At 33.7% G+C, this 72089-nt stretch overlaps 5 protein-coding genes across 5 annotated transcripts; 3 read left to right on the top strand and 2 right to left on the bottom strand.

The window, feature by feature from the left end:
- The first annotated feature begins 7873 nt into the window (after positions 1-7873).
- On the top strand, positions 7874-15743 carry LOC122593774 (chlorophyllase-2-like). The gene is made up of 2 exons (XM_043766222.1): positions 7874-8160; positions 14794-15743. The coding sequence occupies exons 1-2, from the start codon at positions 7927-7929 to the stop codon at positions 15469-15471; spliced, it is 912 nt and encodes a 303-aa protein (XP_043622157.1). The 5' UTR covers positions 7874-7926; the 3' UTR covers positions 15472-15743.
- A 4859-nt stretch (positions 15744-20602) lies between these two features.
- Positions 20603-26781, bottom strand: LOC122592916 (protein ABA AND ROS SENSITIVE 1). Its single transcript, XM_043765248.1, has 8 exons — positions 26630-26781; positions 25442-25537; positions 25048-25147; positions 24735-24942; positions 24229-24442; positions 22818-22893; positions 21133-21179; positions 20603-21057 (listed from the first exon to the last, which is right to left on the bottom strand). The coding sequence occupies exons 2-8, from the start codon at positions 25531-25533 to the stop codon at positions 20883-20885; spliced, it is 912 nt and encodes a 303-aa protein (XP_043621183.1). The 5' UTR covers positions 25534-25537; positions 26630-26781; the 3' UTR covers positions 20603-20882.
- Positions 26782-28284: 1503 nt separating this feature from the next.
- On the top strand, positions 28285-30217 carry LOC122592936 (chlorophyllase-2-like). The gene is made up of 2 exons (XM_043765270.1): positions 28285-28588; positions 29459-30217. Exons 1-2 carry the CDS (start codon positions 28343-28345, stop codon positions 30134-30136), a joined length of 924 nt encoding a protein of 307 aa, XP_043621205.1. The 5' UTR covers positions 28285-28342; the 3' UTR covers positions 30137-30217.
- Positions 30218-31325: 1108 nt separating this feature from the next.
- Positions 31326-33588, bottom strand: LOC122592550 (kaempferol 3-O-beta-D-galactosyltransferase-like). Its single transcript, XM_043764809.1, has 2 exons — positions 33037-33588; positions 31326-32352 (listed from the first exon to the last, which is right to left on the bottom strand). The coding sequence occupies exons 1-2, from the start codon at positions 33536-33538 to the stop codon at positions 31460-31462; spliced, it is 1395 nt and encodes a 464-aa protein (XP_043620744.1). The 5' UTR covers positions 33539-33588; the 3' UTR covers positions 31326-31459.
- Positions 33589-51429: 17841 nt separating this feature from the next.
- On the top strand, positions 51430-52217 carry LOC122594062 (pathogenesis-related protein PR-1-like). Its single transcript, XM_043766540.1, has one exon. The coding sequence runs from the start codon at positions 51591-51593 to the stop codon at positions 52104-52106; it is 516 nt and encodes a 171-aa protein (XP_043622475.1). The 5' UTR covers positions 51430-51590; the 3' UTR covers positions 52107-52217.
- The last annotated feature ends 19872 nt before the right edge of the window (positions 52218-72089 follow it).

Below are 72089 nucleotides of genomic sequence, written 5' to 3' on the forward strand. Positions count from 1 at the left end.
GGGTGGTGCCGCCGTGAATATAATGAGATGGTGACGATGGTGTGAGGTCCCCGGAGGATGCGAGTGGTGATGGAAGCGCCACGGTAAAAATGGTAACGGAAGTCAAAGTGGTGGGGAAGTCCAGTGTTGCCCGGTAATGATGAAAGGAAAGGATGGGTGTTTTGGTCAATATTCTGAATTCCAAAGGAATTCTTAACTTTGCATGGTATATATGAAGGAATCTTAAATTCTGTATTTAGAGAAATTTGTAGTAATGTTTAACATTCAAATTCCATTCATAATCTAACCAAACAAAATAAGGAATGGAGTTTGAATTCTAATTCCATTGAATTCCTATAAATTCTAGGTAACCAAACAGCCCCTAAGGGTATGCAAATGCATACCCTTTCTAGCTTCTTGTCAATAGGAAAATTTGAAAGTTCTATGATTTCTATTGGATGAGATACAAATAATGCATATTCTCAATAAAAACAACCACTAGGATAAACCCAGTGGCCAGGGGTATTTCACTAAACCTGCTATGCAGGGCCCCAAGTGAGTTTACTCCAAGGTCTCGAATTCGAGCTTTGGTATGTTCTCCTCGACGGTATTTTTCAATTAAGGAAGTGATATAATGAGAAAGACTATTTAAGATCCGTATAGTGCGGGAGCTTTTCGTTGTGCGATTAACACACATCATACACTATTCATTTGTCAAAAAAATACCCAGAATATCTATTCGTATTAAATATAGATAATATCTTAATGTACACTTATTTTCCACTATCATAGTAAGGATTTTAATTCCTAATGATACTCTCACAATTTAAAATATAAAACTCCATATATATCAAATTTTAACGTTGATTATAAACAAATATATATTAGACTTATTCATAGATCGTTATTTATACTAAGTTATAAAGTATTTATTTCTTTTCATTGTTTTCAACTAAATTGTTGATAATTCTAAAATGTCCCTCACTTTTTATTAATTATTTTAAAGATCCTCCTTTGAAATATTTACCTATAATACTATAACTTAATTTACAACATTTATCTTTAACTCTTAAATAACTATAATATACCCTCTTTTAAACTAGTTACTTTCCCATTAATAACTTCACGCTACAATCGTCACCACCATCGTCGCAACCACCGCGACCACCACCATCATCGTCACCACTATCGCTGTCACTACAAAGCCGCATCGCGCGGGTATATGGTTAGTTATATATAAATTAGGAAGAAGATAGAAATACGAATCATAACAAAAACATGAATAAAAAAAATTAAATAAAAATATCAATACTTATTGACATACTTGTAAAAAAAAAAATTAAGGCCAAAAGTGCATATCCTAACATTAATTTCTACATCCACCACTGTTTAGGTCTAATATCATGCGATTGAAGATGCTTGACTGAATTGACTTTATACTTGAGCTATAGCCTATGGGATTCGTTAGTAGGGCTGTAAACGGTTTAGTTTGGTTCGGTTAACTAAAAATTTTAAACCATTTTTCGGGTTTCGGTTCGGTTCGGTTAGTTAAAAATTTTGAACCGTTAATTTCGGTTACCCGAAATCGGTTACCTGAAAAGGTCGGTTAATTTCGGTTTTATTTTCGGTTAACCATTTATTAAAGTTATGGTAAGATAAAGTTTAAGTTTTCAATTATAATAATCAATTTACATTGTATTAATTATTAATTTTTCTATGTATAATAGTTATTTAACTAAATTAATATTTTGTTTTATAAATAAATATACATTACATCTAATTTTGAATTACTCTTTTCTAACGTTATATTTATGCAATGCAAGTTTCTATTTAAGAGTATCATGATTTACTACTTCATAAGATATTGGACTTTTTACGTCTTTTTTTTTTCTTTTAAGGCCCATTATTAGAAATTGTATTGGACTTTTCAAATTTCAACCCGTTTGTCTTTTAAGGCCCATTATTTAATAGGAGAGATAGTGTCCGCGTTGCGATGGTGAGATGGTGAACGTGATAGGTCAAGTTATAGAGTATGATAGCCAAATGCCTTAGTCGTACGGGCTCTGCATCGGATTTAAAAATTCATTGAAAGTATATCGAATGACATCTCTAACGAAAGAGCATGAAATTTTAAGAACACCCATACAATTTTTATAATTTATCGATATACGGTTTTTGAGATAAAAGATTTTAAATGAATTAGAAGAATAAAATGATTTATGGATGAGAGAAAAAAAAATGAGTGGTTGAGATTTGAAGACAGAGAAAAAATGAATGGTTGAGATTTAAGGTTATTATAGGTATATTAGGTAGATATGTTTAAATTAGTGAATAAAGAATAGGGGTATTTTGGATAGTTCAAATTATTTTTTCTTATATAAAAAAAAAACTTTATAAGATAATATTAGATAGTCATGTAAATATGAGGGTTGATATATGAAAAATCATTCTCTCTCCTTATTTATAAGAAAACTTGTGTGCTAATGTAAAATTAACCTAACTATTTTGGTTATATGTTAGTATGAAATTATATATATATATATATATATGGCTCTCACAACAGTGAGAAAAAAATAAAGCTTTTATGTAATCTCAGCCACTTAAATTCAATTAAAGAAATGATCTCAACCATTTAAATAAAAAGTCAACTTTTAAACAGGTCAAATAGGTCTCTATTTTATCTCACACACATTCAGACACCCGAATAAACAAATGGAGATTATCTATAATCAATATTTTCTCCTCTCAGACACATTCAAACACCCTTTCAAGAACCCCCACCTCGACGGTAGTCACCAAAGGTAACCAAATCCTCTATAATTTGTGTTCTCTTCCAATCTCCCAACCTAAACAAAACCCTAAAAACATCGATCGCCATCTTCTTTAATTATCTTTTCGTTGGTTGTAAATATGTCGTCTAACATTGCCAACCTCCACCAACCAGGTCTCTGCCTCCATCGTCTTTGTATTCACCACTACAACCACTGTCTTTTTTTCATTGGAAACCATCTCCATGTTCCATTCTCTCCATAGTTTTTTCGGGATACATCAACGATGGAGGATATTCATGTATTATCAATTTTATATTTTATTTTACACTAATTTAATTTATTTATTTGTAGGGTACTCTATTAGTTATGTATTTTCTGATGTAACTTGATGAATAGGTTTAATGGGTTGTTTTTATTTTCAGCATTGTGATACAAATACTTGAGTCGAATAAAAAAGGGCAAATAGTTGAGCCAGTGAACACAAAGGTGTATTTAACTGGATTGTGTTGATAACATTCATACTTTTTAATTTTTTTGAACCGCCTTACTTTTGTTTTAACATATGTTCTTGATCTATGTGTTTCAAGGTTTTACGCGATCACTTGATGAATAGCGTATAATGGGTTCTTTTTATTACAAGGTTTTATCTTTGTTTAAAACCTTTAAGTTGATGCAAGCTAAGTTGGATTTCGTTTACTCGGGAAATTTTTGGCAGGTTTGATCGGGTAATAGACATTGGCCTGCATGATGAAGTTGGATATGTTGAGGTTATTCGTATTGGCACCAAGTACATTTAGGTATGAAACTTCCAATGAAAATACTAGCCCTTCCTGTATTGTTTTCTATTCCCTCATACAAACCCCCTTACATACAACTTAATATATCTTTTGTTAGTTAAACGCAGATGCACTAATCCAAATTTTGTGCAGTATACAAGAAGCCAAAAGACTTGTATATAGTTTCTTAACTTCTTTTATATGTAAATAAGAGCAGGGACTTGGATGTGGATAAGAAAGAGGGGCTGATAGTAGAATTTTTTTGTGGAATAGTGAACAAATTATACATGGTATGCAACATCATTTGTATAGGTATACCTCTATATAGTTATGTATTGTTTATGTTTATTTACAAAAATAAAATTTGTCTTGGTTCGTCATGCTGTTGCTTAGAGGTGGGAAAATGGGCTAGCCGGTAGTTTTGGCAATGGGTCAAAACTGGTTAATTTTATAAACTTGGGTCAATAACCAATCGAAACCATACATTTTACAAGTATATGTGGAAAAGGGGGATGGTCAGACAATGACTTCATTTTTGTTGATTGTATATGTGTATCATAAATGAAGTTTAACTCTGACATGGATTGGTGAAATTGTCTGCCACACGTAAACTTGAAATGGGAAGGACATAAAACAAGTCTTGAAATCTATTATAAGTTTACCTCTAAAATATATATTATTTTCTTGGTTCCACTTCATATTCGTAAATATTGTATATCTACATATCTCAAGTCCAACAACTTTATGTGGACTGAGCGTCTATATCTCAGGTCAAGAGTACGTTCTCCTACTCACATAAGTAATAGTCTCAAGCATATACCTAAACTCCTTTTAACAGGTTTTATGATCTATGTTGTGCAGGGAGACCCAAAGTACCCGAAGAAGAATCTGGTGTCAACAGAGAATTAAAGGATAAAAAAAAAGGTGTCTTTTTGTATGGCCCAGGTAGAGCCAAAACTCCTTTTGTGCAATTTATAAAATAGATTATGACAAAAAATGATTTACGAAGGTTATAAAACTTTAGTAAGCATCTCTTTTTGATTAAAATGAATGGACGTTTTCTTTTTTACAACCCAGCCACCGTAGTAATAATATTTAGGTCTGGTCGTAAGTTGCCACTTGTGTTCAAGATTTTCTAGAGTCATATTCTTTATTCAGATTTCATCAGTAATCATCCATGAGCTCATATGTGTGTTTTTCAGTATTTATTTTCTTACCATTATAGTGAAGCAATCATTGACTCTTTTGCCATATTTGAAATGCTTTTTGGGAGTGAGCTAATTAAGACTACCATTTGCCAGTTGACTTAGGGATGGGGAGCTATTTGATGCTAAAAAAAGTTGCAATAAAAGCTGAGGGTATGTGTGTTTCTCATTAAAAATACCCAATGTCTTCTCAACTTATCTGGTCACACCTGCTTAAAAAGAATGTTAGTTATCATCCGGGTAGTACACATGCAGTGGTTGGCTAAATATATCAAGTTCTAACTGGCTATGTAACTTTGATATTACAGATTGTGCAGAAGGAAAGAGAAGAGAAGTTAATCGAATTACTCATTTGCATGAATATGTTAAAGGGAACAAAGAGGAGTTCACCCGTTATCCTGAAAGCTGGAGCACCAAAGCTCTCCAATGCAAGTGATATACACTTCTTTGAGTCAATCATTTGATAAGTGTTCCCTTTTATTATAATCACATCATCAAAAATAGCTACGGAGGCATCTTCCTAATGGTAAGATATGCTATCTTTTGCAGTTTATGGTGTCGATATGTTAAACACTATTGGATATGTAGATTGACTCCAAGCAGCAAAAGTATATATTTGGGCGTACCATTTAGTGCTGGGTGGTCTAGAAATAAAGGACATTATACTATGCCAATTTGTCACGTTTATTAGTTTACCCCTCTCTCTCTCTCTCTCTCTCTCTCTCTCTCTCTCTCTATCTTTCAAGTTTCAACTATCTTATTTTTGGATTCGTAGTGTTTTATGTTACGTCCAATAAACGAAAGTTGGATATTTGTACTTTTCTGATAAATAAAAACACTTTGTGTGTTTGGTAGTATAAGTTTATTGTGTTTAACCCGATCAACGACCGGGTATAGATCTAGTTATGGTGATTATTGGCGTAATTTGTTTTGAAATCAATTGTATTTAGACGAATTATATATATATATATATATATATATTGTTGGTAGAGCTAAGAGAAAAAAATAAAAATAACTCTTAACCATTTAAATTCAAAGTTAAATTAATCTTGGCCATTGAAACTAAATAGTTAGATATGGAAACTAATTTATTCTATTTAATTCTATGCATTAATTTTTATTCATAAGCTAAACAACACTTTTATATGTCAATACAAAATTAATATATGAACTCCATTATATTAAACGTAGTAATGATGCCCCATCAAAATAATACCGTTAACCTGTCAATAAAGAAATCACAATACAATTCCTAAATTTGTAAACATGTCTAAAGTAAGTATGGTTATCGCCTTTTATGTAGGATAATATTTATTCGTTAATCTAATTCACTTATATATTATTAAATATAATAAAATAATAAATTATTAATAATTCATGTGTATCTTCTTATATTTATCTAGGTAGACCGTACTAATCTATTATATTATTTATATAAAAATAATACTTATCTATATTTAATATATAGATATAGATATAGGTAATCGGAAAAAAATAATTAAATAATATAATATTTATCTTTTATGAGTTTATTTTATACCACCTATCTTTATGAGTTTATCATGGATATGTAGGTGGTCGGCATTATTTTTTATAATAGTACTAGCTAATAAACCCGAGTTCAATCCGAGTATTTTAATTAAAACCAAAAATTATAAAGATATAAAGATAAATATATGTATTTTTTGTTATTGATATTTTATAATTTGGTTTGAATATACTAAATTAACTAACATAATTTTTATATATAAGTACTTATTGCATTAATAAAGTATAAAAAGTCATTTTTAAAATAGAAATTTAAAATAAGCATTTAATGGACTATTTATCTTTAAAAATGTTGAATAGTAAATATGACATCATAAATAAATTAAAGTCTTTTGTAAAAAAATATAGACATGCCAGATAATATTTTTTCTAAAAATAATTTTAGAAGACAATTATTTTTTATTATATCTTGAGATTTTAATATTTATTTATATAAAAAAAAGTCAATGAAAGTCAAAATTAAAATTTATAAAAGTTAAGAGTTATAATTGGCTAATAAGTTATTAGAACCGTGCTTTAGTATGATAACAGATTTGTTTTACTTTAATATTTGTTTTATTTTACCTAAAACCTGTAATGTAATTAAATGTTTGTTTATCATTTAATTATAAACATAATCTACAACTTAAAAAATAAAAATAAATATAAAATATAAACATATATACATAGAACACCATATCAGCCTACTACTACTACTACTACTACTACTACTACTCATAAACTATAATTATATCGGGTTCAGATTAATAGGTACGGGTTGACGGGTTGAAAATACCCAACCCCAACTCGGCCTAACGTCACAATCAACTTGAAGAGCTCCACCAAAACCTACTAACTCGTCAACCCAAATCCTACCACCAACCAGAATTATTCAAATTTGTGGGTTAAATGATATGGTGAATTGATTTCAGGTGATATGGTTCATGGTTGGTGGACTGATTTCACGTAAATTGGTTGTGGGTTGTCAGATCAAATGAGTTAGTGGATCGTTCTACTAAGATTTTTTTATATGAATTTAAAATACTTTTTGGTTGACGGGTTAACCTATTTACCCAAAAGTTCAACCCGACCCCGACAATAAGAAAAATCAAATTGGCAGGTTACCGGGTCAAAACTTCACAACCCTAACCCAGTTTTTCTGGGTCACTTTGAAGTCGAATTTCGGGTAATGTCGATGATATATAAAACCTACTCTATATATGTTATACAAAAAAATGTACAAGATTCGATATCTTAATATTATGTCCGATTTCCATAACAAACTCCATTTTGATATAAAACTATATCTTTCGGGATGTGTGATACATGTATTGTATAAGTTTTAGATAATCCGGTCATCGACCGAGTATTAATCTAGTTCCTCTTGGCATTGTCGTGATGAACAAGTTCAGTTGTGCTATTTCATTTATAGTCGACATCACTACATTACATAAGGGTCAAATTATTATAGTATCACACTTGACTTGTTAACGAAAGAACTTGGCGAAAATCCAACTCCATACATTTAACTTTGCTTTTCCACCTAGACATCAAGGTGGGGCTATAAATACCACACAAAAGCACATAACTTTATCCCAATCAACTTACAAATATTGGAACATAACAAACTTATGAAATAAAAAAATCATCCTATTATTCTAGTACGTTATGTCCACTTCTTCTTCAGTTTGTGTAGATGTGTTTGCCATTGGGGAGCATGAGACAAAGCTTGTGGAACCAGAAGAAAGTGTCACTCCAAAACCATTGTTGATATTTACACCATTAGAAGCTGGAGAATATCCAGTATTGATTTTACTACATGGTCATCTTCTTAATAATTCCTTTTATTCCCAGCTTAGTCATCAAATTGCTTCACATGGCTTCGTACTTGTCGTACCCCAGGTTTCTCACGTGACACTCTTTCGCTTCTTTTCTTTCGTTTTTTTCTTTTAAGCAGTCAATCTTTTCTTTCGGTTTTATTTAGTAATCTATCATATAATTAATTTTCTGTGTTTAAAATTCATTCTCACCTATATCAATATACTAAAAATCTACTTCATCCCATTAGCAACATATTGATCTTAATTATTTGGAAAAACGTGTTTCGAATGACAACACCAACTCATCATACAAAAGTGAGGTCACTCAGTATAAACTTAATTAATTGACATCTGGAGGAAAAAACTCCTTAATATGGTAATTTAGACTTGAAATCACATCTATAAAAGGATCCAATTTATACTTTAGAATATGGTGTGGGTGTTTGAGATAATATGGTAAATTGGTAATTTAAACTTTTATATAATAGTATAGAAATGTAGATAATATTATATAGCATATTATCCCCTCTCAAATTAGAAGTTTTATGTAGTTAAATTGTTTCATATCCTCATTCATTTATTTTTTTATATTTGCACTTAATATACCTATTATATTTTTGTTTATTATTATTTATATTTATACTTTTCTTATTTAATTAATCAAACTTCTCTTCTTATATAATTACTTAGTTAACATACGAATTTCATTTATTATAACTTATACTTTAAATATTCTATTTATTAAAAATAATACTGAATTTGTTTAATTTATAGGAACATTGTTTGTGTCATGTAACACTTGATATAAAATATATGAATGGATTGGATTTTTAATATACTTTACGTTCATATAAGTTTTATCAACTAACATATAGTACAAACAAAGTTATATACGGTCAAAGTATTATTTTGTGCGGGTATTATGCTATTTTTTTTTTTTATAGAAATGTATGGTTTAAAATTAACTTCACTATAAAACCACACAGCTACATACTGCCTAAATATTTTGACTAGCGCATCACGCTAGCCCTCATCTATATAATTTTAGATACATGTGGTATGTAAAAAAAGAAAAAGAAATGAAATAAAGAAGAAAAAATGAAATTAAATGAATAAAAAAAAGTGAAAAAAAGGGAAAAAAATGTACAATAGTGAAAAGCTTATTATCGACTTAGTACCGAAATATAACAAATGAAAAAAAAATATGAGTAGTTTTTGTTATTTTTTTTGTTGTAAGTGAAAGAAAAGAAAAGTTTTAAACAATATAAATTAAAATTTTATATTAGTTTACATTTATATCTTTTCTGTATTTTCCGGCTCATTAAGGGTAAAAGGGAGACTGGGGTGGGGTGTGGTTCAGTTGGGTTGGGTTTACCCTTGGGTATATGCTCGGGTAGTATTTAGGTATGACGGTTTTAGGTATGGCGGTCACATCGTCACCATTATTTTGGGTATGCAAATCGAGTGGGAAGATCTAGTAGTGTAGCTCAGAAGGGAGAGAAAAGGAAGGAGACCGACAACATCTTCTTGAAGAAACAAAAAAAAAACAATAGGGAAATGTTATATTTATGAACCTAAAAAATATAATATATATATATATAGGGAAATGATATAGTATATATATATATATATAGAAATGTTATATTAGGAACATAAAAAGTTACAGCAACCCTTAGGAACTTACTTTAAATTAAAATTAGTTACTATGTGATTACTTACACATGTTCATATGACTACATAATTGTTTATAAATGTTCATATAAATATCTATATACATTTGATTATCACCAATCTTATGAAAACATTAATTTACAAACTAATTGCATACCTATATGATTGACTTGCACAAATGTGCTAAAAGCACTATTTGTGCACATGTGATCATATAATTTATTTCTTTAAAAATTATATAATGGATGATAATTCATGTCTTTACATAATTGTAAAATCCAAAATTGCACCTAACTAACTCAAAAGATAAACACCATGTAAATAATAATCAATGATTAAGCTTGATTTAAAAAGTTTCTAAACATTTACACAACTTTTGAAGTTCTTAAAATAACTTTTTAATATATATATATATATACATAGGGGGAAGGGAATATAAGGTTGTTAGGCACCTAAGTTGGGTAAAAAACCTCTCACATACCTTTTTTTAAAACCATAAAAATCATGGGGGCCAAGCATTTATTCAAAATATTAAAATATTGGTATGTGAGGGGGTTTTCACCCAAGTTGGGTGCATAACAGCCCCATATATATATATATATATATGGTATAGATCTTGGAAAAAGGCGTCTTAAGAAAAGAAGGGAGAGAAGATCCTATGGGCCAACCAAAATGCGACATGTGTCAAAATAAAAAAAAAGTGCGGTTGCATAATTGTAAATATATTAAACTTTTGTGAAACACGACTAGCTTGGTTAGCTTGGGTTGGGTCATCTTGGTCAGCTTGGTTAGTTTGGGTTAGGTCAGCTTGGGTTAGGTCAGCTAGGTTGGGTTAGCTTGGGTTGGGTCAGCTTGGTTAGCTTGGGTTGGGTCGGGTTATGCCAGCTTGGGGTTGGGTTGGTTCAGCTTGGGGTTGGGTTGGGTCATCTTGGATGATAGGTTAGCTTGGGGTTGAGTTAGGTCAGCTTGGGGTTGAGTTGGGTCAGCTTGGGTTTGAAGTCAAAATATTTACAGATTTGTCACCGTGTTTTTTTTTAAAAGCCACATGTCAACTTCTGGTTGGTTAGAAAAAAACCTTCTATCCGATTCCTTCTCTCCTTAACCCACTTTCTCATTTGATCTGTATATATATAAAAGATAAAGTTCATGTGAGAACTACTTTGATTGGAAGAACCATGAGAACCTTTAAATTATAACTTGATATTCATAGGTGCTTAGTATATGTGAACATATTTGTTCAAAGATGAACATATCAAATTATATTTAATATTATCTATGTTCATATATGAAAAGTAACCTTACCCTATATATATAAGTCTATTATAAAGCAAATTGGCTTTTTTATTTTATAAAATTCAGTTCTTTTTTTAATATTCCCAAATACCCCTGAATAACCTAGCAAATATATTTAAAATGGTTAATTTTTTAGCCTTATTATTTTTTGCATCTAATCATCAACTTATATTTAGAATGATATCCACGGTTGGATGTCTTATCCCCGCATATCATGAAAGTAACCTAAGTAACTTGTATTACCGTCACGACATCTACGCGTTATAAACCATTGCCGGTGTAATGCTCGAACACCTTTCTAGTATTTATGATATGTATGTATATTTGGTTGAAGAAGATGGCCTTATTTTTATTAATATCCAATTTAAACCTTAAAGTTTTATATTAGTATTGGAAGTTATCCTAAAGTAGTATTTTATTAATTTCCAATTAAAACACTAAAGTATACCAACAACCCTAAAATAAATATATTGTGTATAATTTATTATTATTTATATTTTATCATCAATATTATTTATCATTATTGTTATCCAATAAAAATAATATATATAGAAAATGAAAATATGTGTTGGATGGTGGGGTTTATGTGGATACCAAAAAGGTATATTGGGCTAAAAAGTTCTCATATATTTACCTTTATCTTATTAAGGTACCACTTTCACTAGTTTTGGGTAAGAATTTATGTATTTATTGTAAAAAATGCATAAATTTGACATTAAAGATTTTTATTGGGTGAAGGTGACAAGACATGTTTGGGGTACTCAGATGGAGTGAACGAGGGGTGATTTGTGCCATGTGGTATGTGGTGTGGAAAGTTACACCTCAAAAAATATGGAAATGGGTGGATTTTTAAGAGTGAGGCGACTTGCGCCATATGCCACTTCTGATTCTTTTTTTTTAAAAAAAAAAAAACCTCCATATTATTGTTTAGAAAAAAGACTTACATTTCTATAAATAGAAAAAAGTTAAAATTAGGGGTGTTAATCAAACCGTTAAACCGTCAAAACCGGACCAAACCGGGGTTTATGGATAGGTTTGATCGGATTGGGTTGTTAAAGTCTAATCCGATGGATTATGTTTTGAAAAACTGGGCTCGTTGGTTCAGTTACGGTTTAAAAAAAGAAAAAATCATCATAAACCGGACCGGACCATAAAAGTATATGTGTATATAATTTTTTTATAATATTTAGCCGTTTAAAGGAAAAGGAATAATAATATTTATTTTTTACGATAATGTGTTGGTACTACAATGAATATAATATATTTTATGTAAATATTTTGCTTCGGCCTTCAATGTATTTTTAGAAAATAAACTTTTTCTCTTTAATTAAATTATGTGGGCTCTATATAGATAATATTATATGATGAATGTCTTTTGATTGTTGGCTCAAACATATATTATGTTCTAATAATGTGATAAAAGTTCTAATCTTAAGTGTTCGTTATGACTTTTAGTCACAAATCTTCACATATATACACAAGATTAAATGGAAATAAAAGAAAGGAAAATAAGACTTTGAAACCGCTAAAACGGACTGACTCACATGGTCTGGTCTGGTTCAGTTTGGCAACATACATGGTCTGATTTGGCTTAATATATTTTAAAACCGGAAATGTCGGTTTGGTTTGAGATTTAGTCAAAACCAAACCAAACTGATCAATGAACACCCCTAGTTAAAATACTAAACAGAAAAAATAAAATACTAAACACAAAAGTTGAAATCATTCTATACAATACTAAAATTAAGTCACGGTCAAAACAACGGTACTAATAATCATGTCTTCGAGATCAACTGAATCTTCTGAGGAAGATGGTGATTGAGGATTGATATCCATAATATATATTGTGTAGTATATAGTATATAGAGGAAAGTTAATGTGAGTACGCATGGAAAAAAAAGTACAAAAGTACACTTCACAGCCGTTGGTTCAAAGCTTTGGACGGATCAGATCAAGCATTATTCCTTTTTCTTCCTCCTTCTCAGGCCAACAGCCTGCTTCTTCTCCGACAAGACTGCCGCCGCCAACTACCACCTCCTTCTCCGACGAGACAACCTCCACCAGCCACCATCATCTCCGACCATCCCAACTACGGTGTCGCCACCGGCAGTAAGGGTTTCGCCCATACCGTAGCAAACCGTCACTATCTCTTGGATCGTCGCCCATCAAATCTATATGATTCCCATATGCGTCCCTTCACAACCAGTTTAGAATGGATGAGGGCCACTGGCCCGTACCGTATCCACCCGAAAATGAACCTGATTCTCTCTGGAAAGTCGTCGGAGATGTCGTCGGAGGTGGGGGCGGTGGTTGTTCTTCGGAGAAGGAGGACGAAGGAGGAGGTGTGGCGGTTGTCGGAGAAGGTGGCTGGAGAAGAAGGAAGAAAGTTGTACTTTTTGTACTTTTTTTCCCCTTGTACTCAAAATAACCCACCCATAGTGTGTGTGTATATAATTATAAAGAAAAGATGTTAAAGTTTAGTATATATAGGAAGTGAAAGAAAATAAAATGGAAGTAACTGTTTAGAACATGGGAAAGTGTGTTATTGTTTAGAAATGAGAGTCGGTCAAACGCAATTAAATGAGTGAATCCTCAAGTTCGCCGGACACACAATTCGCTCCTAGGAGCCTGTGTCCCAGGTGAGCTTGAGGGGAAAAGTGTGTGGTACGCCCCTTTCACCTCACCACTCCGTTGAGTCTTAGGGTACAACTCCCTCCCCTAGGTAGTTAGAGGTCTATTTTATAAGTATAGTCTTTTTACATTTGAATAGGAATAAAAATGTCTATACGTATTTCATGTTATCGATATCTTAATTATATCTTTATTATGTCATAATTAGGGTAGTAATAGTAGTTATATTATTGAGTAAATTTACAATAATAAAATAGTACTCGTAATTCATTAAAAAATAATAATATATATCAACCTAATAATCAACTTAAAACCGGAGTCAATCATATGGCCATGAAAATTCATTTGCGACTTCAAGCTACCCGAAAAACGAGCGGTCGTTTTGATACCTAGCTAGGTAGTTGAGGCGTGTGAAAATGGAACTGCGTGATATAATTGTGTCTTAAGGTAACCAAATTTTTCTAAACCGGTCTCAAGCATTTATGAGGCCCAGAATGAAATTAAATAGGACCTCTTCTTTTTTGTGAATAATGTATTGAAAAATAAAATCTTATATACATGAGTCATATGCCCGTGCAATACGTCGACGATGATACTAGAGGCTCGGGGTGGGGGTGATAGCGGCGACGGCGACGGGTGTAAAAGTAATTGATGTTAAAGGAGGTAGTGTAGTTATTTTAAGGATTGAAGGATTTAAGTTGTAAATTATTTCATTAAAAGTATTATAGGTATATTAGGTAAAGATGTTTAAATTAATGAATAAAGAAGATGAGTATTTTAGGTACTTCAATTCCTTAACTGAGATTTAAAAAAAAAAAAATTGCAAACTTTATTATGTTATACATAAGTGTATACAAAATTATAGGACGTTACAGAGTTAATTTTTGGCCTAAAGCATTATTTGGATGGTTAACAGGACATCAATTAGTACACAAAATAATCTGTCCTTGATGAACAAGGTAACAATTTGGAACCAAAGGTCAGAAACCACTCAAGATGGTCCAAGCATTCACCTAGCTGGAGATTTAACAAATTTTGACATCAGTGTATTAGTGTATATGCATATAATCAACGATTTAAACCAATATGTAATCCATTTCTTTTTGGTACCGTGCGATAGTTATATTCAGTAGCAGGATGTGATGCGACTAAAGAGCTGGAGAACGTAACCGACATAACCAACTGGCTACCTGAAGGACTTCAAAAGCTTCTTCCATCTCAAGTAAATGCAAACCTAACAAAGCTAGGACTAGCTGGCCACAGTCGTGGAGGAAAAGTTGCATTTGCCCTTGCACTAAATAAAGTCAAAACCGACTTGAAGTTGAAATTTTCATTATTAATTGGGATTGATCCTGTTGATGGATTGGTTAAGGGAATACAAACAACGCCAAAAGTTCTTACTTACATTCCACATTCATTTAATATTGGCATGCCAGTGATGGTCATTGGTTCGGGTCTTGGGGAAGTACAAAAAAATCCCCTGTTCCCAGCTTGTGCTCCAAAAGGGGTAAACCATGAAGAGTTTTACAACGAGTGTTGTAAACCAGCTTGTTATTTTGTTGCAAAAGATTATGGGCATCTTGATATGCTCGATGATGAGACCAAAGGGATTAAAGGGAAGGCTACTCATTGCTTGTGTAAGAACGGAAAGTCAAGGGAACCCATGAGAAGATTTGTTGGAGGGGTTGTAGTTGCTTTCTTGAAAGCCTATTTTGGAGAGGATTTTAGTTATTTGATTGATATAAAAGATAATGAAGGTAAACCCGTGGAGCTCCAGAAAGTTGATTTTCTGGTCTGAAGTTTTAAATCCGTCATAGTTATTGGAAGCATTTTGACTCTAATATTATAACTTGGAATATCAGCTTTTCTATTGAAATGCTTCTTATAATAATCGTCAAGAAATAGCGTCTCTTATCCTTCAAGAATTTATATACTTCTCTACTAAAGAATGTCTGGTTAATGTGGATTAATATACGAGCATTTTCAATTTGTCTAATAGATCTTCTTAATTAATCAAACATGTTTAAGTTGTGATTCTTGTGTAATATGGAAGACATTGTTTAATGTTAACTTTTAATAAGATTATTATATTGATATAAAAGTCCATAATGCTCATAAGGTTAGCTCAAGAAACTGGAATATTTGAACAATGCTTTGGCAAAAATGTTAATTTTAATTATAACCTTTAATGATGCTCATGAAATTTCACCCATTTTGAGATCTTGGTCAATGGTTGTTACCCGAGCTTAGTTTTATATCTAAATCCGCTAAAGATTTACCTTATAAGAATGTCATAAGAAAATTCATAGGTCACTAAGGCTGCATTCTTAATTTTTATTTTGCATCGTATAGTTTTCCAGAAAAGTTTAGATTTTTTCATCCAAAAATTTTCTGGCCATTTTTGGTTTGATTTGGATAAAAAAAGTTTTATGATTGTCTCCTCAACTAACAGCTCACACACAATCACAAAATTTTCTACATAACATGCTCTCCTCACTCTCTACTCCTTCTTTGATCTTAATCAACAAGTATTAAGGTCTTAATCACAAAAAAATTTCACCAGATTTTCAGCAATGAGTTTTTATTATCACTTTAGCACTACCATCATTTTTATTCATTTGCCATTATTTTCTTGAATTCTTGGAATCCTATTTTGACATCTTCTAATTTATTTTGGGTTATTTGGTTTTGAAAGCATGCTTTCTTTTGGGTGAATATGGTATTGTGTGTATAGATATATTGCTTTCGTGAGCACTCCTATATATATATATAAAGATTATAATCTGTGGACGAGGTAGAAGGGGTGGTTTATCGGCGGCAGGTGGTGGAAGGGGTGCTGGACGTGGCGGGTTTATCCTGTTTAGCTTCTTTTTTCCTTTTAGTTTCTTTTCAACTTGAGAATGGTTTTTTTTAATGTAGTTTTCTATCTTTTTCTCCCTTATCCAATCTTCTCATTTCTTTTCTTTTAAAAAAATTTCGACAATGCAGTGTAAGGTACTTATGTCATTGCTGTTATATTGTTTTATATTGTCATTGATATTCTACGTGTATCTGATACTAATAGGCTGCTGATACTTTTGCTATGAATTAAACAGCTTCAAAGTTTTGTAAATAATACACAATCACAAAATACCAAACTTGTATGTATCGATGTAAATAATAAATTATAATAACTAAAATAAATAAATAAAAGGCCAAAGTACTTTTTTTGTCCCTGTGGTTTTTCGAATAAGAATTTTTCATCATCGCCGTTAACTTTTGGCCAAAATCGTTCCTGTGGTTTGCATTTCATCCATGCCGTTATAACTTTGTCGTTAACCCCCTCACATGCAAGTCACGTGAGGTATTTTCGCCTTTTCATAGAGTTAAATGCAAAAAACGTCCTTGGGTTTATCGATTTTGCATTTTTCGTCCTCGCCATTAACAATTCCAGGAAAGAATTTCAAAAAAAAAAAAAAAACAAAAACAAAAATTACAGTAATTTAATCAAAACAAAACAAAAACCTATATGCCTACATTTGAGGATATGCTCAATCACTTTCAAATACAAACACGTACATACAATACTTTAAATACCGGTAGTATACCCGTAATACCGGTATCGGAAGGTACCCCGCTCAACTATTTCTGATATTTTCGGTATTACCGTTCCGGTACTTCCGGTATTCACATTTTTTATTTTTTGAATTTTTTAAAAAATTATTTTTACAATACTTTAATGTTATTTTTTTTGTAATTTGTGAACTTTCTTGTAATTTGTTATAAAGTAACTTTTTTTTTTTTGAGTGAATTCTAATTATATTTTGACTATTTTCGTTATATTGTAGTAAGTTTTATAACATTTTTTTTAAAAAAATAATAAATTAAATTAGTTGTACCAGCCGATATTAAATTAGATCCCCATATGTAGGTGTATATATATGTTTTTGATTTGAGTTTGTTTTGATTTTTGATTAAATTTTTGTTTGGAAGTTTGTTAAATTCAAGGATGACAAAATGACAAACCATAAGGACGAATTTTGCACTTATATAACCTTAGGAACAAATGGGTAAAAATACATATATGCCCCTCACGTGCAAGGCACGTGAGGGGTTTAATGGATCCAAGCACGAAATGCAAACCACTAGGACGATTTTAGCCAAAAATTAACGGCGAGGATGTAAAGTACTTATTCAAAAAACCACATGGACGAAAAAAGTACTTTGGCCTAAATAAAATGTCATTTTCCGATTTTCTTTTTTATGACATTAGTTACAAATTATCAATATATTATTGATTTAATTTGAAAAAAATATATAAAGATAATATTGTATTTTCAATTTTTGTAAATATAAAATTTTGATTAACAAATGACATATATGTAAATGATAAAATAAGTATATAAGAAAAATTAAAATTGTGAAAAACAAATACATCGATAAAATGTAGGAATTTGAAACGAAACTTTATATTTAGTAAAATAATTTGTCTTATTAAAAAAAATATAAAGTAAAATATTTTTTATTATTATTCTTTTTTCTGCAAGTTTGAGAATTTGTCAGTGTTAAGTTAAATCTTACACAATAGATAATATTTATCATTTACTGCTTTTATAATTTGCATTTTCATTTTACTATAATAATTCGATATAATGAATACTATCTTTTGTTCCTATATAAAGTTCTCATAAAAATTAGATTTCATTCATTATCACGTTCTCATTCTACCTTTCAAAAAATTACAAAGAAGTGTTTACCTTTATTTGATACAAAAAATAAATAATAAATAAAGTTTTATATCTTCAAATAATACCTGTAATTTTTTAATAAGTTAATAATGATATGAAACAAAAAAAGTTATAATAACAATAATACAAATCAGAGAATAATATAATGGAATACATACATATATTAAATGCTGAAATCATGGTTGAAAATATGATTAATATAAATCTGATATAATTAATCAGTGTCCATTCAAAGAATTTCTTGTATATTAAATAATAAATATATCAAATAAAGTATAAGTTGGATGTGTTAATTTTCTAAGGAGGATGAGGAATTAATAACGAATGAACCTACTTGTAAAAAGTTGAGAATAGATAAATCCAGAATTAATTGAGCATCACTAAGCTAGTAATAAGATCACTTTACAAACACATGCAAAATCAACGATTTTTTCTCTGACATATGATAATCTCGAAAGAGCATATTTAATGGTGAAAAGACCCATTGGAATTATGAGAACACTTGAAAGAAAGATCAGAACCACAATTACATGCATGATACTTTGAACTCATTCAAAGCGAAAGAATTATATGTCATTGATTAGTAACACATATAGTTCGGATTGAATTAGGAACATGATGTTCTTTTATGATTTCTTTGAACATATTAAAAGCATAAATAACTACAAGTTAGTGAATAAACTACTACAAGCAGTTCATATTTAATAAAGAACATGAAGTTTTGATGATTTTTTTTATGGATGCAAAGTAAATAACGATAAGTTATTGATTACACTACCCATGTATTTATTATTTGGTAAAGAACTTGAAGTTCTTGTAAGATTCTTTGATCACATTCAAATCAAAAAATAGTTGTAGGTGAAAGTCCATCGGGTCTACTTCTCTTATAGAACCGAGATTGACTTAAGGATATATCGAGGTGCGGAATTCCTCGAGATAACCCACGGTTTTTATATCTACCTTTTATGATATATATATATATATATATATCTTTTGTGTATTTTAGGTTTAAGTTAAAACGAATAGATTATGGCTTAAAATGGTGAATGAGTTAAGTTACAACGTTTGATGGTTCGTGGTAAAGACAAGACATGAAGCAAAAGATCAAATGGGCAAGGAAAAAAATAACTAATAACACTTCTTGTTGACTTGACTTTGCACATCAGGAAGGTCATGATGTTATTTGAAAAATTTTATCCGGTATTTATTTATTTATTTATTTGGGCCGTGCACTCACCAGCCCACAACTCTTGTTCTTTCATGCTAGGCGAACCCATCTCAATTGTGTTTTATGTAATCCTTACGTGAGCATCAAGAATTTCAAAGACTATATATATTTTATTTATTAAGTTTTGATGGGGAGCCTATCATTATCATTCAACATATATTTTTGGGGGGCTGCGGACGAAAAGAAGAGACGAACAATTAAACGCAGCAAGTTCAAGCAGATGGAACGAGTATTTGTCTCACCAAATATAATGTTTGGCTAAGGTTTTTGTTCTCATATGCACATGCATCACATGCATGAATGTGTGCCAAGGTACAATATTATATAACCGGACAGTTCACCAATGTTGCTTTAGAACCATGAACCTTATAGACCTCAACATTTACATCCTCAAATATTGGTCAGTCTCTGAATTGGGTGTGCAGTGCAAGCGCATTTATGACCAAATGACCATCTAGAATGCTAACTGGGAACGTTAAAACACTTTTATCTTTTTAAGATCAATCATTGGTTTGAGGTGTTTGTCAAAAACTTTAACCTGCAAAGAAAGAAAATTTCTCGTTGGGCTTCTATGCAATTGAATAATGTAATCAATGCAGTTGGACATGGCAAGACAGGAAGATCAGGTAGCTGAACGAAACAAGTTCAGATTGAAAGGGGTCATTTTTGAGTATGGATGGAAACACTTCTTTGTCCTTGTTAAAGAACAAACCAACAGATACTTGTTACATTTAATATGATTAACAAAACCATACTGTGACGGTAATAATTTATATTTATACGTTTGTATAAATAAACCAATTTAGGAGGCAATATGTTTCAAAAACACACTTCAAGCGACCTCCAAACGTTTTTCTATTAAACCCTCTCATATTTTAGCAATTTTAATCCGAACCATTTTAAATTTAGCAAGGACATAAACTGAAATGTTTATACGTGAACGAGTCAAAAAAAAATATCACCTGTACAAACAATTATAAAAAATGCCCCCCAATATAAAGCAATGTAGGATGGTAATATGTTTCAAAACACACTTCCAGCGACCTCCGAACATTTTTCTCATCTAACCCGCTCATTTTTTAGCAATTCTGATCTGACCCTTTTAAATTTAGAAAAGAAAAAAAATAAACTGGCCCATTTATGAGTAAACGGGTGAAAATACCAAGGAATTATCAATATTGCCACCTCCACAGAATAACGCACATACAGAAGCAAAGAGTGGGGAGAGAGAATTTTAGCACCTAATGAATACATCTACAAATGCTTAGCTCTCCAGTCAACAGCATCATCACTGTCGTCATCACTCGATGACTCATCAAGGCTACGTTCGTTCTCCACCACTTGCACAACTTTTCCGCGCTTGCCTGATCTGGTGGCCTTGAGCTCCATTTTCTTCCTCTTCAACATTTCCACTCTCTCCCTGCAAGACCTGCAATAAGTTGCATGTCAGGCACTCTAGATCTATAAAAGATTTCCATTTTTCTCCATACTAAGAACTACTTACTTTTGCTCCACAGTTTCTGCCTCCTCAATCATCTCAGCTGCATCATACTACATCATGATCATCAAAAAGCATTAGAATAGCTTCGTGTAATTTACAGCAGCAGATCCTAGTCATAGATAAAGGTCGAAGAATGGGCAGTTGATCAGTTGGTATCAAGTGAAAACATTCTGCATCAGTGGTTTACCAAAAATACATCATCCAATTTTTTTAAACAAGTTGTGCAAGGATACGATTAGCAAGAATACGTTTTTATAATAACAATCAAGAATTTTTAAAAAAGTTAATTATAGGTTGTATGCTTCATATCTAAACATTGAATTGTTCCCTTGTTAACTACGCTTTTGTTTACCCATTTGACCTGTTAAAAATAAAACATAACGCTCATCAACCCGTTCATTAGCAAATGGGTCACAATTGAGAACTGACATAACAAAATATGATACAAATTAGAGTTAATTACTGAAATGGTACCTTACGTTTGCGCCATATTACTAGTTTCATACCTTTCCTTTCGAAATTATGCTGATCATACCCAACGTATGCAAATCTCCACTCGGACCATACTGGAGGCTAACGCCGTCAGTTGGCCGTTAAAACCTCCCCCACGTGACTCACGTGAGGGAATATGTAATATCACGTTTTTAAATTACTGAAATGGTACCTAACGTTTGCACGATATTGTTGGTTTCATACCTATATGTTTCTTAATTACTTAAATGGTACCTAATGTTTAGTTATTAATTTATTTATTTATTTATTTTAATTTGTTTTATTTTTCTTTTATAAAAATTCTCCAAAACTTGTTACAATTTAATGAAAATAGTCAGAATACACTTATAATCCACTCAAAAATAATACCAAATAGCTATTTCATAACAAAATATAAGTTTTAAAGTTCACGAATAACCAAAAATAGCAATATAGTATCATAAAACAATTTTTAAAAAATTTGCGAGGAAATTTTTTTTTTTAAAAAAAATTCCGGAAATACCACAATGGTAATACCAGAAATACAAGTCAGTATTTATTGCGACACGAAGCTTAAAGCAATGCTTTAAATACCGGTAAATACCGGCTGATATTTCTGGTATTCCTGGATAATTCTGGTATTACCGTTGCGGTATTTCTGAAATTTTTAAAAAAGAAAATTTTATTTTTTTTAAAATTATTTTTATGATACTTTATTACTATTTTTGGTTATTCGTGAACTTTAAAACTTATATTTTGTTATGAAATAACTATTTGGTATTATTTTTTAGTGGATTATAGGTGCATTTTGACTATTTTCATTAAGTTATAACAAGTTTTGGAGAATTTTTATAAAAGAAAAATAAAACAAATTAAAATAAATATAAAAAAATTAATAACTAAACGTTATGTACCATTTAAGTAATTAAGAAACATATAGGTATGAAACCAGCAATATCATGCAAACGTTAGGTACCATTTCAGTAATTAGGAAACGCGATATTACATATTTATCCCTCACGTGCAAGTCACGTGGGGGAGGTTTTAACGGCCAGCTGAAGGCGTTAGCCTCCAGTATGGTCCGAGTGGAGATTTGCATACGTTGGGTATGATCAGCGTAATTTCGAAAGGAAAGGTATGAAACCAGTAATATGGCGCAAACGTGAGGTACCATTTCAGTAATTAACTCTACAAATTATGAAGATATTAATCCAAACCTCTTCTTCTTCCATTCGGTTGTCCACCTCCTTCAAATCTTCTTGGATCAACTTCTCGAACTCTTTGTACTCGTCTCTGGTCAGATATTTCATGATTAAGTTTTAGGTGATTCATAAAATTGAACACAAACTTACAACTTAATTCCCTTTTATAATAGTTCTAACAACCAAGCATAGAATTTAAATTTAGTTAATCAAAAGAATAAATATCAACTAAAAGTTACTAAAAACTTAGAGTGCAACTATGGCACAAAAAATAAAATAAATTATGCTAATAGAGTCAAGGCCTACAATGTAAAGCTTATTTCTAATATTTGCCTAATGTATGATCTAGAGGTGACAAATATCGTATATATGGTTTACATATATGATGATGATCAGGACATTAACAAAAAATGAGGTAGCGCAACAGGGTTTTAACTCTAAAAGATTAAAACTATTTGACAGACAAAGGTAGTGAAAAACCCTAAAAGAGATCTATTAATATCAAATAGTGTTTGACCTTTTTTCTTTTCATTCAGTATGATTTGAAAAAAATTTTATGTTGAGGTTCCGGAAAGAACACAAGTTTTGTTATGTGTCAATGACCATCACTAACCAAATCTGTGTCATCCTTTGGACTAGCAGCATGACTGTCACTTCTGTGTGGAGTATGTTCAACATAATGTAGATGTAAAGGATGAATAATTAGGTTTTCATAGTTGCTTAGATCTAAGAGTTTATTGTAGTTTCATCATATCAGACTAGCAGGCCACCATACAACAACAGTACATACTTGAGTATGCCAGGAGCTGACAACTTAATCACAACAACGTAAGAGCATTATATCAAACTTAAAGCCATCAAAATCATATAGTAGGTTGATATAAATGGATCCACTTTCATGCTATGCAACAATGTTGAGCTATTTGAATATACCATGTATCAGAAACCAAAAAATTTGTTAGACTTGTTTCTCAAAATGTAAATATGAGAAAAACATATCATCCTTGATGCTTTCTAGATTGTTTAATACCTTCTCTGTGACCATAAGATATTGGTCATTTATGTTATATCTAAGTGGTTTTTACTTGTGACCTGCATGGCTATCTATAATTATCAACTTCTCAAGTGCATTTCATATTATTCATTAACTTTAAAACAACAGACTCCAATTAACAAACAGAGTTCTTCATTAATGATCACAGTAAAAAAAAATACTCGATATACTTTCTCCACAATCTAGCATCAAGATTATATTTCTACCGGACAGCAGAAGCTTGATTGAGCAGTTATTACACAAATTAAAGTGATTAGTTGCCAACATATAGTTTCTAGGGCAGTCAGACATGGACCCTTGTTTTGACAAGTCAATGACTTGTGCAAGCAAGAAATTATCATCAAATACAGAAATACATATGTAAGAACTTACTTGATATCTGGCTTAACAGGAGTAATTCCACGTGCACGTAGATCAGCATCTTTATCATCAAAAAAGCCTTCAGGAAGAGCTCGTGTTTGAGCCTGAGTCTCGTCACCTATTGTATTGGTCACTGTAACACTAGAGACTTCAACTCTTTTGTTGTCTCCGGAACCAGGCCCTTTTTTCTTTTTATCATTATCTGTAAACTTTGCAGCAGCAGTGTCTAGTAAAAAAAAGTAGCACCCAAATTCATTATAATGAAATTAAGGGGAAATAATAGCATCCAAATTGATACGATATATGCAATTAGTACAAAATTCGCATAAAAAGCTTACAAATGCAATCAAGATAGATATCTTAACAAACATGTTGATCCTGTTTTGGATAATTGTAATATAAAAGAACATAAATGTTAATAGTGTGAACGTGATTCTTCATGGAGGACCTCACTATTATGATCCTAAGTGATATTTAGACAGAAACAACACGTATAAAATACAATGATGCACTTTTACCATTTGGTTGCCTCTTCATCTCAGGCTTATCAAAGAAATTAGACGGAAGTGCAGATTGGACCCGAGCTGGAGGTGGACCCATTTGAGTTTTATATGACGGCTCAGCAGGAGCCTTGGACTTGGCATTATCAGCTTCAGTAGAAGCTGGAGGCTTCATATTGTTAACCCTACTAGCTGCTGCAGCATTGGCTTTTAAATTTTTAATTGCCTGTTCAAATCCACAAACTTACTATATATCTAAAAGTGATAAATAGTAGATATAGCAGAAAATGTATACAAAATTTAACAACACTAGCAAAGATAAAAAGTTAACCTCGCGATGCTTTGCGGATATTTGGTGTGCACCCCAAGCAGACTCGGATTTTAGAACAGCATCACAAACTTTACAAACCGGTTGGTCAGATTCATTATACCTATATAGAACCAACCATAACAAAATAAAAAATATATTTTTTTATTCCTTTTTTAAATAGCAAACTGTCCTACTCCTAGTCCTAAACTACCCCAAATTCCTAGAATTGAACCCAAGACTTCTGAATATACCCCGAATGCCTATGATTGAAAGTTGAATACACACGATAAGAGCGTCACATCGTATCGTAGAATGGATACATACAAGGGTAATAATTTGGACAGTTAGTCATATACAAAATAATTGAATGGAGCATATATAAGCAGTGAGGAAAAGAAAAGTGAATAATAGGTACCTAACAAGAGGAGAATCGATACGTTGTTGTTTAAGTTGCGCTTTCAGTTTAGCACGATATATTGCCTTCTTCTTTGCTTGGGTATCATCCATTATTCTGAAAGATAAATAAATTATTAAATAAATATAATTAATTACTACGAATGAGAAAAATATGAATTGAAAGGCTTAATTACGTTTTGGATTGGTGAGGATTCTGGTTGTGATTTCAATTAATGGTGAATCTTGTGTTTTTCTTGTTTCGATATATTTTGATGATACAGAGGAGGGAATGAACGGAAGGAAGTGTAGTGCTATTTATTGATTCTCTTCCCCTTAATTCAAGTTAAAGATAGAGTCCGTTGGGAAGTCCAACGTTCGACCTTTTAAGAAAAAACTCATAGGAGTATTTCATAAAAGGTTAAATAAGACAAAATTGTCACCTAAAAGCAATGTTTTCAAACCGGCCGGTCGGACCGCGGTTTGACCATCATCTTTTTGATATCCGGTCGGATAACCCCCGGTCTAATAGCAGCAATTGAACCGGACTAAACCCGACTGAACCGGGCAAGTTGTGCGAACCGGGCCGGTGTTTGACGAAGCATACATTTTTCCAAGTAATACCATAAGATTTCTAGTTTAAACATAACATATATAAACATAACATAAGTTCAATAATATTAAGTTCAAGCATTAATTATCCATAACAAACCAAAGTCTAACACAAAACACATAATTAAACAAGTTCTAATACAAGTTTAAACACATTGAAAAATGTGATCCAACATCAATACATAATATCCAAATATGAATCAGAAAGATACATGTATAGTTCACATACTTTTATAGCTCAAACAAACACTAAAATTCAGCCACTTTGCTAATGAAATCAATATTAGCCAAGTAAACACTGAGCATAAAATTCAACAACTAACAAAGCCACTTTGCAAATTGATCTTTAACAAAACCAACAGTTTGCAAAAAAAAAATTCCAGTCACTTTGCATAAAATTCATTGGGGTATTTACACAAACAGTTGGCAAGCATTCAATTAATTGAGCATAAAATTCAGCAACTTTGCAAATTGATCTTTAACAAAACCATATAAGCTACATAACCTTAACAAAACGAGATGTGGTGGAGCTAAATAATTAGGTTGCCATAAATCTGAAAAAAACACAAATTTCGAATTGAAAAGGATGAAGTATTACCTTTGATATGGCGGAGCTATGGCCGAACTGTGGTGGACTGGTGGTGCATACACGACAGTGGTGGATGGCGATGGGTGGAGCACGGTGGTGGATCGCTATCACCCTAAATGTCGAATAGCAGAATAAAAAAAAAAGACCTGATATTAGGTTATCGAGTGGAAAAAAAAAGGGGTTTTAATAGTTTGACACTTTGACTGTCACAAGAATATTGTTTTATATTAAAACGCCAAATTTGATGATGGACATGTTAACTTGAGAAAAGTGAGAATGTTAAACATTTAATTTGGGTGAAAAATCTTTCACATACTAATATTTTAATATTTTGAATAAATGTTTGGTCCTCTATGATTTTTATGGTTTAAAAAAAAGTATGTGAGGGGTTTTTCACCCAACTTAAATTTCTAACAGCCTCATATTTCCTTCCCCTATTAACAAATAGAGTTAGGAACTCAAAACATATGGCTAACTGCCTTTTAGACTAAACCGAGCAAGGCTCTCAGTGTTAAATTTTACTTTTTTACCCTCAGAATACCCTAGAACGTTCCGGAATACCCCGGGAACGCCTGAAACAGTGCCCCGCGGGGTGTTCTTGGTCAAAAACAAGCGGAGGGCATGGGAAAAGTGACGGAGAAACTGCGTGTGAAATGTGTGGGCCCAAACTAGGCGTGTTTGAGGACGCCTTGCACCTCTCAACCTTATCGAAATTTGATGAGTGGCAACTGGCACCAAATACTCCCTAGGAAAGATACCTTGGTGTTAACACATAGAGTTAGCTTTGTTCATAGTTTTCTTTAGCCCATGAAGAAAAGCCTGTCAAGTTGCCCAACTGTAAAGCCAATGGTTTGTGTTAACTTCGGAAGGGAGAAGTATTATACTTAACAAGTTTTGGCGGCCACTATCATTATTTAGACAACAATATAAAGAGAGAGATCAAATGGGAGATTTTTCATCAACTCTTTTTTTACCTAAAACAACCTAGAATGACGTCGATCTCCAGATATTGAACCGTTAGATGGTTTTCATTCTTGGATAATAGCTTCAAAGCATTTGGGCCAATATTTGGACTGTTAAATTTGTCCCTGAAACTCGAGAGAGAAAAACTGATAGTATTGTTCATTTTTTTTCTTTGTTTTGTTTCCATAGATCTTGATACTTTATTTCTAAGTAATTATTGTATGCCTCTAATATATCTAGGGAAGGTCTGATTCTATAGTTCTATTATTGATGGTGGTGGATTTTAAGCGACCTAAGGGTTCAGTGAGTTTTACTCTCATTTTAATAGGTTTATTACGTTAAAAGCTCTTGTCTTTGTGTATACTATTGGTTGTTGATTTTATTACCCTTAGGTGTTGTTTTGATTGCATTTGATATTCTCTATTTGTTAGTTTCTTCATAGGTTCATACGAACCGGGAAAGTGTTGCCAAACAAAAAGGTTATTCTGCATTTGTGTTTACCGTTGGAATATTTATTTTCCATCAAAGAGTACAACATATATTGCATCATGTTCAGATTATTATAGCAACACACTTGACTTTTTAACCAAGGATTTGACAAAAATCCAACCCCATACATTTTGCTTTTCCACTAAACATCAATGTGGGGCTATAAATACCACAAAAAAAAAAGCACTTAACGTTATCCTAATCAACCAAAAATCAACTTACAAATATCCCAACATAACAAATAAAGCCTTTAAAACTTCATTCTAATATATGATGTCTACTTCTTCAGTTTCTGTATGTTCACAAATAGATGTGTTTGCCATTGGTGAGTATGAGACAAAGCTTGTGAAACCAGCAGACACTGTCACTCCAAAACCATTGTTAATATTTACACCATTAGAAGCTGGAGAATATCCAGTATTGATTTTACTACATGGTTATCTTCTTAATAATTCCTTTTATTCCCAGCTTAGCCATCAAATTGCTTCCCATGGCTTCGTACTTGTCGTACCCCAGGTTTCTTTCATTACCCTTTTTCGCTTTTTTTGTTTGGTTTTAATCTTGTTTTTAGTTATCTATCATATATAATAGTTGTCACAACATATGTGTTGGTAGATGCTGTAGTGCTGTACATTATTAGATATATCCCCTATGTAAAATTTGATTTATACATTCTCCAAAAGTGGCTTCTATTTTTTTACTGTCTTGATGAGATTGTGCTAAATACACCATAATACCATATAGAACTAATCGAGTAATTATTCAAATTCAACACGTGAGAAATAATTGAGAGGCCAAATTAGCTGGTATGTATAGATAATTTTTTTTTTTCCTTAGAACGGCGGTATGTATAGAAGGATTGGCAAGGGAGTCAACCAATGAAGGTTGACTTCAGAGGCCTATGTTCAAGTCTAATATTCCACCGGGTTTTACCATTAATCCGTTGTAGTGCCTATGGAGGGACAGGTTAGTGGGTTTTCCCAGAACATTGAGTTAAGTGGGCTAGGGGCTCCATGCTTTTGGGTTAGTCCAGTTGGTGCGTACTTTTAGCCATCGGGGCGCCGTGTGCGGAGTATCCAGCATCATATCAGGCTGTTGTTAAAAAAAAAAATGAATTTTGGCTTAAAGCATTAGTTTAACCAGCTTAATTTGTCTTTGAGATACTCATGTAAGGTGACAATTTGGGGCCGAAAACCTGGTACCACTAGAGATGGTCTAAGCATTCACTAGCTGGAAATATAATATTTATTTTACGAATTTTAACACCAGTGTATATGTATACAATCAAAGCTTTGAATTCTCACAATTCTTTATAAGCGGAAATGAAATGCACAAGTATCATGAAAATGAATGCATAATCAATTTCTTTTTGGTATAATGTGATAGTTATATTCAGTAGCAGGACCAGATGCAACTAAAGAGGTCGCATACGTTGCTGAAATAACCAACTGGCTACCTGAAGGACTTCAACAGCTTCTTCCATCTCAAGTAAATGCCAACCTAACAAAGCTAGGACTAGCTGGCCACAGCCGTGGAGGAAAAGTTGCCTTTGCCCTTGCATTGAATAGAGTCAAAACCGACTTGAAGTTGAAATTTTCTTTACTAATCGGGATTGATCCGGTTGATGGAATGGATAAGGGGATACAAACTCCACCGAAAGTTCTTACTTACATTCCACATTCATTTAACATTGGCATGCCAGTGATGGTCATTGGTACAGGTCTTGGGGAAGTCAGAAAAAATACTCTGTTTCCAGCTTGTGCTCCAAAAGGGGTAAACCACGAAGACTTTTACAACGAGTGTTGTAAACCAGCTTGTTATTTTGTTGCAAAAGATTACGGGCATCTTGATATGCTCGATGATGAGACTAAAGGGATTAGAGGGAAGGCTACTCATTGTTTGTGTAAGAATGGAAAGTCTAGGGAACCAATGAGAAGATTTGTTGGAGGGGTTGTGGTTGCTTTCTTGAAAGCTTATTTGGGAGGGAATTTTAGTTATTTGATGGGCATAAAAGATAATGAAAATACACCTGTTGTGCTCCAGCAAGTTGATTTTCTGGTTTGATGATTTTGATCTATCATAGTTATTGGAAGGATGTTGACTTTAATATCAAGCATACCTTGCCATTTCGACTTTTTTATTGAATTGCTTCTCAAATTCTTTTATCCTTCAGGAAGTTAATTCCCTACTTTGAATGTCTGGTTAATGTTGATCATACAAGCAATTGCAATTTGCCCAGTAGATTTTAAATATTCAAACATGTTTAATTAATCAAATAAGTTTAAGTTTCTTGTGTAGTATTGAAAAAATTGTTTTAATTTTTTTTAATGGGAGTATATTGACAAGTTCATAATGCTCATATAAGCTGTTCTGATCAGCTCAAGAAATTGGAATTTCTATTATGAACCAAGTTTTGGCAAATCTTGGTTAATTTGACTTAATTTAATTAATTGACATTGTAATTCAGCAGTCTTAACCTTAATGATGCTCATGAAATTTCACCCATTGTGGGCAAGAAACATGATCATTTGAGATCTTGATTAGTGGTTGTTACCCAAGCACAGGTTATATTGCTAAATTAACTAAAGATCTGCCTCTTAAAAATTTCATGTTTATTTCTTGTCAATTTATAATCAACTTTTTATTCGAATTTTCGAAAGTTGATGGTAAATATTAGGATAATCTGACCTTTTGGTAGAGAGTTGAAAGCTATCGAAATTGAGAAGACAGAGAGGCAATGCAAATATGGTGGTCGTGACCGACAGGAAGGGTAGAGATCTGTAGTGGTTTTGAGATCGATCTGTTTCAGCAAGGAGAATTGTAATAGGAGAACAAGTATGCTCGATTTAATTAACCATAAGATAATGAAGTAATTCTAAGAAGTATAAACATAATTAAACATCTTCAATAGGCCTAACTAGGGAAAGATGTATTAATGGGAGGCTTAGATGAGAAATTTGGCTCTTGAAACATATTCTAGTCGAGGGCTTTCCATACATGCATATAAAGCTGACTGCAGACTCGAGCTGTTAGCTCCATAAGCATAGAAAAGTTATGCTTGTAAGATTGTGTTTTAGGTCATAGAAAGAAGTAACTTTTAACTTTTATTCACATTAGAAATAGCTAATAAAAGAAACACAATCTTAATGAAAATGATTAATCCCAAAAATAAGTAAGAATAACACAAAAAGTTAAACTTAAGCTTAACCTTAAACTTAAACAGTTCTAAAACTTAACCAATAACTGTTTGAGATAGTAGTGAATTATACTGTGGCATGAATATACTTATTGTCTATGAAATAAAAATTATTGTAGATTTACTATCGCCCTCTTATGTAGATTTACTATCGCCCTCTTATTACAAAACACCATAGCTAGCACAACATATCAAAGGGTGGCACTGGTGATCATATCCACTAAAGTTTTGAAATTTTTAGTAGAACCTCCATTTGGCTCAACAGCCTTATGAGCCAATTCTTTCAATGCTTCAATTCTCTTTTTCCGTCCTATTGACAATTCATTAGATGATAAGAATTGTTTCAAAGCACAAGCAGTTCCATGTTTGGTGAATCTCCCTCCTTCAATCTTCGCACCAATCCCCCAAACTCTCTCAATCATCCAAGTATTTAATTGTTGATCGCCCACAAACGGCCTGCATATCATAGGGACACCAACTCCCAAACTCTCCAACATAGAATTCCATCCACCATGTGTTATAAACACCCCTATTGCGGAATGCTCCAAGACTTGTATCTGTGGTGCCCACGGTACAACCTTTCCAGTCCCATTAGCACATATTCTCTCCAAAAATCCTTTAGGAAAATGCTTATTGGAATCACTCTTTATTGACCAAAGAAACGAGGTTTGGGTCTCTTCTAGTGCTTCAGCCAACTCCACTAGCTCGTGAGGTGGAGGTTTGAAGAACGTCCCAAAGCAGATGTAGGCAACCGATCTTGGCTTTTGATTATCTAACCAAGAAAGGCAAGAGAATTCATCAACTTTGGACAGCGAATTTTCTTTAGATATGAGATTGAAGGGGCCAATGTTGAGGAAATTGTTGAATTGTGAAGAGAGGTTTTTGTTGAGTTCAGGGTCTAATTCGTCAAAAGAGTTTATGGGAACAGCAGTCGCTCTAGGCAGGGACCTTGCCATCTTATGTAGCATGGTTGAGAACGGCGATTCAAGGTTTCCAAGAACGACTTCCCCTGGTAAGTCACTTATTCGAACTGTCTTGAGGCCAGGAATCAAGTCGGCAATTTCATCATCAGGCCCTACGGTCCCTGCCCATGTAGATTTTACCAGAAACGAAAGCATATTAATATGTGAAATAATGATTTACTATAAACTTAATTCGTGCGGTAAAGCATGTCGTAGACCAATTTTTCTCCATATTTATCTTTGATTTAGACGGATATTCAAGTGAAACTTATAGGCTCATAGTTTAATTATGTCAATATTTTAGAACTACTTTTTTATTTGGAAGGGCAGTAAATTGGTAAATCTAACAAGACAGCTAGAACAAAATGTATAAAGTGGAGTTACGGAGCATTTGGATCATAAGTCAATTCGTCTCAAACTCCCAATCGATAGTACAAATTTTCGTCCTATTTCGAATCTAATTGTAACTTGTAAGAGACATTACTGCAGTACTGCCAAAGTGCCAAATAAAGTAATTGGGCTCCGGGCCCCAACTATATGCCACCCCGTCCATATTGTTGATTTCTTCTGAATTTTTTTTTTTTTTCCTTTTTCGGTGTTTTGGATTATCAAGTATCTACACTTAGGTTTTGTAACTAGATCCTTAACTTTTAACAAATAATTTGAAAGCCACCCGAGCTGTTGTAATAGTGCATAAACATATCAAAATCCTTTAAGCACGTTAATGACAACCCATTAGCAATAACAAAATACGTTTTTTTTTTAAGACAATTCACCACACAAACAAAACTAATAATAACACTTACCTTTGATTTCATCATACTTTTGCCTTATAAGATCAGTATAAAAATGTGCAGAGAGTGAATTAGCCCCAGCAGTCCAAAACGACACCCAAGGAATGCTCATTTCATCAGCCATATCAGCCAAAAACCAAAAAAAAGAGTCAACCAAAAGACAACCAATCTTGAGCCCAATATCTTTTTCCACCACTTTAACGCCCTTCCTAAACTCCTCTTCAGCCACTGCCAAAAATAAGTTTATATCCTCTTGGGGCTTGCCCATGAAAACATAATCTTTAGGTATGCCATCCGATACATCATATGGACGTATATTGTTGTATTTTTGATCAGAGAATAAGGCTTGGTTAGACTTTGCAGTGCCAAAGAATGAAAAAATGACGTTAGGGGCCGCGGAAGCTAGCATACGGACAAGGGTTAAAAGAAGTGGAGGGTGTGAAGAAAATGGAAATACGAAAACCGCGACATGCCTCTTCGGTATGCCTTCATTGCGGTTGCTATTGATCTCCATTTGGCCGTCGTAATCGAGAGAAAAGTTGGGTAGAAGGAAAGTGGGTGATTGTTGGTTGTCTCGTGATAGTTGTAAAAGTTTAAAAGACACATATATATAGAATGTGGGTTGGGAGATGGCTCATTGAATTCATAAGGTGACCAACCCGGTTGTTGGAACACGTTGGTCCTCATCCTCTAATTAAGTTTTATGGCCCACAAGACAATGAAAACACATAAATATAGAACAAAAGTTGAATAAGAGGATTTTTTTTATTTATATAAACTAAGGTATTCATATCGGCTAAAATAACAAACAAAGCATTAAAAAAGGCTAATAATCTGGTAGAAGTGACAGATATATATAGATGAAATCATCTTGACCACGTGAATTGTTAATTATGCAATTCCAATGGATTTTCACTTGATATATACGAGAGAAACATGATCCAACCTACTGTTCTAGTGATTTTATGATTATAACTAAGATTAAGAGAAATGTTATATGTGATTAATTTGATATGGGGCAATCAATTAAGAACACAATAAGAATTTAAAAACCTAATTTTTTTTTTTATGAAATTTGTATTTGTATTGATAGATAGATTCAACCAAATCTTAACATTTTATCAGCCATGTGTCAACATATATATATGAGATTTTTATTTATTTATACGAGATCAAGTATCCGTGCGTTACGGCGGTGAGATGATAGAGTGATAGGTCATAGATTGTAATAGGTGATAGGTTATAGAGTGTGATAACCAAATGCCTTAACCATACGGGTTCCGCCGTCGGATTTAAAAATTCGTCGAAAGTATATCGAATGACCATTCTAATGAAAGAGCATGAAATTTTAAGAAACAACCATATAACTTTTATAATTTATCGTTGTACGGTTTTTGAGATAAAAGATTTTGAATGAATTGGAGGAATAAATGATTTATGAAGGAGAGAGAAAATATAATTGGTTGGGATTTGAGGAGAGAGAAAACGTATTATAGTTATTTTAGATAAATATAGATTAGATGAGAGAGACATTTTGGGAAAGTACTTAAAATCAATATTGAAAAATTTAAGTTAAATGTTGAAAATCTAGAGATTTTTTGCTTTATAATATAGTATAGATATACAAATTATATATTTAGCACAAAGCGCAACTCAAATTTGTTAGGAAATGATTAATTCTTCTAAAATTTAGCTAAATGTTAGAAATCCAAAAATAATGATAAATTGTAATTTAAGTTAGTGGACTTACTTGTTGGTAAGTCATAGTTAAATGATTTATAAGGATGAGGGACTAGATGCGATAATTAGCATAAATGTATAGTTAGACTATAAATACTCCCTCTCTCCTTAGAAATCATAAGCTTTTCACCCATTTACTTCATTCCTGTAACAATTACACACACTTAATTCCAATCATTCCTCTTTCCCTCTCTCTCTATCTCTCAAGAAACACACACTAAAACACCAAGAACACACACACACACAAAATCTGCAATTGAATATGTGAATCCGATGCTGAAACCGTGTTATCTACATGTGGTATCAGTGCGAAACATCATTTTTGATATCGATCAATCACTAAATTTGATCTCAGATTCATCCAAAATCAAAATCAAAACCGTTTTTTATATCGTCGACTTTTCTTCATTTTTCACCGATCAAATCGCATAAAATCATAGATTTTTATTCATCAATAGATTCCTGATAGTTTAAAACATAATCCTGTTAAGTTTCAAGTTTCAAGTTTCAATTCAATCTAAAACTCGAGATTGAAATTTTCAGTTTTTGGCGCTAAAATTTGGGATATGTTTCTGTTGTGTTTTTTGCTGAATTTTGTTTAAGGATTTGTTGTAGAGGTGAAAACAAACATTTTGCAAGTTATTTCAAGTTCTAACTCCAAGTAATTCAGAAGATATTGAAGTTTTAAGAAGTCATTAATGGAGTTTATGAAAATGACTTGTTTCCTGATGAAGAAGATAACCACAAGACGATCCTCACTAGGACGATCTTCCCAGGATTGTCTTAGTGCTTGATACTTCATTTTTCATACTTTGTGATTTGTGGCTTGTAGGACGATCCTCACAAGATCGTTCTAGCAAGTGTTGTTGTGTTGAGAAGTGTTGGTTGTGGCTAACTAATCCTTACAGATTGGTTTGGTCAATTCAAAGTATTTTTACTATTAAAAATTTTAAGACAGAAAGCTAAGACGATCTTCATCAAGATCGTCTCAGTATTCTTCTGAAAGTTGGTGTGTTTGGTTGATCATTCGAAGTTGTTGTGATTGGGAATCACACACTTCTTGGGTAACTGATCTTCTAGATTGGTTTTGCTCAAATTCCTTTCCTTCCAATTCATATTAACACTCTGTCTGATTGTCATCAAAATACTTAGAATTTTTTAAGTACTCTAAGACGATCTTCATCAAAGATCGTCTCATTTTCAAAATTCAAAACGATCTTCCTCCAAGATCGTTTCATTTCCAAAACAATTTTCTTTAATTCATTTCAATTTCCATTTCTGAAAATCCAAAATCATACCTCAATTTCAATTTCATTTCATACTTAACCAAATTCCACTCAAATTCTCCAAGACGATTAACTTCAAAATCGTCTTACTTCTTTCATTCTAGGACGATCTTCCAGAATGATCTTGCCTAGAACGATCTTCTTTCAAGATCGTTTCATTTCCTGATTTTTCCAACTCTTATTTCATTTCAATTTTCAAATCAAATCAAGTTCAAATGGCTTCTCGTGAAGCATTGGCATTAGGTTCCGATACAAGACCTCCAGTTCTCTACCGTGGTTCCTATGGACTATGGAAGAAAAGATTTATGGACTATGTGGAAGTCAACCAAATGGTCACCTGCTTAAAGATTCCATCCTTAATGCACTTGCAGTTCATTGCCATCCCACTACCGGTGCAATACTCACTCTTGATCTTTTGAATGCTGAACAAAAAGATCGAACAACTGCAGATAACAGAGCTAGATCATGCCTATACAAAGCCTACCAGATGAAATCTATGGCTCTGTTGATTCTTATGATACAGCCAAGGAGATATAGGATGAGGTGGCAAGACAAATGGAAGGATCTGATGTGACTTCAACAATAAGATTGACAAATGTGTTGATTTTGGAACACAGATTAAGCAACATCAAAATCTGACCAAGTTCACCATCCATAATCTTCATGAATCTTTCAAACTCAATGAACATCAAGTTCTAAACAAAGCTTCATCAAGCAAAATGCCAGAAGTTGTATCTTCTGATCCTTTGGCATTGATGGTTGAAAAGAAGGTTTTTGAAGCTCTTAAAAGGCAAATGGTAGTTGTTTCTTCATCTGATGAGGAGGGAGATGATATGATGGCTACAAGAGATGGTGTCTCAGATGAACTATATCAAGCTCTTACCGCGATAACTAAGCATTTCAAGAAGAAATTCTACAAAGCGAGGCCAACAAACAACAATCTCCGCACGTCTTCTACAAGTGCATTTCCAAAGAAAGAACACTATCATTCAAAGAGTTATGAGCAAGGTGAAGGAAATGGATCAAAGCATGGTGAGAAGAAGGAAGGATTTGAGAAACAAGTTGTTGAGAAGGGTAAAACATCAGATAAAAAGTGTTACAATTGTGGAAAACCAGGTCATTTTGCTATTGATTGCAAGCAACCTCGGAAGCGGAACTATGAGTATTACAAGCAGAAGATGTTGTTAGCCAAACAAGTGGAAGCCGGTCATGCATTGCTTGCTGAGGATGACAAATGGCTATTACTCTCCGATGATGAAGATGAAGATCTATCTGCTAATGTTTGCTTTATGGCGAGGTTGGCCAAGGACAAGGTTTTTGAAGCAGAAAGCACTGATGATGAGTACCCGGATGATGAGGCAAATCTCGACTCTACTTTTTCATCAATTAAGGATAAAGAGTCATGTAGATTAGCTTTGTCAAACTTGACAACTCATATTAAGTCTTTAGCCAACAAAAACAAAAAGTTTCAAAATAATATTTCATTGTCTAAAAGTGAATTTTCAAACTTCTTGAAGAACATTCAAAATTACTTTTTGAACATGATGCTATTAAACAAGACTTTCAATCATATAAAGACCAAGTGTTGGTTAAAGAATGTGAGTTGAATGCCTCTCCTGATTCTAAGTTATTGAACAAATGTCATAATCTTGAAAAGACCATTCATGATCTTGAAAAAGCCAATCAAGATCTTGAAATTCAAAAAACCAATGAATGGCTTCGGGCAAATGCTAGACAAATGGATGTTGATATTCTTAATAAAAAGCTCCAAGAAGCTAAACCAAACAGTGTTGAACTCGAAAGAAAGATTTCCGACTTAAATCACACTTGTTTTCTAAAAGGCGTTGAGATTGAAAATCTTGAAAAACAAGTTGAGGAATTTAAAAAGAATATACTTTTCTATCAAGAGAAGTTATATAAAGTTGAACAAAACCCTCTATTGGATTTCACTGCCTATTTTAACAAGTCAAAAATTGACAAATCAGATCTTCTTCTCGGGTTGGGATTTGAGAATATCACTCCATTACAAAAAGCCAAAGAGGAAATTGAACCTTTGTATGATGAAAATTTTCTTCGACTTGGTATGGTACAACAATTTATTCGTCCATTGGATAACGAATTTGAGACTGATGAAGTTGAGAAAATACCTAAAGATGAATTTTTGATTAATTATGATGCTATAAACGCTTCATACAAATTTAAAGAATCTTCAATTTTTAAATTGGAAGACATAGCATCAAATTTTCAAAATCAAGAGTTTGTCGGTAATTCACCTAAACCAACTAAAATGTATGTTCCAACCACAATTTTGGAAAAACAAATAGAAGGTTTGCAACAAAAGGTGGAATCTCAACAAAATGTAATTAATCACCTAAAGTCTCAAAGGTCGAGTTCAGAGGATGAATTTATTGTTGTTGATACTAAGAAAGTTTGTGTGAATGTTTCTACTCAAACTAACCTAAGTTCTTTAGTAGACCATTCTACCCAGACTACTTGTGTTTCATCTACCAATACCTCCACTCAGACCTTGACTGATTCTTTTAAGTGTACTTGTCAAAATGCTGCTACATTTATAGCTGATAATTATGTGCAATCTGATTTATCTGATGAAGAACTTACACATAGTTTAGTTTTGATATGGTACTTCTATAGGTTTTTCACATGCAATACTCTTGAAGAGTTAGTTGTTCACCCTAAGCTTAGTGCTAGTATAGGTGTTGATACTTCTACTCAATTTTCTTGTGAGACCAAAGATGTGTCAGTTCAAGTTGACCTAATTTCTGAGCCTACCCATGATGTGAAGTTGGACCCCAAGATTCCTGATTTTTCAACAATTTCAAAAGAATTTAAAAATAATCGACCTCCAGTGAAACTTTTCACAAAAGATGATTTTGATAAATTCATGGAGGGAGAATATGTTTTTGATTCAGAAACTGAGAAAAAGATTGAATCTACCAAAATCAAGGTTGAAACAAAAGAGGAATCTCAAAAACCATTTTCCAAAGCTTCAACTTCATATTATTCAAAGAAACGAGTTATTTCCAAACTCGTCAAGACTGAACCAAAGACCATCACAAAGATCATTAAGACTGAACCAAAGTGTCCTACCCCGGATAAGCATGTCAAAACCAAACAAGCTGAGACCACTCCCAGAACAAAGTACACCAAAGTGAAACTTCCGAAAGACAATCCTAATGTTTCTTCATCTAACTCTCAATCTAGTTCTTTACCTAAGGTATCTAAGTCTAGCTCAGTTTTGCTAACTAGTGATATATCAAATGGTGCGACTAAATATAGGGAAAAATATGGATGGTTTTCTCATGATAAACCAAAGAAACAAGAAGTTTCCTCACCTCCAAAAGACTGTAAAAAGATGAAAGTGTTCAAAACTCCTCGTTATAATCTTTTTAGTGTCAATTCAACAGGTGGAAAGAGCATAAATAGTGATACTAAATGGGTAGCTAAGTCATTAGTATCTAAGATCACTAATGTTGAGAAAAAGAAGAAAAGGCGAAGGAGAAAAGCTGGTAGTAACAAGAAGAATGTTTCTATTAATTCAAACAATTCATCTTTTAAGTCATCTTTGTTAAACAATGTTAATGGTGCCAAGGCAAGGCCTTGTGTGGTTGTAAACAATGTTAATTCCTGTTCTCATGTGGTTGGTTTGAATGCTTGTAGACGTGTTACTTTTAATTAATGTGTGAATGTTCGTACTTTTTATCCAAATGTGTTTATTGATGATGTGCTTGTTAATGCTTATGTTGATTCTAAAGCATGTTTGCATGCTATTCCTAAGTTATATACCCTGCCTGTGTCAACTAACCACAAAGGACCTGTCTTCAAGTGGGTACCTAAAGTCGGTTAAATTTATTTGATTGCAGGAAATAACCATCTGTGTTTGGATACTTGATTTTGGGTGTTCAAAACACATGACTGGCAATAAAGCATTGCTCAAGAACTTTATCGAACGATTCATGGAAACTGTTCGATTTGGTAACAACAATTTTGCTCCTATCTTAGGTTATGGAGACATTGAACGCAATGGAATTGTCATCAAGAAAGTTCATTATGTTAAAGGATTAAGTCATAACTTGTTCAGTGTTGGACAATTCTGTGACAACAATCTTCAAGTTCTTTTTCGACAATCTCTTTGCAAAGTCCAAACTCTAGATGGAGTTGACATTCTTTGTGGCGACCACGATGATAATCTTTTTACCGTCAATCTCGATGATAACCAACCAACCGATAATATTTGTCTCATTTCAAAGGGTACGTCAAAGAATTCTTGGTTATGGCATAGAAGGCTTTCTCATCTAAATTTTCCAACAATCAATACTTTAGTCAACAAGCATCTTGTTGAAGGCTTGCCGGATTATAAGTATGAAAGTGAGCATGTCTGTCCTTCTTGTGTTGTTGGGAATATTAAGCGAGCTTCTCATAAAACGAAGAAATCTCCAAATTCGCTAGCACCTCTTCATTTGCTTCACATGGATCTTTGTGGGCCGATGAAAGTACAAAGCCGAAATGGGAAGAAATACATCTTGGTTATTGTTGATGATTATTCAAGATATACTTGGGTCAAGTTTCTTGCATCCAAAGATGAAACAACTCAGATTTTGATTGATTTCATCACTTCTACTCAAGTAAATCTTCAACTACCAGTTCGTTACATCTGTTCGGATAACGGCACTGAGTTCAAGAATGTCGTTTTTGATGAGTTTTGTAAATCCAAGGGCATTACTCACCAATTCTCTGCGGTTCGTACCCCACAACAAAACAGTGTCGTTGAAAGGAGAAATCGAACGCTAGTGGAAGCAGCAAGGACAATGCTTGCTTATTCCAAGTTACCATCAAATATGTGGGCTGAAGCTGTTGACACTGCTTGTCACACTCAGAATCGGTCCAATGTCAATCAGCGTTTAGAGAAGACTCCTTATGAGGTTGTTAACAAACGCAAACCCAACATCAACTATTTTCACATCTTTGGGTGTGTTTGTTAGACTTTGAATGATCGGGAAAACCTTGGAAAGTTCGAGAAGAAAGGTGATGAAGGTTACTTTGTTGGTTATTCGAAGACATCAATTGCCTACCGAATCTACAATCGCCGAACAAATATGATTCAAGAAACAATGAATGTTTGGTTTGATGAGATGTCGGGTATGATCTTTGAACAAGAAAGTTTGCTACCAACAAGTAATGGTGCAAGTGCTTCAAGTACTTCTACAAGGACTTCTACTTTAGCATCTAGATTCAAGAAGTTTCCAACTCCAACAAGTTATGAATTAGATATTCTTTTTGAAGAATTCTACAATTCCAAACCGATTCATGATGAAGAACCTCGACTCATCGTTGAACCAATTCAGACAAATAATCCAGTTCCTGACAACAATCATGAATCATCATCAAGTTCTTCTGAGCAAGGTGCTACTTCTTCAAGTAGTAGTTCTTCATCCTTTTCTAATGATTCTTCTTCAGCTCCCTCTCCTAATAATTCTTCTCAAGTGAATGTTCAAGAACAACCTACCCAATTTTCTCAGATAACAAATCCGATGAACACTCCAAATGTGTATGTGTCACTTGACTTTGATCATCCATGTTATGAGGAAGCAGTTCTACCAAGCTATGATTCCATCTCTCAACTAAACTCAGGGTTTAATGATGATGATGTTGATATTCATCAACAAGATCCTCTTCCTCATGATCGCAAATGGTCACGTATGCTGAAAGATCATCCTACTGATAAATTATTGGAGATCCACAAGTCGGAGTAACTACTCGTACTTTAGTTAACGAGTGTCTTGTTGCACTTTCTCTCAGCAACAATGAACCCAAAATTGTCTCTGAAGCTCTTTGTGATCCAGAGTGGGTTAAGGCAATGCAAGAAGAACTCGCACAGTTTGAAAGACTGAAAGTATGGAGATTAGTTCCAAATCTGAGAAAAGATGATCCAATAGGCACTAAGTGGATTTTGAAGAACAAAAAGGATGAGAATGGAGTGGTAGTAAGGAACAAAGCTCGACTTGTTGCAAAGGGTTATTGCCAACAACCTGGTGTTGACTTCGACGAAACTTTTGCTCCAGTTGCAAGAATGTAGGCCATTCGGATTTTCTTAGCTTATGTCGCATTCCGAAACTTCACTGTGTTTCAAATGGATGTGAAGACAGCTTTCTTGAATGGTGACCTCAAAGAAGAAGTTTACGTTGAACAACCAGAAGGTTTTGTTGATCCTATAAGGCCAAACCATGTCTACTGTTTAGACAAGGCTCTCTACGGTCTTAAGCAAGTACCCTGTGCATGGTATGATTCCTTAACTACTTTCTTACTAAGAGGTGGCTTTACCAAAGGCACAATTGACCCTACCTTGTTCATTCGCAAACAAGGTAAGCATAATCTTCTTATCCAAATATATGTTGATGACATTATCTTTGGGTCAACCAGTCAAACATTTTGTCGAAACTTTTCATCTCTTATGGTTAATCATTTTGAAATGAGTATGATTGGGGAAATGAACTACTTTTTGGGTCTTTAAATCAAACAATTACCAAATGGTATTTTTATATTACAAGGTAAATACATAAATGACATGTTGAAAAAGTTTGATATGGCTTCATGTTCTTCAATTTCTACCCCAATGGCTGCTCGAACAAACATAAATGCTGATAAAAATGGGAAACCATTTGACCAAAAGAGATATAGAAGTATGATTGGTTCATTGTTGTATCTTACAGCATCTCGCCCATATATAATGTTCGTAACATGTATGTGTGCTAGGTATCAAGCTGCTCCAACTGATTTACATTTTCAAGCAGTGAAACGAATATTTCGTTATCTGAAGGGTACACCCAATTTAGGTCTCTGGTATCCAAGGGATACTGGATTCAATCTAACTGCTTATTCAGATGCAGATCATGCAGGTTGTAAGCTTGATCACAAGATTACTTCCGGTACTTTACAATTTTTAGGTGATAAAATTGTGAGTTGGTCTTCCAAGAAACAGAATTGTGTGTCACTATCAACAGCTGAAGCTGAATATGTGGCTGTGGCTAGTTGTTGTGCTCAAGTGTTATGGATGAAGACGCAACTAACTGATTATGGTCTAAAATATGATCATATCCCTATCTATTGTGATTCTCAGAGTGCCATTGCTATTGCTGTCAACTCAGTAAACCACTCTCGATCAAAGCATATTGATGTTAGATATCATTTTCTCAAAGATCATATTGAGAAAGGTGATATCGAACTCTACTTTGTGGGAACTGACTATCAACTTGCAGATTTGTTCACCAAACTATTGAATGAAAAGAGGTTTAACTTTATTATCTCCAATCTTGGCATGCTAAATCTTGAACCTTAAATTATATTGTTCTTAATACATCCTAGAAAAATAAAATACAAAATTTGAAAAGATAAAAGCAAATACAAAAATAGAAAATCTTGAAAAACAGACAAAAAGATATTTTTTCAAAGTGGTTTACATATAATATGTATGTAACCCGGACTTCATAGTTTTATTTATTTCAAAGAGGCTTACATATACTCTGTGTGTAACCCGTTCTTAAATGTTATATTTATGGTGAAATGTTTATACATTTTCAAATAAAGTTTTTTTCAAAAAACTATCAATTGTTGATATGAGTAGCGAAGGATTGAACTCCTTTGTGTACTCCCTAGTTATCTCATCTTGAACAATTGATTGAGTTAAAGTTTGCTTAAATGTTTTATTGCATCCAACTTGTTGATGTAAGATGTGAAGGATTGAATGCCTTTGTGTACTTCCTAGCAATCTTATTATGAACATTGTTGTTGAAACAAAACTTTATGTTTCTTAAAATTTTGTTCACTTTAGACTCTCAAATTTTTCTTTATATATCACAACAAAGATTTTACTCTTTTTGATTTCACAAAAACCAATTTTTGCTCTACCTTTCTATGAAAAACATTCTTGATCTACTCTTGCATAGATTAAGGGGGAGTTTGTGATTTCAAAACTTTCAAAACTTCAGATGTTTTTTAAATCTTTTTCATAACACACATTTGATGTTTTTCAAATGATTTTCAATCAATTGAAGTTCGGTGATTAGTTTGCACATGAGCAATCTGTTCACTCCCTGAACTTTATCATCACCGATGAGTTCTAACCCCGGAGTATTCAATTCTTTCATTAGATTATAAGGGTATGTTTGAGTGATGATGGTTTCGTGCAAATAGGATGGAGGGAGTAAAGTCGAAAAGTGAGAGGTTAAGGTGATATGTTGTGAGAAAAGGGTTAAAAGAAATGATACCCTTCCCTAAATTCTCAAATCGCCGCGTTAAACACGTTTCTATAGGAAATCATTTGTTGATATCTTGATAAAAGACTTGATGGACCCAGTGAAGCGATGCACATCTTTACCTAACCACTCAAGTGTTTATTAACAAATACTTGTTTCAATTCTCACGGAGATTTTCACATTTCTATTGACTCTTCACTTGGAAGATGTTGATATTGAATAAAGGCGACAGTCTGCTCCAGTCCCCGACTTCATTTGATCACGTTGTGTCTAGATCTATCTTGATTGGTCATTCATTTGATCATTATTCATTTCTTTAGGACACATTCGAGTCATATCTTTGTGATATTATTGCTTATCTTTGTGATATAGCCGGAACATTTGTAGTGATATCTTTTGATATTCCACGATGATCAAATGGAAATTCTACCAATGCTAACATTTTTATCCAACGTTGAACGTAGGTTTCATAATTACATTTATGTGATTATTGAGTGAACGAGAAGTCTAACAGTGACCTCGAATTTTACCTAAAAGTCTTTAAGGATAATAGATTGTGGTTATCAAACGCTTTGGTTGTACTAACCATGATTTATATTCTTTGAAGTAATCTCGTGGTTGAAAAGCTGCAGACCGAACTATGTTAGAACATTGCTTTGTGCATGTCTCAATGATACATAGGAAATCCGAAAAATGTTATACATTTCTATCGGTCATTTCATTAATCCTTTTGATTTTTGAACATGTTAACAGATCATTCTTATCCGGTTCCATTTCTCATCTCATAAACACAAAAAACACAAACACCATACTATAACGTTTGTACCAACAACTTCAACCTTACATTTTATACACCTTTAGGATTCTTTAGGGTGGGCTAATGGTTTGGGTTGCTGTTTTGATGGTCGAAAGTTCTCCATGTGCAATACATGTAGTTTTGGATTGTGTTATTTCTTTTAGCATTTTATCAATCAATGTTTGCATAATATTGGTTTCGACTTTGTCATTATGAGGGGGAGAAAAAGATTATGATTGATTAGGAAAGAAATAAGAATAATTTGATGGAGAAGAGTTTGTGCTTGGTTTGTGCAAATATGGAGTTAGTATGTGAAAAGGTGTTTTGTTTGTGTATAAAAATTCGAAAATTGGTTGAAAATTACACAAAATCAAGCTATGGATCGTTCAGGTTAATGTGTCAAAGAATGAAACCGAAGATGAAAGGATATTCTCTCAAGATGGAACAAATGTTCAAAGATGCTCCAACAAGGTCATTCTCATGAATTGAGGGGGAGCATGATTACTTCATAAGAGACTTATCCAACATTCATTCAGATGTTTACTCTCCAAAGTATTCAAATCAATGTGATCACTAAGATCAAAGCTGCAAAAAGTTGTAAGGTTGGTTAGAAGATTCAAGACAAAGAAGTAATGCTTCAAAAGAGTCTTTATCAACATACTTCATTGAAGATCTTCAAAGTCATACAATAACACTTGTTCAAGAAGCTCCAATGCATATATCAAAGGGGAGAGTACAAGTTCATGATACTTCATTTCAAGAAGTTGAATTTCACTCAAGAATTGAAGATTGAAGAATCAAAGACAAGTTCATACCTTCCGCACCTCAAAAGACAACTCTGATTCATGATTCAACAATCTTCAAAAGTTTCAAGACACACACACACATTTTATTCTCTGTTGAAAAAGGAACATTGAGAATCTCTTCATGATTTAACTTCAAGAAGTCCAAGACCAAGACTGAATCAAGTTCACCAAAGACTTGTGCCTAGATACCAATTGTCTTCATCACCGGGCTCATCAAATTCATTCCTACAAGACAAAGATAACACGTACTTCATTCATTACAATATATCACTAAGGTGGAGAATGTTAGAAATCCAAAAATAGTGATAAATTGTAATTTAAGTTAGTGGACTTACTTGTTGTTAAGTCATAGTTAAATGATTTCTAAGGATGAGGGACTAGATGTGATAATTAGCATAAATGTATAATTAGACTATAAATACTCCATCTCTCCTTAGAAATCATAAGCTTTTCACCAATTTTCTTCATTCCTGTAACAATTACACACACTTAATTCCAATCATTCCTCTCTCTCTCTCTATCTCTCTAGAAACACACACTAAAACACCAAGAACACACACACAAAATCTTCCATTGAATCTGTGAATTTGGTGCTGAAATCGTGTTATCTACACTAAAATCTTTTTAAAACCATATAAATGTGACAAGTAGATTCCACTTAACTTTTTCCTGAATTTACCTTTGAATTAGATTAATCATTTCTCGTATGTTAGTGATGTCATGATTCATTCATATATCTAAATATTTTTATAAAATACAGAGAGGAGATCTCCTGAAATTGAAAAATAAATTGGAGTAATGTTGACGTTTGATTTTAGATTGAAGGAATCACATCCCTAAAATAAATCATCTCACCTTGTTTCCAATTTTTTGTCTTTAAAATATATTTTTTTATTCATGAATTTATACTTACCTTTCTTTTTCTTTTTCATTTCTCTTATTTTTTAATTTTTTTTCCATAAGATATCACTTAATTCTGCCCCTTCTTCATAAAGTTCGGTCCCACTTATTTGTGGCCCGTGACGGACCATGTCAATTCGTTGTTAACAAGGAACGTGTCATTTTTGCGTAAAGTAGAATTTTGGACCGAGAGGTCTCCATTAGATTTAGTAGCTTGTTTGTGACATTCGTAATTTTTATAAGAGCTCGTGCACGTTGGTTTTAGTTACTTATAGTGACATTATTTAAGTAGACTTATTTATTTAGTCGTTTTGGTCTTTATTATGTTGACTGTTTTTATTGAGGTTGATTGTCGATTTCATTTACATTATTATGGTGATATTAGTTGGTAAAACCTTTTTAAAACATTTAATATGTTTTATTGATTCCGTTGCGGAATCAATTGAGATTTTTTTAAAGTCGCTTTCACATTTTATTAATGGTGTTATGTTTAAAGTTGAAATTTTTTTGCAATTCACATTTTAATAAAGCAGGGTGTTATACGCTAACACTTATTTTGTTGAAATATGTTGTGTTTTCCGGATTATCATATGAAGCATATTGAGATACATGTGAGGATGGGTAGGTTGAAAGATAGATGAATAATTGAGATGACGTTAGTTACCCATTAAATTACTTCATTTATTTAGATGATGCTTTTTGTGTTGAATTATTGTTGAATCTATTCATGGATTTCCTGATGTTTATATAAACTCGTGGCACCATGTTTTAATGAATGATACTGTCACTCAGTATGAATTATCAATGATTATAATTAACGTTTACGTAAAGTTTAGCGCTGTCAGGGAAAAAAAATTAAATCCCTATTTACAAAAGTCGGGTGTTACATCACGTCCATGTTAGACTCAAGCTAGAGGGCGTCTTCGACGACTTATAACACTCGGCCATGGTGAATTAACTTATATTAGGCATTACCATAATATAGAATTAAATTACATTAAAGAGGAAATGGTTTGTTTCTAGATACTTGGTTGGGCTTGGAATAACTTTTTGGGCTCGACACTTTAGCAAAAACTTCAAATTTCATACTTGTTTAGTAGATTTGATATAAATACTAGAGCTTTAATAAAACATGGGCTAAGAGACCACCTTGTTGCTATAGTTGGATTAGTCTAGTAGGAACACTAGTTGGGTGTGGGATGGGTTGATATTGTTGGTACAGGTGGCAGTTATCACCGACGATCAGAGATGATCGAGAGTATGTGTGCAACTGTCCCATTCTAATTTTGATATAGTAAAAAAAAAGTTTTTTTTTAAAGTTTGCTTGAAATTTTTCCTTTAAAAAATAAAATAAACCAAATAGATGTTAACGGAATTTCGGAAATATGTCTTACATAGTTAAAACCTTATTGTTTAAGTCACAATGAACAATCAATTTATGTTTTTATGGTGGTTGCCGTTGGATGTTGTAAGGGGATAAGGGTAGGGGAGATGACAAGTTTTCAAAGTTTACATTACTTTTTCGTTTTTATTTACTTTTAAATCTTTATACTTTAGTGAAATGATTATTATATTAACTCTTTTATTTTATATTTAAACTACTAAAAAAATAGTCTTTAATGACACCTAATTTATAACACACGCATCAACACACAATTTTTAGTGTCATAAAATTCGTGTCATATCTCAAAATTTTTAAGGACTTATGACATGCAATTGAAAGTGTCATAAAATAATGTCGTGTAACACGGACTATACTTTCATTTGCGTGTCATCCCTAAGCATTTTATTATTTTTGTTTGCTTATATTCCTACTAACCCCCCAAAAAAAACCATTCTAAAATTCACAATATCATAGTTATTTTAAAAAATTTGTCATAGTTATACTAAAAAATTTGTCATACCACATACAAATCAAAATTCAATAGAAGAAGATGTTAAAAGTAAATTAGAAAATCGTTAGGAAAAAAAAAACTTTTAAAGAAAAAAATATATCCAAACTAAAAATGGGCCTTAAAGAAATATGATGGCCCAAAATCCAATATGAGCCAAAAAATAAAAAAAAGTGATTATCGGTTGTTTCAAAAAAGATAACCCTTTATTTGTAGAAGTCTTGAAAAGTTATGTAATATTTTTACCTAGCATATCTTAAAATATTTACTTACATTATCCTCTTAATATTAATGATTAAATTACACTATTAATCTAATATCTTATAAAATATCTTCATTAACCTTTTACATAAATTACTTTTACATCAAATATCTTGATCACTCGACGCCGCTTGCACCACTAACAGTCGTCCCACCAGCACACCGTCACTGCCATATTATGCAGGAACCATGCTAGTATTAGTTTAATGGAAACTAAAAAATAATGTAGAGGAAGTTAGGGTGGGAATTATCGTATTTATACTAGTAAGCTCGGGCCTCGTGTTGTGGGACTTCAGTTATCATGTTTATACGGTTTTGTTCTTAGTATATTTACGTTGCACCTACATTAGTCTAATTAAAAACCATTCCGCATGGATATAGAAAAAAGATAATTATGTAACAACAATATTACAAACATGTTGAAAAGTTTACAACATCGATATATATATAAAATATTTATTTGCTATGTGTAAGAAAACCAAAAACCGAAAATAAATAAAAATAAAAAGCTGAAGCAAAGTTTTTTATATATTAGTTGGATGGTTGATACCACAATTTTTTTGCAATATTGAACAATAAACTTATTTATGTGCAAGAAGACCAAAAATCAAAAAAAAGAAGGAAAAACAAAATATTGAATAAATGTTTTCAATATATTAGTTGAGAATACAAAAACAAAAAAATTGTGCAAAAAACAAAAAAAAAAAACCTTAAAGGGGATCCGATATAATCAAATCCGAATAGTGATGTGGGGTACTGCAAAATGTACCAATGAAATGGTGTCACTGCCCAATATATTAGTTGAGAAAACACCAAAAGTAAAAGATATATACAAAAACCAAGAAAAACTAGATAAGAGAAAAACGCAAACGAGATTCAATATGACAAAATTCGAGTGTAAGATGGACCAATGGATATGTTACCACCCTATATACTTATTGAGAATACAAAAGCAAAAAATTTGTGAAAAAAGCCAAGAAAAACTAAAAAAGAAAAAATACAAATAGAATCCAATAAGACATAATCCGAATATTAATACAGGATGTAATATCAACCAATAGACTAGTGCCATGTAAGCATAACAATGTTCATTACAATCATCATCAATGTAATTGATAATATATATATATATATATATACCTAGTTGGATAAGTGGTTGGAGTTTTTGTCCCTAGAGACAAAAGTCATGGGTTCGATCCTCATGCCCAGCAAAACTGGAGGTTCTTTTCTATCTTTGGTAAAACATGAAAGCATGCAGTCTCTTTACCTTTGGTAGAGGTAAGGTTGTTTACATCTCAACCCCATACATTGTCGAATACGGTAATTAATATGACCCAAAACACGTAAAAAATTGCATTGGGAGTTACTTTTTATATAGAAAGATAGAGAAAAATGAATATGTAGTCATTTGATACATAACTTGATGTGTTATACCTACAAGCGTTGTAAGTACTGGTGAGATTTATAATGCTATCCTTAATCAATCATTGTGTAAGTTAGTAATAAGATATAGGGTAAATTATATGAAATGGTTTGTCATTATTTCAAGAGCCATCTTTCGAAAACTTTATTATACTAAGACATCCTATGGTTGTATTTTTATTTTTTTTTTCCCTTCAAAAACAGTTCTTTAGGTAATTCTCTTAGCATATTTTTGTTAAATGCCTCATATGCTAATCACATAAGGGTACTTTTGTAAATGACAATCATTTTGCTTACTTCCTTTTTATTTAACACTTTAGCCAAAATAAAAAGGATTTTGATTAGCACATAACCGGAGATATACCAAGGAATAATGAAGTTTGCAAAAGGACGTTTTTGGGGAAAAGAAAGAATAATTAAAAGAAAAATGTCTGGCATAATAAAAATCGGTTCGGAAAAACCTAAAAACCAACATAAACGGTTCTGTAAATAATCATAGAATACACTCCTTTGTCGAAGTAAGAGAGCATTGTCCACTTTTCCAACTGGCCACGAAAAAAACATTCATGTTTCAATAGTGGGGTAGGAATCTTTTCTTTTACAACTTGTATTTACCAACTACCACCAACTATTCCGTCATTTAAACAAAAATATAATGCTTTGATGTATACTTTCGTTTTATTTTTAAGTTGACAACATAAAGCATACATGAAAACAAATCATGACAAAAATTTATAGAAGAAATATATATATGTTAGCAAGTTCTAATAGTATAACAAAGTCGAATAACAAATATACAAGTGTAGAAATTAAGCTAATCTATCTAAAAAGGTTTATACTACATTACTACAAAATATATAAAACCGGTAATATCACATGTAAGTTTAATAACTATTATAATTTTTGTATCTAAAGATGAAATAATTTGTATAAACTAAATATGTAATAAGATATACTCGTATATCTATCCTTACACGATGAAAAGTAAAGGAATAATCAAACCTCTGTATAAATCTAAAAGAGAACAAACAATGTGACAATCATCATTGAACATGGATGACACCCAATCATCATCATCTTCTTCTTAATATTTTAGGCTACAAAACATGATACGAGTACATATCTAGCATTTTTTGTACTCATTAAACGAATCCAGCTTAGTAAACAAGTAAACAACACTAAATTCCCCCAAAATGAATTTTCCTAAAGCAACTTCTATGATTTTGTTGTTGTTCATTAGCATCCTCTTGTCAAGCTCCAATGCCGCCCCACGCTCAAAAAGCCTATCTATCCGTCTTATCAAAGACTTCCTCTCTATTCAAAACCGAGCTAGAGCAAAAATTCACATGCCTCCTCTAATTTGGGACCGACGACTAGCACGCTATGCAAACATTTATGCTAGGAAGAGGAAACAAGATTGTTTGTTGAAACATTCCAATGGGCCTTATGGGGAGAACATTTTTTGGGGGAGTGGTAATAAGTGGAGCCCGGTTCAAGCTGCGGCCTCTTGGGTCGCAGAGGGGCGGTGGTACAACCGCCAGTCGAATTCATGCACCGGAGGGAGGGAATGTGGCCATTACACACAGATTGTGTGGAGAAGAAGTAAACGAATTGGGTGTGCTAAGGTGACTTGCTTTGGAGGCAGGGGTGTGTTCATGACTTGTAACTATGATCCTCCGGGAAACTATATTGGTGAGAAACCTTATTGATCAATATTGGAGTTTGACTTTAAACAATTGAATGATTGTTACCAAAGGATGTATGAAAAACTGTAGTAATATTTTAACATATGAATTCTATTAATTTTCTTTTAAATCTCATATCTTGGGTCATATGTTATCATTATTTTGTTGTTAGATTTTCTTGTTGAGATGATTTTTAAGAGGCTAAATATAATTAAAGATGACATATTATTACTCTTACTAGTCTTTAGAATTGTATGTACGTACACACAAATTAAAAATGTATGCTATCGTAAGATTTAGTCTTTAGATATATGCTTGAGTGACTTATTAGTTATTAGTATTAATGAACTTTTTGTTAAGAGTATAAAACACCTTGTGCTATGATATAAAAAGACTTAACGAAACTCCAGGTGTCGAGTCTTCTACCAGAGTGTCCAAGAGGATATCAAAAACAGCACACCATTTCACCTTTTGTATTTTTATTGTGTTCTGTTTAAAACTCATCTATTTTGAACATGGCCACTTGTAGGTTCATGGAACCCTTTTGTCATTAGCTAATTACTATATATCACGCTATTTTATAGTTTATGCCTATAAGATGTACCCTAAAATTGCATTGGTTGGAAACTCGCCATTTTTTTTTCATTAAACCAATCTTGGTTTCAATTGTAGTGGTTGGAAAGTATTTCTTGGTTTTTATTGCAGATGATAGAACTCTAACATCTATTAACAAGGATAATGTGGATTACATGTTGATATTTTGAAAAAGGGCGTGTATATAAACTACAAGTAAAAAGAGATTTTATATATGTTGAAAACTTTGGTCTTCAATATCTGGTCTTCAATGTAATTCATCTTTTCAATATCCTATATTTATTTGGGCTTCAATCTAATTCATCTGGTTAATATCCTATATTTATTTGGGCTTCAACTATTTTTGCAAGAGACCCACAACTAATTTCAATCATAATTAACAATAAAAGTCAACAACCCCGGGTTTTACCCAGGATACAGAACTAGTAAAATTAGTATAACAATAATAAGAACAACAGCTAAGTATAAACAAAAAAAAATTGTAATTAATGACACATGTCACCCTTCGTGTTGGTACATAACCTCCGTAGCGAAGTCCAAATAGGAAAGGAAGCCTTCGTGACGAAGCTACCCGATGTAGCCTTATCGAAGAGATAATACTTCCTCTTCAAAAAACGAGATTTGACCCAATCTCTTAATGTTTGCATTATTTGTACAATAATTTTCTATTTTATTGGCTTAATCCTCAAGCCAAGTCTTCACCATATAAAAAAAGATCTTCCATCGTTAATGATCATCACATTCTCCTACTCTAGAGCAAGAACACGCATGTGCGCTATCTCTCTGTGAAAGCAGACACATCCCCTCTCACCCCTGAGATGTGGCTCCATCAACCACAACAGCAATTACAATTGGCGTAATCATACTCTCCCTTAAAAGACATGTCATCGTCCAACAGATTACACAAGTGATTCTGAGGCTTGTAACGGCTTTGTCCTACCTTCGGATAATCGCCAATGGATCACAACACTCATCTCTATCCCTCAAAGATTACACCCACCAATGTAAAATCATTACTATTATATAGTAATCACAAAAACTATCCCTATGATTTGTCAAAAATTACAAATGTCATCCCTACCTTTTGTAAATTATGGTTATGGTCTCTGACTTTGGAGCCCCGTCAAAAATTTTGATCCAAAATCATTTTGACCAAAAGTATTGACTTATTTACAAAAGTTTACTTTAGGACTACAAGTATGAATGTAGATCAAAAGTTAGAGATCAAAACTTGAATTTATGAAAGGTAAAGATGTAACGTACAATTTTTAACAGACCACTGAGACGATTTTTGTATCTAACTTTGTTATATATATATATAATGTAGCATTAATAAAATTTACATTGTTTTTAAAAGAGTGAAAGTCCTTAGGTCACAGGAATTACTCATGTTTCTTTAAAAGAAGAGATTTTCTTGGCTATCGAGATTCACCTGCTCTGACACTGGGTTCACAAAAAACGAATCTAACTCTTTGGGATTAGTATGATGCAAAGCGAGTAGATCAACAATGAAATTATTAATAATAAAATTAGTATATAACTATAATAATTTAAACAATAATAAAATATGAAGTGAACTAAAAAAATGAACGAAAATAACAATGCTTAGGTAACAATGATAAAATAGCTTATTGTAAGCAATGGCAGTACTTGATCAATTCTTTGGAAGGGCCAAAACACAAAGTATAAAGTATATAGGGGGTGTTTGGGATTACTTTTTGAAAATAGATTATGCGTTTTGAATAATCAGAATCAGATAATTAGCTGCACCAAAATGGACTGATAAAAGATAATGTTTGAATTTGATTATGCGGTTTGTAATCACAATAATCAGATAATCATCTCTTAAGTGTTTGACAAATATATATTTTTTAGTAAATAGTCAAGTAAAATGACAAAAAGGACAATAACCGAATGACTATTATGACTCAGTTTTACCACTACATATTTGGATGTTAAAGTTAACTATCCAACTTGGACGCAACAATATTACAATATATATTTGAATTATTTGCAATATGAAGATGTTTAACATTCATGTGAAGATGGATATTATAACTAATTGCTATACATGTTGGACACTTGAAGCCATGTGAAGATGGATATTATAACTAATTGCTATACATGCTGGACACTTGAAGCCATGGCCAGTACACATATATGTTTATCCAATAACAATAAATAAACTAGTTTGAATATTCTGCATTAGTACAACAGTGTCAAATTGACAATTATAAATAGGTAAAAGACTAAATAATAGAATAGCCTAAATTTTTAGTGCATGAATGTCAAATTATAAGTAGGAAATAGACATCAACTAGTCTTGAAACAAAGGCTCGTAAAACATGTAATACAATTTCAAACTAGTCTTGAAACAAAGGCTCGTAAAACATATAATACACCTCCAAATTTTTGTCTGAATTTTGCAACTTCGGGATCCACCTATAAAAAGAAGAAAACAATAATTTAGCATATAGTTACCATAAGATTGTGAAAAAACTACTTGATCAAACCATTACCTGTATTTTTCATCCCACCACTCACTCGTTGCTTTTATTGTTTTTTTCACATGATCCCATCCAAGCCTGGATGCAATACTCATTAAACGATCATATATCTTCCAATCCATCTTCATTAACTCCCAATGGTTTTTAAGTTGCAATTTAATGAAAACTTTTCATGTTCTATTTTTTAGGCTATTTTTTATGTTCGTCCACCCAACCTTATTAAAGTGACTCCCAGGTCTATTACTATTTCTGATTTCCTTGAGACACAACTCAGCAAATATGATATGAGTGCTTGAATCCCAAACAGTTTTCCGAGCAATTGTGGCATTTTCATGGTTCAAGTCCATCATCTATTTTGACAAATTACATAAAAACGATTTGAACTTAAAAAAGATTTGAACATAAAAAAGATTTGACAAATAACCCTACTTTTGTAGAACAGAGAACAACAAAACTGGAACTATTGTGAAGTGGAATTGGAATTTTTATGTAAGAATTTATTTAACGCAAATAACATCAAATATGAATTGGAATTTCATATCACTCGAACAGTAAACAACACTAATTAATATATTAGGGAATATACAGATAAATCAATAATATAACATAAATCTTAAAACTCTTGGATGAGTGTATGTTTAATAAGAGAATAACGAAAACAATCAGAAAGTAATGAAAGATTTCTACTTGGATGACATTAGAAAATCTATTGGTTTGATGAAGAGATCAATTAAAGAATAAAAATTACCAAGATGTAAATGACGGCCGAAGAAGAAATCGATTTGCCGCCTAGGAACAAAAGCAATCGTATATTATAATAAAACTAATACCAGAGGGTAAATATAAGAGGCAATTAAGGGTATTAGGGTAAAATTTGTGGAGGGAAATTTTTTGTTGGAAGCACGTTTTGGTGCAGTAGGGGGTAAGATGCTCTTGGAAAACAACGTTTTCTATCCTCCAAAACGCAAATAATCTAATTTTGGATTTTATTTCCTAAACACTAAAAATTAATTTTTTGCGATTTGTAACCACAATAATCTAAAAATCTAGCAAAATAATCAACCCCAAAAACCCCCCATGATGTCCTAACAGTTCAACAAAATTAAGGGTTTTTATGTTGGAGGTGTTGATGTGTTTGGTACATCTAACTATCTAATTTGTCCAATAAAACAAACAAGTTCTAGCACGGCTAGTAAATGAAATGAAAAATGTTTTGAGTATCATTTTCCCCCAAAGAAATAATATAAAAAGGGGCCACGAAACTCACCTCAATAAGCAAGTAGTTGTGCAAAGTCCAAAATGATCCATAGAATCTACACAACACATATATAAGAACAAGTTACAATTATGGACATGGTCAATAACCATCCATTGTAACCCGTATTTGATGATATACATATATGGCTACTTTCAAAATATTCACAACTGATTTGTCATATATTATTAAGTTACAAGTTACATAACTTAATATAGAGTATTTGTTTTAATGATTTATGATTGAATTCTACAAGCTCATATTCACTCAAATTTTTGGTAAATTTATCTATATTTTATTAGGATGAAACGAACAATTCAAACTTTCAAATCTTAACTACTGTAACCTTAGAGTGTTATATACTTACATGAATTTTTGCTTAATTTATTTGGCACGTTAACAATTTTTAAATATTTCATAGTTACAAACTAGTCAGAAAATTCACTGTTTACGCACATAAAAGTTTTATAAAAGTCAAGGACCTTCAATGCTTAAAAAAAAATCCAATTTTTTTACTGTAAACTCTTAACATCTTAAAATTGTTTCTGGAAAAAAATAAATTTATGGTTCATAAAATTGACCAAGATATGACTATTTGAAGTCGACTCAAATCTGTTCGGAAAACTCAGCTTTGAGCAGTTTTGTTATAAAATCCGTTTGACAACCTTAAACTTTATATTTTGACATGAAACCAATTCCACCAGAAAGTACACTTCCTGAAATTAATTTAAGACACCAAAAACGTGACTTAACCATCTTCCATGACCAAGATACGACCTTTCAAAGTTAACAAACTAAATCTGTCCAGATTCTAAAATAACTCAAACTTACTGTTTTAAAGACTACTACAACTAATATTCATATATAAACTTTCAAATCTTTCCAGCACATATTTACATCTGTTATTATAATTTTCATGCCTTCAAAATTGGATTTCTTAAATTACATTAATTATTATGCTACAATAAATACGTAAACTTTTAACATTAATATGATTTATACTTCAAGCTTTTGATTTAACCTAAAAAAAACCCTTTCATTCATTATTATAAATTTTGCCATAATATACATATTCATCAACATAGGATACTTATAAATAAAGATTAATAAATAAAAAGACATGCTTATATATATATATGAAAAGAGAAGACAAATGATTTACCCCATGATTGATGATTTCCTTCTTACATACCTTGAAAAAGAATAGAATATAATCTTTAATATATTTATTATTAATTGTAATTTAAATCAAGATTCATAAGAATTATAATTAAGCTTACCAATAAGTTATAGCTTTGATCTTGAGAGGGTTTCCCTCTTTTTTTCTCTCTGGGTCGACGCAAGAAGGAGAAGAAGGAGAAAAATAGTTTTATTTTTTTGTTTAGGTATTTACTTATATTTATTGTAAGGATAAGTGTTTTAGAGTTTGAATGTAATTATGATATATTAATATACAATTTAACAAGAGTTCTAATAAGATTAAAATTTATCTTTTCTTCCTTTTTTTTCTTCCTTTTGGCCGTCCCCCTCCCCCCTAAATTGCTATATTCCACCATTTTTTTTTTGTATAATCTTATTATTATTATTAATATCCTACTACTTGTATTGATTATAAGTTACTTTGATAATTATTAATATTTATTAACCACTAAGCATCGTGTAATAATTTATCAATGTCTAGAAATAAATATGACTAACAACTACACGTTTAGAAATAAGGGAATAATTATAGTCATCTACGTTTAGCAAGATCAAATGTCTAAATTCTAAATTATTGGAATCCAAATAATAAGAGCCACATATTGGAATGATCACCACATTTCTATGCTTGTTATACTACATAGGCACATTGACTAATCAAGAAATTTGAAATTAAAGTTAGAGGCTATCATAAAGTACTTATTTTAGTGACGGATGTCACAGTGTCCCCTAGTTGAGAGAATTTCATCTCGAAATTCTGTTGGAGTTATGGTTGGAAGTCGTAGCATCAAATAGATGTGGATATTTGATTTTCATTTGATCCTCTAGCTCCCAAGTAAACTCTGTCCCTCGCTTTGTATTCCACCTGACCTTGACAATTGGAATCTTGCTACGTTTTAATGTCTTAAATTCTCGATCCATAATCTCAACTGGTTCTTCCACAAAATGTAACTTGTCATCAATCTTAATGTCATATAGCAGTACATGCAAAGTTGTATAAGCTAGACATTTCTTGAGATTTGACACGTGGAATGTATCGTGTATCTTACTTAGTTCCTATGGTAGTCTTAAACGATAAGCTACTGGACCAATCCGTTCAACAATTTCAAACGGTCTAACGTACCTTGGTGCCAACTTTCCTTTCTTTCCAAATCGAACCATGCCGTTCCAAGGCGACACTTTAAGTAACACTTTATCACCAACACTGAATTCTAAAGGCCTTCCTCGTTTTGTCAGCGTAGCTCTTTTGGCGGTCTCTAGCTGCTTTCAGTCTTTCTTTAATTTGAAAAATCCTATCTGTTGTCTCTTGTACAATCTCCGGACCAATCAACTGACTTTCTCCAACCTCAGCCCAAACAACAGGTGAGCGACATTTCCGTCCATATAAAGCTTCAAATGGAGCACACTTAATACTTGAATGATAACTATTATTGTACGAGAACTCAACTAGAGGAAGGTGAATATCCCAGCTTCCCCCAAAGTCCATCACACACGCCCTAAGCATATCTTCCAAGGTCTGAATAGTACGCTCACTTTGACCATCGGTTTGAGGATGGTAAGTCGTACACAGGTCTAGACGTGTTCCCAATGCCTCTTGCAATGACTGCCAAAATCGTGATGTGAAATGACTATCACGATCAGATATAATAGACACAGGGATTTCCATGCTTTGCCACTATTTCCTTTATGTAAATCCTTGCCAACTGTTCCATTAAGTAGTTCTCACGGATAGCTATAAAATCCATGGTTATTATTTCCCCATTTCCATTCGAGAAGTTGTGGTTGCACTAATAAACCCGGTGGCTTATTATTTTCAGCTTTGACTTTCAAACATGTTAAGCATTCACTGACATAACTGGCTATATCCCTTTTCATTCCTGGCCACCAATACAAATCTTTAAGGTCCTGATACATTTTGTCAGCTCCCGGATGAACGGAGTATCTCGTAATATGTGCCTCGTCCAAAATCACTGTTCTTAATCCACCTGCAAGTGGAATCCATATTCGTCCTACAAAGTACAATACTCCATCCTCTTTACGCTCCAACTACTGGTCTAGATCACACAATCCTTCTTTTTCTACATTGATATCCTGTAACGCTTCACCTTGAGCTCGAATTATCATTGATTTTATATCTGAGTGAATCGTCATGATCGTTGTTCATACTCATTTTGGCTTAATTCTTTCTTTCCTACTTAATGTGTCAGCCACAACATTTAACTTACCCGGATGGTAGCAAATCTCACAATCATAGTCACTAAATAAATCAATCCATCTCCTTTGTCGCATATTCAATTCTTTTTGGTCGAAAATGTGTTAGAGACTCTTGTGATCGGTGTAGATCACACTTTTTGTTCCATAGAGATAGTGCCTCCAACATTTGAGTGCAAAAACCACTGCACCTAGCTCTAATTTGTGGGTGGTATAGTTTTTCTCACGGATTTTGAGTTGTCGAGATGCATAAGTAATCACTTTACCCCTTTGCATTAGTACACATCCCAACCTTGGATTTGAAGCATCACAATAAACTACAAAATCGTCTGGACCGTCGGGATGGTTAAGAATGGAAGCGTTACATAGATTTTCTTTCAATGTTTGGAATGCTTTTTCTTGTTTATCTCCCCAATCAAACTTCTTATCCTTTTGGGTTAACTGAGTAAGTGGTTGATCGATTTTCAAGAAGTTAGCGATAAATCGTCGCTAATATCCGGCCAAACCTAGAAATGAACGAACCTCTGATGGCGTTGCAAGAGTCTTCCAATCCTTTACCGCTTCTATCTTACTGGGGTCAACATGGATTCCTTCACTATTCACTACATGCCCAAGGAAATGAACTTCTTGTAACCAAAAATCGCACTTCGAAAACTTAGCAAACAATCTCTCCTTCCCAAGTAGTTCAAGAATCATTTTCAAGTGAGATTCATGTTCTTCTTTAGACTTCGAATAGATTAAGATGTCATCAATAAATACTATAAAAAAGTTGTCCAGATATGGTTTCATACGCGGTTCATCAAAACCATGAAAAACTGCAGGTGCATTAGTCAAATCGAAAGGCATGACTAGGAACTCAAAATGTCCATATCGAGTCATGAATGCTGTTTTTGAAATGTCTGCGTCATTAACTTTGAGTTGATGATATCCGGACCGAAGGTCTATCTTCGAGAAGAACTTCGCACCTTGAAGTTGATTTAATAATTCGTCGATTCTAGGAAGAGGATAACGATTCTTAACCGTTAGTTTGTTCAACTCCCGGTAATCAATACACATGCAAAACGAACCATCCTTTTTCTTGACAAACAATACCGGTGCTCCCCAAGGCGAATGACTCGGTCTGATGAAGCCTTTTTCTTGGAGCTCTTGGAGTTGATTAGACAGCTCTTACATTTCAGTAGGCGCTAAACGGTATGGAGCTTTGGCAACTGGGGTCACTCCGGGAATGAGATCTATACGGAATTCGACTTGTCTTATAGGAGGTAATCCTGTTAGATCTTCGGGAAAAACTTGTGGAAAATCCCGTACGATAGGAATATCTTCGAGTTTCTTCTCATTAGCCTGAATGCCCATGAGGTGCTTCTGATTTTCCTCCACCCACTCCCCATAAATAAGTAACATTTCACCATTCCCTAACGGTATACGGACCATCTTCTCATAGAAAACTATCTCGGCTCTATGCTTCGATAGCCAATACATACCAATAACTACGTCAAAACTTCTTAGCGAGAAAGGAAGAAGGTTAATACTAAACAAACGACCCTCTATTTCTAAGGCATAATCAGTAACGATTTTATCGACTCTAACAAATTTCCCATTAGCTACTTCAACCAAGTAATAAGTATTCAAACTATTGGCCTCTATACCTAGGAATGACATAAACTTAGTAGAAACAAAACTGTACTCCGCACCAGAGTCGAATAATACTGTAGCAAGGTGATTGTTTAAGAGGAACTTACCCGTCACAATATTTGGATCTTGAAGAGCTTCATTCACTCCCATGCCAAATGCTCTCCCACGGGCTTGATTGGCATTATTCCCTTGTGTCAGATTCCCTCCAATAGCTAGCACTTGATTCTGATTGTTAACTCTCTATCCCTGATTATTTCCTTGATTATGAGTTCCACCAATAGCTAGTACTTGATTTGGATTATTACCCCTCTAACCCCATGCTCGGTTCAAATTTGGACACGCGTTGCGGTAATGGTTATTACCACCACACTCATAGCACGTCCCACGGTTAAGTGTCGGATTAACAGCATTCACCGGGACCACCTGTTTGGCTCCCACTCGACAATCCCTAGCAAGGTGCACCGCTCGGTTGCAGTTTGTGCAAAAACGGCAAGGTGAATTTTGGAAATGATGGAAATTACATTTTGCACATTTTGGAGCAGAACCTGTATATTCCTTCTTAGTCGTATCCGTTGCCATCAACCCTTTTGTCACTTTAGCTATCTTATTATTTCCATCAGTATTCTTTGACCCACTCGTCTCAGTACCATCCTTCCTTTTCTTGTTAACCTTAGACAATGATCCATTTCTCACCATTTCATCCGTTAAGGATCCTGCCTTCTGAATAGCACTTTGAATCGTGGTTGGCTCAGTTGCTGACACACGTCCACGAATTTGGAGAACAAGACCATAGATGTACCTCTCAATCCTCTTTGATTCTGGTCTAACTAGGTGAGGTACTAGTTTGGAAAGCTCATGAAACCGATCAGTGTAAGCAACATGTTTAGCTCCTACCATGGAATGATTCCAAAATTCATTCTCCAACTTCTGCATTTCATTTTTCGGATAGAATTCTTCCAATAATAATTCCTTAAACTCATCCCACGTCATCCCCACAGCCGCTACTCTACCCCTAGCTTGTATCTCAGTGTTCCACCATGTCAATGCTTTATTAGTCAGTAAAAAACTGCGGCATATGATGAGCGTCCATTTTGTGATTATTTCATATATCTTTATGTCGTGTTTTGATGTCTAAATGAGTTAAGAAATGTGAACTTTTGGTACTTAATGGGATGACATGTTATGACAGGTTCACAAGACGTGCAAGTGAAGGCAAACATCTCTACTTAACTTAACACGAAGCCACGAGACTTTTGGACGAAGACTAGCAAGCGGAACATGAGGGATTTGAGGCCGACATGAAGCATACGACCATGTGTTAGTATTTTGGGCATAACTTCTTTATACAGACTCCGTTTCTGATGAGTAAGCTATCCAAGGAAAGGCAAGAGAAAGATCTACAACTTTCATGTTGATGTCCAGGACCAGCGCCGCTCCCATAAAGCTCTAGCGCCGCTGGAAGTCATCCCGAAGCCAACCAGCAGAGCTGGAACATCACCAGCGGAGCTGGGAGTCAACTAGCGGAGCTGGGACTTTAGCCAGAGCTGCTGGGACTGTACCAACGCTGCTGGGACTTCATCAGCGCCACTGGGAAGGTCAGCCAGATCTAGGGTTTTGCCAAAAACCTATAAATACCCCCCTAAACCCTAAGATTCGGAGCTCACTTCCTCCAGGCGACTTTGGGGGCCATTCTAGGGTATTTTCACCAGATCTAAACCCTCGTAACACCTCCATATCATCCAGAAGATAAAGCACCAACTCTGAACAACAATCATCATTCAAATCATTATTAATAAGTCAAATTAATTAGGGTTCGTGGTGTTGATTCGGAGGAGCGGCATTCAGGACTGCGTGACTTCAATATCCCTATTAGTTTGATCTCTCTTTACTTTTATTACTATTATTAGGGTTACAATTGCATGACTATTATTTGACAATTATTGTTATGGATTTATTTATATTAATGATTGTTAGGTTTATTTGTCTTGTCATGAGTAGCTAAGTAGTTTTGCATTTATTTGGATAATGTGATCATGCCGTGATAGTGATGTGACTAATTTATACCCATAACCCACATCATTATTGGCCATTTTAGTAGATGTTTTAAGTCGTTTTTGTATGCATTTGGCGCGTTTATGGTGTTTGTTAGTGTTTTTAGGTTCTAAACAAGTTACTCGTTCATTTGGTACATTTTCGGTTGATTATTGGCCAGGAAATACGTTATGGTAATGAAAGTCGATTTGAATGGACGAGGCGGCAGAGCTTAGCAAGTAATCGAGACCGAAACAAGTTGGTCCTGTACAAGCTCTGGACTGCGCCGCAGTGGGGATGCACAAGCCCACTGCGCCGCAGTCCTGATCCATGGAAATAAATGGAAAAATCCCCACTGCACCGCAGTGGGGATGGCAATAGAAAGACTGCGCCGCAGTCTATAGAAGAAGAAAAGAGGTCGTGGAATCATACTGCGCCGCAGTGGTGATCACACGAACCACTGCGCCGTAGTCAGACGAAGTCAAAGTCGACCAACACTTCACTGCGCCACAGTGAGGAGAAGTCAAGACCCACTGCGCCGCACTGGGCGCACGGGAGAATAGATCCTGACTTGTTTCTGCATCAAATTTTGAAGGGGTATAAGTAGGAAACCCTAACTCGACAATTAGGTATTCAAACTCTTTCTATGAGCTGCTCTATCAGGATTCTTCCTTCTCCAATCAAGTGTTTCACTTAGGCGGATTCATCGAAGATATTACGGGCACCCATCTAGATCGTATCTACGTTATTGTCTTGCAATTTATTTTCTACAAACAATTGATCATGAGTGGCTAACTGTTTGATCATCCACCTTGATGAAACGAGACGGATAATGTGATTTCTATATTTTTAATTCAAAAGGGTTTATTTAATTATCGTTGTTCCGTAATCTTGATGATTTTAATTCTTTTCATTAATTAAATTTGATATTGGTTGCATATGATTCTTCGTTGGTGGTACCAGTTGAATGTGTATGTGATTTTAAAATGGTTACTTGTCTATAAGTAATTATCACTAGTTCATGGTATGATAGTGAATATCATTTTAAGAAAAGATTAATTCTGTCAACGTGATTGATGTCGGTTGGTGGTACCACGTTATTGTCACATAGGTTCAATTGATAATTTGATAGTCAATAAAACTGCTTGTTAGAAGAATTGTCTTGGTTTTGGTGGTACCGGCTTGGGTAATTCAACTAGTAGTTAGGTGATTCGATAATTAGTTCATGGTTGGTGGTACCACGTGAGTAGTATAATCTTGTCACGATTATCTTTTAAACTCTAGAGAATTTGTTCTTCATCAAATGCAATCACATTTGAAGTCAAGGGAAGTCAAGGTGGATGACTTTTAATTACATTGTCTGAACTTGTCTTTTAAATTTATGCAATCATTTTGCAAATCAATTTATTTAATTGTCAAAGGGGAATTTCGAAGCCACACCTGTTTTCCAAACCATTTAACAAGCAACTAATCATTTCACAGTCCCTGAGAACGAACTCAGACTTACCTCTCAACTATATTACAAACGATCGGGTCCACTGCCCGTGAGTGCGTAGTAGTGAGTTCTTTGGTAGTTTTAGTTTATAAATTTAAAGCTCGATTTTGCACATCAAGTTTTTGGCGCCGCTGCCGAAGACTGTGTGCCGATTTAGTTGTTTATTTAGTGGTTTGATCCATCATCACGCATGAGGAAGTTAATTGCTTTATTAGTTTAGACTTGTTTATTTGAATTATCACAGGTGCATTTGACGCGTGGTGTTAGTTGTGTTTTGCAGGATACTGCAATAGTTGATGATTTTGCGTTCTTCGGGGAGACCTCTTTTTAGTCCACTAAAAACCCCACCTAGACGTAGGATCAACTACACGACACCACCAGATTGGGACGAAGAAGGCTTCTTTCTTGAGGAATTCTTTGACCTTGCACTTGTAAAAGAAGAGATGGGTGACAATCCACCAATAGATCCGAATGATATCAAGTATGGAGACCGAACCCGCAATATCCCTTCGGCTCGTGGTTCCGCCATTAGAACACCGGCGGTCGATCAGAACTTTAATTTGAAACCGAATCATTTAAAGAGCATCGAGGAACAAAAGTTTGATGGAAAGAAGAAGTGGGATCCATATAAGCACTTGGAGAGGTTTGAGAAGTTAGCACGGCTCTACCAATATGGTCAAAACTAAATGAATGCCGTGAAGCTTGAAACTTTTCCTATCACTCTTACCGGGGAAGCCAAGGATTGGTTTAATGATCTTCCCAAGAATTCGATTACAACTTGGGATCAACTCAAGGAAGCTTTTATCGGTGAGTTCTACTCGGTTAGAACTCAAAGGCAATTGGAAAACTTGATTAGGTCTTTCATGCAAGAAGATGGGGAAGATGTGGTAGATGCATGGATCTGCTTTAAAGAGATGTTAAGGAATTGTCCGGGTCATGATTTAACTAAGGAGAAGTATGTTGAGTTGTTCTTCGATGGATTGACCAAGGCTTCAAAAAGAGAGATGGGATATGCTTTTGGTGGAAGTTTTAGCAAGATCACTCCAAATGAAGGTTTTGACATTTTGGAGAGGATGGTGAAGGATAATGCGGCCATGGATGATAAGAGGTTTGTGAAGAATGAGAGCCGATTCAAGCAAAACAAGGTTGCAAGGGCCGATGGAAGCAATAGTTCTAGTGTAATTGATGAGATTCAAGCTTTATCGGCAAGGATGGATAAAGGTTTTGCTAACCAAGAAGCGAGGTTTGGATATCTAGAGCGGGATGTGAAGGTGCTAGCTGATGGATGTGACCATTGTGGAGACATACACTATTCCGAAGAGTGTCCCAACCGAGGACCTGAAGATGTCAATTTCGTCCAGAATCAGCAAGGAGGTTTTCAGAGGAACACCGGTTTTCAGAATCGGTCATCAGGTAACAATTCCTATAACTCTTCTTTTCCTGCTAATACTTCTCGTTTTTTGTTGGGTATGGGTACGGATAGAATAGTGTTTAATGTTGAACAATCTATTAAGCATTCTTACTCGACTGATGAATCTTGTTTCAGGATTGACGTCATTGATGATGCTTTGGATCAAGAATTTCAGGAATTCATGGAGACAGAAGTTGATGAGGAGCTCGTTTGTTTGGGAGCTGGGGACATTGGTGATGATGATTTGTTTGCAGAGGTGATGGCGCTTGATATGGATGAGACACCTCCAGAAAATGAGAGCTTTGAAAAGGTTATTGCTGATGGAAGCTCCAGGGTGCCAAACTCATTTGATGTACCCCCTACTGATCTGGAGCTCAAGCCATTTCCCGCCCACTTGGAATATGCTTATTTGGCAGGTAAATCTTCTTTACCCGTTGTCATCTCGTTCACACTTTCGAGTGACGAGAAGAATCTTCTTTTGGCCGTGCTTAGAGCTCATAAGCGGGCTTTTGCTTGGAAAACCACCAACATTCCAGGTATTAGTCCTGATTTTTGCATGCATAAGATAGATTTTGTTGAAGATGCTAAGCCCGTTGTCCAAAGACAAAGGAGGCTTAATCCTAATATGAAGGAGGTGGTCAAGAAGGAAGTGATTAAGCTTTTAGACGCAGGGATCATTTTTCCTATAGCTGACAGTTCTTGGGTAAGTCCCGTCCACTGTGTTCCCAAAAAGGGGGGGATGACGGTGATTGAAAATGAAAATAATGAACTATTGGCCACTAGGACTGTCACGGGTTGGCGGGTTTGCATAGATTACTGTAAGTTGAATGATGCCACCCGTAAGGATCATTTTCCCCTCCCATTTATTGATCAAATGTTGGAGAGACTTGCCGGAAATGCATACTTTTGTTTCTTGGATGGGTTCTCCGGGTATTTTCAAATACCCATCGACCCGAAAGATCAAGAAAAGACCACTTTTACATGCCCATTTGGTACCTTTGCTTACCGGCGAATGCCGTTTGGTTTGTGTAATGCCTCGAGCACCTTCCAAAGGTGCATGATATATAGCTATTTTCCAGGACATGCTTGAAACCTCAATGGAGGTTTTCATGGATGATTTCTCGGTTTTCGGGGATTCCTTTAGGTCTTGTTTGCATAACCTAGATAAGATGTTGACTAGGTGTGAAAAGGCTCGTCTAGTTTTGAATTGGGAGAAGTGTCACTTCATGGTAACCGAGGGAATTGTTTTAGGTCATAAGGTGTCTAGGGCCGGAATAGAAGTTGATAGGGCCAAGATTGATGTGATAGCCAAGTTACCCCCGCCCTCCAATGTGAAAGGAGTACGTAGTTTCCTTGGCCATGCCGGTTTCTACCGGAGATTCATTAAAGATTTCTCTAAGATTACTCGTCCAATGACCCACTTGTTGGAGAAGGACGTCCCTTTTGTTTTTGATGAATCTTGTTTAAATGCTTTTCAGGTGTTGAAGGATAAGTTGACCAATTCTCCCATTATGGTTGGACCGGATTGGAATTTACCGTTTGAGCTGATGTGTGACGCGAGTGACTATGCTGTTGGAGCTGATGATTTTAATTCTTTTCATTAATTAATTTTGATATTGGTTGCATATGATTCTTCGTTGGTGGTACCAGTTAAATGTGTATGTGATTTTAAAACGGTTACTTGTCTATAAGTAATTATCACTAGTTCATGGTATGATAGTGAATATTATTTTAAGAAAAGATTAATTCTGTCAACGTGATTGATGTCGGTTGGTGGTACCACGTTATTGTCACATAGGTTCAATTGATAATTTGACAGTCAATAAAACTGCTTGTTAGAAGAATTGTCTTGGTTTTGGTGGTACCGGCTTGGGTAATTCAACTAGTAGTTAGGTGATTCGATAATTAGTTCACGGTTGGTGGTACCACGTGAGTAGTATAATCTTGTCACGATTATCTTTTAAACTCTAGATAATTTGTTCTTCATCAAATGAAATCACATTTGAAGTCAAGGGAAGTCAAGGTGGATGACTTTTAAGTCTGAACTTGTCTTTTAAATTTATGCAATCATTTTGCAAATCAATTTATTTAATTGTCAAAGGGGAATTTGTAAGCAACACCTGTTTTCCAAACCATTTAACAAGCAACTAATCATTTCACAGTCCCTGAGAACGAACTCAGACTTACCTCTCAACTATATTACAAACGATCGGGTCCACTTTCCGTGAGTGCGTAGTAGTGAGTTCTTTGGTAGTTTTAGTTTATAAATTTAAAGCTCGATTTTGCACATCTGATAGTTTTATATATTAGATTGTTGAACCGTTTCTATGCTTGTCGCAGATCCATGGTTATTGAGTTAGACAAATGTTATTAGTTTTCATATACAAACCGGTTTTATTAACTTGGTTAGGTCGAACTGATGTCGAGGCCTTAGGGTTATTTAATTTGGTTTGCGAAACATTAATCGGTCTATAATTAATGTGGTCTCTTGATTTGTAACTGAGCGGGGGATGGTTAATTAATAATTTAGTGTCAAGTGACTTTTTAAAAAACCTAAAAGAATCTTGACTTACATAAAAAATTAAGTCATAGTTACAAAACTCATGTCTTAATGCATGATAGTGAATCTAACGAGAATCTGTTTATAGGGTGGTGTGAGTCTAACGACAGCACTACTAAATAGTTTGGTGAATCTAACGAGAATCCTTACGTGAGAAGAGTTATTCAACAAATCTAAACTGTTTTCCAAAATGATCATGGCATGTGATCTGTTCCAAATAGATGCAATGTTTTAATTACTATTATTCTGCTAGATTAATCATTTAATGTTTCTATTATTTTAGTTTTATTTAGATCGTGACAAACCCCCAAAATCTTAGAATTACACTTAGCTTAGTTCTTAAACATAGTCCCTGCGAACGATCATGGTCTTACCTTTTTACTATACTACAAACGAACGAGTCCACTGCCCGTGAGTGAGTGTAATAGAGAAGTTAACCTTGAAAATTATAAATTTAAAACTTGTTAAGGAAAATTAAGCTAAACTTCTTGCACATCAGTATGCTTCACCTTTTGATTCTCTGCACAGTTGCTAATATCCATCACAGCTTCCATTTTCTATATCCATTTAGTGGTTGCCAATGCTCCTCCCTTGCCATCAAAATCTGGTAGCTTACAATATTGAAACTCCCTATAGGTGCATCCATTATTATCGCCTCCAATGTTGTTGTTGTTATTATTGCCATTCACTTGACGAACACCGACAATATTATTATTATTCTGGTTGTTCTCATTATTGTTATTATTATTCTCATTATTGTTATTGTTATTCTCATTGTTGTTATTGTTGTTCTCATTGTTGTTATTGTTATTAGCATTATTGTTATTCGCATTAAGAACAACATGGGTCACTTGAGTAACAATAGTAGGAACAAGCGCAGCTAGTTATTGGGCGATCATGTTTGTAATATCCGGGTTGCCTCCATCACCTTCTCCGTTATTAACCCCATTATTTCCACCACGACCACCACCTCTACCCCCACGTCCTCCACTTCTTCCTCCTCTATTCATTTTCTACCCAAAGAGAAAGGATTTATAAGTACTTGATGATGACTTTCTATAAATAACAACTACACATGGCAACATTTCTTAACACCTTGTCCAACTTGTTAATTATGTTGAGTTTGATCTGCAAACTTGGTCATATAAGCGCATGTGTGTTAGTGATGCATTTGTAACTACGTTGCGCATCGTAATTACAACTACATCCCACCACACATGTTTTTATCGTCCAAATTCACATATCACAAATTCAACACATCCTTCATAAATAAATGCCACAACACACATAGATCCATAAACCAAGCACGACATTTCTATAAATCAATCAACCTAAAATTTCATAAATCCAAGAAATATCCAAAGCTTTCGAAAGAAGGAATCCAAGACATAAGAATAAAATCCAAAAACTAAGAAAATAAGAAAAGAAACAAATGCAAGTTTGATAGGATTTCTAGATAGTCCTTAAAGGCTAACCCTCCAACGCGCAAGTGGCGTCATAAGGGGAGTTAGAGGAAATGGTGGGAGGATAAGGAACTTGATGTCGTGCTGGTCTAATCCGGCTCTCTTGAGAGTTTCTTGAGCTAGCGGGACTATAGAGTCGAACTTGAACCCCGTTCATGGGCCTATACTCACTCTCTACATCAGAGAGGTAGTCGGTAGCGTTCTTGATGAGGTTCTTGTTATGTAGTCCTTTGGTTGGATTCTTTATGTCTTCTCTTTTTAGGTCTTTAATCGCAGCCTCCATTGTGTTTTCCTTATGAACTCTTTCGGGGTCTACCTTAGAATCATAGTCCGGGTCTTCTTCCGGCTCACTCTCAGAGTTATCCGTAGGATCTTGATACTCTATAATCGTCTTAGGGTAGTAGTTAGGGTCTTCTGATGGCTCGCTTTCAGAGGGAACTATAGGATTCTGAAACGGCATTTGACGTTGTCGACGGGCGGCGAACCAGGATCTCCATGCTCAACTCTTACGGGCTGTTTTCTTTGTACGTGCCATGACTAAGTAAAACTAGCTACGTTAACGTAAGAGTCGAAACTTTGCACTAATCTAAGCACATAAAGCTTCATCACAATTAGCAATTTAAACGCAAGTATAAGTCTCACATAATCAATGCTATCTAATGAAAGTACTCACACATATAAGATGCACAAATAGTTCCTATAATGTACACTATATGAGGGTGCTTAGGTTATAGTCTAGGCCAAACCACCTAATTCTCTTTAACCATGGCTTTGATATCAATCTGTCACACCCCACCTTAGGCGGAATCGTAGGATATGACGAAATGATTTAGCATACCACATGGAATTTATAATAGAGTCTTGCTAAATGAAATCCAAATAAAAGTAATTCCCACAAGCGGGATAAGTCTAGGCAACACGCCTCAAATAACAAAAGAAAAATGTAGCAAATAGCAAGTAGAGTTCAATGTTCAAATGCAATCTTGGAGTCCATGAAGGATCTCTTTATTGGTCTTCCTAAAGTCCATATGCTCACTCTCCTTAAGAATTATTATTACCAGGAAATGAATACTCGAAAATGTCAACATAATGTTGGTGAGTTCGTAGGTTTAATGTAATACAAATGAATTTGTTGTGCATGATATATGAAGTATGGACAATAGTGTAAATATAAACATGTATTAGCATGTATGCATACCAAATACTGATCAATGTCATCATAGTTATCCAACAACATAAACTCACCACCACTTGCCAACAACTCAATCACACATTGTTATACCAACAAACTACCAGCTGGAGTATAAAGTTGGTTAATTGTTATCATTGTTATCCATTGCCGTAAATTGTCTTCAATAGATATCGACAGACATCTATTGCTGTAAATTGTCTTCAATAGATATCGACAGACATCTATTGCATCATTGTAATCAACACAAGCAAAGCTAACATACACATTTCATAATTACACGTATTTGTCCAATAAAACTAACAAGTTTTAGCACAAGAAGTAAATGAAATGAAAAGTGTTTTGAGCATAATTTTCCCCCAAAGAAATAATATAAAAATGGGCCACGAAACTCACCTCAACAAGCAAGTAGTTGTGCAAAGTCCAAAATGATCACTAGAATCTACACAACATATATAT

The sequence above is a fragment of the Erigeron canadensis genome, chromosome 3 (genome assembly GCF_010389155.1).
Source record: "Erigeron canadensis isolate Cc75 chromosome 3, C_canadensis_v1, whole genome shotgun sequence".
Taxonomy (NCBI): Eukaryota; Viridiplantae; Streptophyta; class Magnoliopsida; order Asterales; family Asteraceae; genus Erigeron; species Erigeron canadensis.

Bases quoted from the DNA above. Each gene is read 5' to 3' on its own strand.
- LOC122593774 (XM_043766222.1), top strand. From the start codon at position 7,927: ATGTCCACTTCTTCTTCAGTTTGTGTAGATGTGTTTGCCATTGGGGAG. The intron at 8,161-14,793 runs GTTTCTCACGTG...ACCGTGCGATAG, and splicing joins TCGTACTTGTCGTACCCCAG to TTATATTCAGTAGCAGGATG.
- LOC122592916 (XM_043765248.1), bottom strand. From the start codon at position 25,533: ATGGATGATACCCAAGCAAAGAAGAAGGCAATATATCGTGCTAAACTG. The intron at 25,148-25,441 runs GTACCTATTATT...GGTTCTATATAG, and splicing joins ATCGATTCTCCTCTTGTTAG to GTATAATGAATCTGACCAAC. The intron at 21,180-22,817 runs GTTTGGATTAAT...ATCATGATGTAG, and splicing joins ACCGAATGGAAGAAGAAGAG to TATGATGCAGCTGAGATGAT.
- LOC122592936 (XM_043765270.1), top strand. From the start codon at position 28,343: ATGATGTCTACTTCTTCAGTTTCTGTATGTTCACAAATAGATGTGTTT. The intron at 28,589-29,458 runs GTTTCTTTCATT...ATAATGTGATAG, and splicing joins TCGTACTTGTCGTACCCCAG to TTATATTCAGTAGCAGGACC.
- LOC122592550 (XM_043764809.1), bottom strand. From the start codon at position 33,538: ATGGAGATCAATAGCAACCGCAATGAAGGCATACCGAAGAGGCATGTC. The intron at 32,353-33,036 runs GTAAGTGTTATT...CTACATGGGCAG, and splicing joins AAAGTATGATGAAATCAAAG to GGACCGTAGGGCCTGATGAT.
- LOC122594062 (XM_043766540.1), top strand. From the start codon at position 51,591: ATGAATTTTCCTAAAGCAACTTCTATGATTTTGTTGTTGTTCATTAGC.